This window comes from Eurosta solidaginis, chromosome X (assembly GCF_040869045.1).
Source record: "Eurosta solidaginis isolate ZX-2024a chromosome X, ASM4086904v1, whole genome shotgun sequence".
Taxonomy (NCBI): Eukaryota; Metazoa; Arthropoda; class Insecta; order Diptera; family Tephritidae; genus Eurosta; species Eurosta solidaginis.
The window spans coordinates 61,941,024-62,011,890 of NC_090324.1; the positions used below are offsets into that span (position 1 = coordinate 61,941,024).

General features: G+C 38.9%; 3 pseudogenes; 2 read left to right on the top strand and 1 right to left on the bottom strand.

The window, feature by feature from the left end:
* The first annotated feature begins 17,882 nt into the window (after positions 1–17,882).
* Positions 17,883–32,651, top strand: LOC137234416 (type 1 phosphatidylinositol 4,5-bisphosphate 4-phosphatase-like; annotated as a pseudogene).
* Positions 22,499–23,820, bottom strand: LOC137234452 (BTB/POZ domain-containing protein KCTD3-like; annotated as a pseudogene).
* A 21,964-nt stretch (positions 32,652–54,615) lies between the features above and the next one.
* LOC137234153 (vacuolar protein sorting-associated protein 41 homolog) lies at positions 54,616–57,090 on the top strand (annotated as a pseudogene).
* Positions 57,091–70,867: the final 13,777 nt, after the last annotated feature.

Sequence of the window (70,867 nt, forward strand, 5' to 3'; positions counted from 1 at the left end):
GTGGTAAAAATAATAAAACATTATGACGACGACGACGACAAGAACGACAAGAACGCTGGCAGAGGCAGAGACAACGCCGGAAGAGGAAGAAATTTTCCGATCGACAGCATCGGCCGTAGGCCATGATGCTAATGTCATGAGGAAGACGCGAATATGCGTCGAAACGCGTAGAAGATTGTTTTATTTCAAAAAATCGGCCGAAAACCTCTACAATTTAATAATAAAACTTTACGACCTGGCCCAATATAAATAATCAAAACTATTACAGTTGACAGGCTAAACCCAGCAATTATTGAAACGTTACCTAACAACTCTAACATTTATCACAATAACAATAGAACAAAAAAAAAAAAGTCACATTTAATTTATTTAATGTTAATTCTCTGGAAGGGGGAGTAATGTAGGGTTTCTATTATATTATACATTTTACCTGTTAACTTTATATACTTTGCGAATTCAATAATTTATGTTCAATAATTTTTTTTTTTCATTATTTTGAATTTTTAAATATCAAAAATTTTCATTCTATAAAAAATCATATTACATATAAAAGATACCTTTAGGCGTTTGTCAAATAAAAGTTTTTGCTATAAAAATATAATACTGGTTTCTACCAATTCATTGAATTTGTAAATACGGTTTCTAATACTACACTGAGTATATGGTATACTTGTCGATTTTTTTATCTTTTCTTAATTAATTATTTTCCCTTTTCTATTTCCAGGAAACGAAAACAATTAAGGCGATTACACCAAGTCTTTTACATTGAAATATTTTGATAAGTACACAGTATCTTCACATTCGTAAATTGTGAAGCTAACAGTTTCCTACAACTCACATGAAATAAATCTTGCATTATCGAAAGCACTGTCATGACCGGTCCATGTGTTGTTGATTATGCTTTGGAAAAAGGATTAAAAGTTCCCCTTTTGTAAGGTCGTGAATAGACATTGTCCTATCGTTTTAAGAACAAATTTGATTTGGTTAGAGGCGATGCATTCAATATTGAAGATTGCAAAAAGGGGGTCAGGAATGTGGATGGAGTATGTGACATAAAATATCATCGGAAAGAAAAAACGCGTACGAAGACAATATGCAATCGTGCAAGGTACGTCCATTGGCACAAATTACCTATAAAGCACACAAAATAACTCCGCTGTTAATAATGGAAACTTGCCTTAAAGAAGCTCCGGTTTGATAAATAACGCAATGGACATGTTTTTTGGTTGGTAAAGTGAAAGATGTTTTGTTATTATAAATGTGTAAACAAATTAAGCCAAAATGTGGAACCATTACTGTACATATCGTAGTCCGAATGTTTTGAAATTAATACAAAGGGAATCGGTTTTAATCCACAATCCTTCCTTGATTTTATTCTTTCAATAAACAGTCGCCTTGTCGAGATTTCCGTATTTTGTCAAATTCTAAATACACGTGAATCAATTAACCTTAAATATGTTATTTGTTATCACTAAACTATATGTAGGTACATTTTAGGTGCACGCAATAAACTGTGGGGTACAACAGGCTTATCCGCCGGTACAACAAACCTAATTAAAGCTATGAAGGAAAATTATGTAAGGTTTCTTAATTGGAATAAGGAAAGTGCTTGCAAAACTTCATGTTAAGTTTCCCAATTGATACATTGTAGAAATTTCGTTAAAGCTTTACGATGTGAACACAAATAAAATCGAAATTTCCACAATAGATCTTGTTCTTCGCTGCTGAGTACACATGTTGGTGGATAGCGATAACCAATTGTGTGCAATTGGTTGCCTATCATAGCAATAGGCTTTTTATCTCAATCGGATATACGTGAGCATTCAGATCGCGCCAAGCGATGATGTTTTCATTCAACAAGATTCTCCTCCGGATATATTACACCGAATATGGTACAGTGACCAATTTTGTTTTAGGCAGCATTTTGAGGCTCGAAATAAATAATCGAATAATTATAATCTTGGAACGCTGCAGTTGGGAACTCAATCACTAGATACATACATACATATAGGCGGACATAAGTATTTCACGCTCATTTATAACTTCGATTTCGCGCAATGTCGATCGATCCAACCAATCCAATTTATGTATTTGAACATTTCGATGCTTCTTGGCAAGGATAATCTACAGAGTAGAGCCCAGAAAAGCGTAGAGTGGAATCTTCGAGTAACTTTTCATAGTCTGGTTGACGTTTTTTGCCTTCGAATGTTCCTACTTTAATTTGCCCTTGCTAATACAAAGAAGAGCTGTAAATATAACGAATAGGAGCATCGGGCAGTTGATCCATGCTTGGGGTATTCTTATTATGATGAGGCATATGTTTTTTCTTTAGATGGCGATTTGTTTTCACAGCTTTTTCTCCAGCAGAAGAATTGTAATTGGCGTACTATCGCACAGCATGCACCAATGACGGTAGTCATTTCACCAGTCGGCAATATTGTGGGCTTCACATCCAACGCAAATAAAGTACATCCTTTTGTAGCCATTAGGCTGTGTGTCAAAATGAAATTACTACCCACTTGACTTATATCGCAAATATGGACAAAATTGTATGTTGGCACAAATAGCAGATGATCTGCGGGTATGAAATGCATTTGCGATTGACAGATAAGTGTACAATATTGTGGTGGTGGTGGAGCGCAAGTTCATACTTGACTTAATTTTATAAATTAGTGGCTAAATTAAATGTGAGCTTCAAAATTGCAATTAAGCCCTTTTACTTATATAAAGCTGCTAATGGAGTAAAAACAGGAGCGTTTATAAGTACATACAAAGTAAATATTCTAACCGATTTAGAAAAAGGATAACATTAGTTTAACATTGAAAAAATTCCTAAAGAATAAAGGATGTAAAATAAGTTATTCTGCTCTCCGGTAAAATTCAAATGCCGACAGACAGACGCTTTTGCAGTTGGTCTATAGATGGTTTTACAAAGGCATCGACGATAAGCCTTCATAATTAATCAACTCAGGATTGTGAAATTTGTGTCTCATCAGAACCAGTTACAATCCATAGGTTTCAGTGTAAAACGAAGTTATTGGTTTTGTGGTAGGATTTTTACTGGTTCTAGTTTTGTTTGTATTTTCTCTTCAATTATTTTTGCGCTTTGGGCCAAACCGCAGCTTCATTCTTATATTGCGAATGTTGGCGTTTCCTAAACGCCATTCGATTTTGAACTCTTGCCGTACAAAGGCAATCGGTGATCGTAAGATGGACACATTTTGAAGTTTTTGTTTTGTGATGAAACCGGGCTCCCGCCGTGAGTCCTTGGAATGGTGTAGAGGTAGAATTAATATCACTTTGAAAACGATCAAAACAGAATGAAGCTTTCCTTGGTATACAGTTTAAGCATTATTTTGTGACGCGTTCAAGTTAAAAATAAATGTGTGTTCCAGCCCGGAACAATGATTAGCATCACCGATATCATATTCGTTTATTGCTAGTGCTCATCAAAAAGTTTAAATTGCGATTTTTTCCTACATGTAGGTAAAAAAATGGTTGTCGCAACTATGGATTTACTATGTTTTCTCTTCACACACTCATATGTGCAAATTAACTTTCGCACGAAGCGCGGAAGGTTTTTAAAAAATAAACCGCCTTGATTGGTGTGTCAACAAAATCTTTTCATCTTTATTCATCTTCTCTTATTTATTTATAACTTATATACTTACCACTACATACAATTGTTTTGTGCTTAAGTTCTAAGTAATGTGGAGCTTAAATGTTTACTTAAAACTAATTTCATCATACGATGAAATAGTTTTAGCCTTGAAATAGCTTGCCCTTGAAAAATCAATAAAATAGCCAACTGAATATTTTAGATATTATATACTTTAGCTTTTCCTGTTTAGATTAAAAATGCAGAGCTTAGGATATTTGAGATATTATTTACTTTAGCTTTTCCTGTTTAGATTAAAAATGTGTGGTTACTAATTGCCAGTGTAGCAAAGACATATTTTACTGATGTGCCTAAGTGGTTCAATGAATCTTTATTTGTTTACTTGGCGGGTAAGTGCTATGTGTGAATGGTGGCGTTAACTCCCCCGGTTCTAAATCGAAGCGTCCCGTCTTCGAATATATAGTTGTAAGGTGATTTATTTGATTTGACAATTTTATCAACATTTTCTTCTGTTCTTTAGAATTTTCCAACTTAATTTTAAAGTTAATACATATGATCAATTTATAAATGAAATATATGATTACACTAATCAACAAAAGAGTAGCAAATAACTCCAAACGCGATTCCTCTTCATTTCTTGCTTAAGTGGTGTTAGTACATTAAAATTGTTCAATCTAAGATATATACTTTTTGTTTCAACATACTGTTTCACAAAATATTGTTTGAATTGTCGATCCTTTAGGTATTTTAAAATTTTTCCTGAGGGATTTTCATATCTTACATTATCTATCGTTACCAAATCTTGAAAAGTTATCAAATAAACGCCCTGTAGCGTATGATTATTAACTTTATGTTCTCCTGAAATAATTATAGCTCCATCTTTTACTATTTTTATGGGTTCATTCGCTTCATTTAGTTTTGTACAGTTTGCTTGTTTATTATTCAACAAATTTGATAAACATGTGACATTTTTCCCTATCATACAAAAAATATTATTTAATTCTCTTTTACAAAATTTAACGGAATAAAATTCATTGTGACCTTTTATTAATTCATTTTCAATTAGCGATTTTCCATCATTTTGTGCTATAGCTATTGTTTTATATAATTTGCACATCTTATTTACTTTTGGATATTTAATATAAACAACTATTAAATTATTACTTTGTGTTTCAGAATCATCTATGACATCTGTTATCGTTACATTAATCTGCTCTTTACTTATTATTTTTTGAATTTCCAACATATCTAAAATTAAAGGGTTAAAAATTCCTTCATTTGACAATGTAATAGTCTGTATTGTGTTTTCAAGTCCAGTGATTATAAGTCTGTTTCTTTGTATTAAAAAGGTCACTTCATTAGAGCTACCTTGTAGTTGTTTTACTATTTGTGTTAGTTACGTTATTGTTTTAAATATTTGAGAATTGGTTGTAAATTGTCTATTATTATTATCTATTAAATCATTTACTTTATTTGTTATTTGCATAAAATCGTCATGGTCAGGTGTACTTCCACACTGTTCCCAATCCATTAATCCCCCTTTTTTGTCTATCAATACTAATCTTCAACTGGTTTAATAATGTTTTAATCATTTGTATTTCAAACTCCATTCCCAAATCATCAATTAATTTTAAATAGATTCATATTTTTCCACAACGTCATAAAAAAATGATAAATTTGTTAAGTGACATATTGTTCCATAACTTCCAAAAATTGCTGCATCTTCCTCCTCTACCAATATATAATTTTCTCTGGTGTAATCAATTATGTCCGATGTGACATTAGTGAGGTTCAAAAATATCAATGAGATTTGTATGAGTTTCTTCATCATCCCTATAAAATAACAGATTTAAACTTTAATATTATCCTTATGAGTTATTCTGTTTCTATTCTGTATTTTAACTTTATTCCCCAAATCTTCTACTACTACCTGCTTTTTATACATCGGTTTTAATTTATTTCCTTCTCCATATATTTTTTAATATATAACCTATCCCCTGTGATAACTTTTCTGAAGCCTTTTTTATTATGATGCTTTAGCATATTTTCCTGCGCCGATTTTAGTCTATCCCTTATATTAGCGTGAGTTTCTTTATTGAATAAAATATTACAAGGCTGTTTACCTGTTACTGAATGTATTGTTTTATTATACTGCTGTGCCGCCATCATAATTGATTCGAAATCACTTATTAGACTGTGCTCCTGTTTCAAACAACGGGAAATTTCTATGAGTGTTGAATGAACTCTCTCTATTTGGCCATTGTTAGTGCTGTGGCGTGGCGTACAGTAATAAATTTGTATATTTAACCTTTCCATTAGAGATTTGAATTGTATCGTACTCAAGCCTAGTTCATTATCTAAAACTATACTTCTAACATCTGGGAATGTCTGTAGAAGTTCTAAAACCTTATCTTCTAATTTTACCTTATCTTCAATATATTTCACCACTAGATACTTAGAATAAGAATCCACACATGTCAGAAATTTTAATTTCTGCGTAAAAAGAATATCAATATGGAGTTGTTCCCCTCCTTTTTCTGGGTGCTTCCCTTATCGGAATACTTTTTGGGTGTCTTTCATATTTATTATTATTACATATATTACAATTTTTTACATATTTCTTAAATTGCTTTATCATTAAAGGCCAACAGTATTGCTGTCTAATTTGAGCTACATTTTCTCTATAATTCCTATGTGCTCTATTATGCGTTTGTTCAGTAATTATTCCTTGATCCTCTCTATTGGTTATATCATTCGGAAATGACTTCGAATATAGAAATTTCATAGTAGGGTATGCCTCCCTTAAAACATGTTTCATCTCATAAAGCACCTCAGGTGTGCAAAATATTCCTGTTACTATTTTTGGATTTAAATATTCAGTCAAAATTGGAGTTATATTCCCCGGCAAGTCGTATTTGACCAAAAAACGCTTGTTATCAAATGAGAAGATGGTTCCCAACGTTGTAATCCTTGCCCCTTTATCAATTAAAATTTGCTGTTTAAAAAGGTTAAATGGTTATTTTGTTGCATGAATTTGATATTCATCACTACTTTCTGCGGAATGTTGGGTACCCGTTAATGAATCACCCGAATTACTTGATTCTTCTGAAGTAGATAAATTATTTAAAATCCGTCTTGATAATGCGTTTGCAACGACATTTTTAGCCCCTAGTTTATAAACAATCTTTGGCGAATATTCCCCAATAAACGCTCTCCATCTTTTGATTTTAATGTTTGGATTTTTTTTTCGGAAATTGCAAACGACAATGGCTGATGATTGGTATGAATTTCCAAATCATTCACTCCATAAAGATAATTACGTAAAGCTTTTAACGCCCACACTATAGCAAGCAATTTCTTCTCATTAGTAGCATAATTCAATTCTGTAGATTTCAATGTCTTCGAAATAAACACAATGGGGTTCCCTCCTGTGACAATACGGCCCCTAAAGCTACATCCGAAGCATCAGTGGTGAACAAAAATTTTTTATTATAATCAGGCTATGTCAATTCTATATGTTAAGATAATAATTTCTTTAATTTTTCGCAAGCAGCGATACCCTCTTTATCAAGGTTAATAATTTTCTTTTTTGACACATACTGCGAAATTCTTCCATTTTCGCCCTGTAAATGTTTGGTTAATGGTCCTCTAAACTAACCTAATGGTGTTGGGTAGCACTTAACTTTCGCACGAAGCGCGGAAGGTTTTTAAAAAGTAAACCGCCTTGCTTGGTGTGTCAACAAAATCTGTTCATCTTTATTCATCTTCTCTTATTTATAATTTATTTACTTACCACTACATACAATTGTTTTGTGCTTAAGTTCTAAGTAATGTGGAGCTTAAATATTTACTTAAAACTAATTTCATCATACGATGAAATAGGTTTAGCCTTGAAATGCCTTGCCCTTGAAAAATCAATAACAATAGCCAACTGAATATTTGAGTTATTATTTACTTTAGCTTTTCCTGTTTAGATTAAAAATGCAGAGCTTAGGATATTTGAGATATTATTTACTATAGCTCTTCCTGTTTAGATTAAAAACGTGTGGTTAATAATTGCCAGTGTAGCAAAAACATATTAGACTCATGTGCCTAAGTGGTTCAATGAAGCTTGGCGAGTAAGTGCTATGGGTGAATGGTGGCGTTAACTTGCATACTATGTGGTACTAGACCTTTCTTAACTTATAAACATTAACATTAGCTCTTAGAATTCATATAAGCAGGGGCGGATCCAGCACGATTTGGGAGGGGGAGCGATTTAAGTCAACTTTTTAAGTAAGATAAAGTGACCTTAAAATTTTTCATACAAACACACATACATATCTACACTCATCTACAAAAGTCATCATCACTCAGATTTCTTCAGTTTTTACTAAGTTTTGCTTCGACCTTCATTATTTTCGATATTTTTATAAAAATATGTATTATTATATAACACCAACAATCCAAACATACACTTAAGACTTTTTAGAAAATTCGGGAAAATTCCCCGAATTTTCTTGCAAATTGTTAGCGTTCAGAAAGAGTTTTTAGAATTTATCTCTCAGAAAAATTCTAAAAATTCTTACCGAAAAGCTGAAAATTTGCATGAATATTCGCGGATTTTTCCTGAATTTTCTAAAATGATTAAGTTTCAATTTGGATTTTGGTGTTATATAACAATATATATTTTATAGAAATAGCGACAATAATTAAGGTCGAGCCAAATTTAGTGACTGTATATATTTTAATAATAAGCCATTATAAATTATTGTTTCTTATGTAAACTAACACCAATATTCTGGCTTGCATTGACTGATAATTGTAATAAAAATGTCAACTCTTTCTATAATTTTTAATGTTTCAATTATTCAATTAAAATTTTATTAGTCCTTTTAAATTTATTTACAGCATATTACTTACTTACTTACTTACTTACTTAATTGGCGCTTAACCGTCTAAACGGTTATGGCCGTCCAACAAGGCGCGCCAGTCGCTCCTTCGCTCCGCCAACCGGCGCCAATTGGTCACACCAAGGGAGTTTAAATCGTTTTCCACCTGGTCCTTCCAACGGAGTGGGGGCCGCCCTCTACCTCTGCTTCCATAGGCGGGTTCCGATAGAAACACTTTCTTGGCCGGAGCATCATCTTTCATTCGCATAACATGGCCTAGCCAGCGCAGCCGCTGCGTTTTAATTCGCTGGACTATGTTGATGTCTGCGTATAGCTCGTACAGCTCATCATTAAATCTTCTTCGGTACTCGCCATCGCCAACGCGTAGAGGTCCATAAATCTTTCGAAGAACTTTTCTCTCGAACACTCCCAAAGCCGCTTCATCTGCTGTTGTCATGGTCCATGCTTCTGCCCCATATAGCAGGACGGGTACGATAAGTGTCTTGTAGAGTATGATTTTCGTTCGCCGAGAGAGGACTTTACTTTTCAATTGCCTACCTAGTCCAAAGTAGCATTTATTGGCAAGATTGATTCTTCGCTGGATTTCAGTGCTGATGTTGTTGCTAATGTTGATGCTGGTTCCCAAATAAACGAAGTCTTTTACTATTTCGAAATTATGGCTGCCAACAGTAGCGTGGTTGCCAAGGCGCATATGCGCTGACTCTTTGCTCGATGACAGCAGGTACTTCGTTTTGTCCTCATTCACCATCAAACCCATCTTTACCGCTTCTTTTTCCAGCTTGGAGTAAGCAGAACTAACAGCGCGGGTGTTTAGGCCGATGATATCAATGTCATCAGCATATGCCAGTAATTGCACGCTTTTATAGTATATTGTTCCAGTGCGGTTAAGTTCTGCAGCTAGTATAATTTTCTCCAGCATCAAATTAAAGAAATCGCACGATAGGGGGTCACCCTGTCTGAAACCTCGTTTAGTTTCGAACGGCTCGGAGAGGTCCTTCCCAATTCTGACTGAGCTGATGGTGTTGCTCAACGTCATTTTGCACAGCCGTATAAGTTTTGCGGGGAAACCAAATTCAGACATAGCGGCATATAGGCAGCTCCTTTTCGTGCTGTCGAAGGCGTCTTTAAAGTCGACGAAGAGGTGATGTGTGTCGATTCTCTTTTCACGGGTTTTTTCCAAGATTTGGCGCATTGTGAAAATCTGGTCGATGGTAGATTTACCAGGTCTGAAGCCGCACTGATAAGGTCCAATCAGCCGGTTCACGGTGGGCTTCAATCTTTCGAACAATACACTTGAAAGGACCTTATATGCGATATTAAGAAGGCTGATTCCACGATAGTTGGTGCATTTTGCAGTATCCCCCTTCTTGTGGACTGGGCAAAGAACACTTAGATTCCAACCGTCGGGCATGCTTTCGTCCGCCCATATTTTGCTAAGAAGCTGCTGCATGCGCCTTACCAACTCCTCGCCGCCGAACTTGAATAGCTCCGCAGGCAATCCATCAGCGCCCACAGCATATAGCTGTTAGAAATTTCAATTAAAAGGTGCATTGCTAAGAGCTTGACTTTAACGGATCAGTTCAATGTATAATTTTGGTGCGGTGTTGCTACACAAAGTTTGTGGCACGCTTCTGTGTGGAAGAGTAGCATACAAGTAAAATCCCTATTGACCGCTTTTTGAAAATTGTCAACGACAACACTGTTCACAGCAGATTCGAAGAACGGTACTTTTGCCATAGCGGCTACGGTTACCACTTCGATCCATTTATACAAAACTGGGGCTTCTTGTTTAGCTTTCGTCTGATGGCAACTTTTGCTCCAGTCTCGTTCTTTGTACGGAAGCGAGAGCAAAAGTGGTAAGAAAATAGATTTGTTTGCGCCACCAAAATATCTACTTAAACCAAGATCGATTAACAAATTATAGATTTTTCTCCAAGATATCACATTGCAATGCATATTCAGGCGGCTTTTTGGCCGAAGTGTCAGCCGACATCAAAACTATACAATAAAAGATTTTTTTTCATAGTAGGGCAATATGATCACTTAACACACGTTCTCAAATTTTTTAGCACAAAGAAATAATTATCACAGCATTTTAAGATGGAGACAGACATTGCTAAATTGACAAATAAACGATTGAATAAGCAAGCCTGAAACGTGATAAAAATTAATAAAAACAAATATATACTTGGCGCGATTTATATCAGAAAATATTTAGGCTGACTTCTCTTTCAGTTTGCATCTTGCCCCTTTTAAGTTATTCCTTCAAATATACGGGACGGGGTTTTAATTTTTTATGCCGACTCCGAACGGCAACTGGAAGGCAGATGTATTTTCACTGAGAAGGTTTTTAATGGCAGAAACATTTCGGAGTGTATGCCAAACCACTGTCGAGGACAACTGGAAGGCAGATGCATTTTCACTGAGAAGGTTTTTAATGGCAGAAACATTTCGGAGTGTATGCCAAACCACTGTCGAGGGCGACCCCTCTTAGAAATTCCTTTTTGTAATTGAATGAACTTTTTTCTTAAACTTTGATGTTGCTTTTGCGTGGGTCTTGAACCCAGCACCCTCGGTGTGGCAGGCGGAGTACGCTACCACTACACCACGACGCCGCCAGAGTCTAGAACCAGCAAAAGCAATAAGTTAAGCTTAAATTCCGGTTAAATAATTATAAGATGAAAATAACAAGTGTTCACTTTGTTTTGGGAAAATCCTCATTTTTTATGGATCTTTGATGAGAAAGTTTATGTTTCATGAAAAATTTACGCTTATTGTGAACCCTTAACAACCTGTTGGAAAGGATATCTTATTATTCCGTTCGTTTTCGGGTCGTGTTTTGAAACATTATAAATGTGTCAATTGGGCTAATTCACGACTATTTTTATTAGTTATCTTAGATGAAAAATACTAAAAGTTCATCCACATTCAAGCAACTCTCCACATTGTTCATAAAGGGAAGATAGGTTCCATCAACTACTAAGAGCTGCCCAAAGAACTATAGGTTGACTTAATTTTACATATTTTTTTATCTTTATGTAGAATTACGTTTAGTACTAGAAGAGCCGGCAGACGTTGTCCTGCCCTAACTTTGGCCTATCTGCATACATTTTAATAAGCCTTTTCCGTCTGCCCTCCCCCTCTTCACTTTTTCCTAATCCTTTTATTCACTCCTCCCTCCGTTTTTTTCGCTTCATCTATCTCCATCTTCGTCTCATTCTATGTCTTTCTCAATCTCCTTCTCCCTTTTCTTTTCTCTCAATTCCTTCTCATTCTTCTGCATCCCTTATTGCCTGTCCCAGAGGGTGGTATGTATTTTAATCCAGCCCCAGTCCCACTCCGAGCCTCAGTCCCAGTCCTAGTCCTAATCCCAGTCCCAGTCCGTCTCTGGATAATATATTACTCTGTACCAAAGCACTCATCAACAGCTTTCATTTGATATCCATATTGTATAAACACTGTCCAGGCATTCACTGGCCCACGTCTTGGCCTATATCTCGAGACCCTGTACCTGTAGTAACCACCGCGTGAGGTTTACGCAACTTGTGTGAAAGTTTGAACAAAATCGACCAACGCATCTCTTCAAACACCGGCGACCAACTAACACACATTTTAGCCTTTCTTTTTATATATATAGATTTTTATTTTTCACACTTCACTATAATATTAAAACTAAATGCAGATTTTCGTTGCTTTTGAAATTCGGTTTAAAAATTGCACATGGAACAACTAAGGACTCTCCTGTATTAAAAAAATTTCATAGTACTACTAAATCGCGGGCCCCGCTCAGACACCCCTGGAGATATTCACAAAAATCGTACTTGTTAACAGATTGGGCTCATGTTTGGAACTAATAATACATACAAGAATAGAAAGCGACCTATGAAAAAATCGCAGCTAGGTGGCGCATGGATGGAGATATTAACAAAAATCGTATTTGTGGTCCGATTTGGCTCATATTTGGAACATATAATATATATAAGACTAGAAAGCGACCTATGAAAAAAATCACCGCTAGGTGGCGCATTGATCGAGATATTCACAAAAATCATATTTGTAGACCGATTTGGCTCATATTTGGAACACATAATACATACAAGAATAGAAGGCGACCTATGAAAAAAATCGCCGCTAGGTGGCGAAAATATCGAGATATTCAAAAAAATCGTATTTGTGGTCCGATTTGGTCCATATTTGGAACAAATATTACATACAGTCCGGTAGAAGTGTCATCAAAATATTTTGGAAGAAAAGAGGAAAAAGTCCTTGTAATAATGGGTCACTAAATGAACTAAATAGAATGAGAAATAATAGGCAATTAAATAAAGACTAAAAACTTGAAAATAAAATAATAAATTAACATTTTTTTTAAGTTAAACGGTTTTATTGAAAACAATACTTGCATGAAATTATAATACTACTAAAATCTAGAAAATAATTAGGTAGGTCCTAGGTACTAGTAATCACACTCCCCGTCATTCTAGGGCGTTGATCAGACAATTAAATAAAAGCGTTGGATGCATAAAATTTCTATTGATAGTCATATATAAGACTAACTGAACCTTAATCAGGTTATGATACGCCTCACATTTTTAGAAATTTCACGCGACCAATTATTTTATTTAATTGTCTGATCAACGCCCTAGATTGATGAGGAGTGTGATTACTAGTACCTAGGACCTACCTAACTATTTTCTAGCTTTTAATAGTATTATTATTTCATGTAAGTATTGTTTTCAATAAAACCGTTTAACTTAAAATATTTTTATTAATTATTTTATTTCTGCTGATTTTACCCACAGCGAAAAAAATGGAAATTGGAAATGAATATATATCTAAACTATCCATTTCATAAAATATTTCAACCGAAGTAGGACGATCTTATAGATTATACATACATAAAAGCTAAAAATTTAAAAATTTTATATGTAATTAAAGCAAACTTTTATAATTTTCATAAGTTCCAGATCAGAGCGGGGGAGAGGGCGATCGCCCTTCAACCCCTTGGATCCGCCACTGCATATAAGTGTATCCTATACGTTTGTATGTATATACCCTTATGTTCATTAAGTTTGCATACAATTTGTCTTGCTGCTGTATGTAAGTGAAGATCATGACCGTGTGTATGTGAGTGTTGACCGTGTCCATGATTATGATGTTGTCCATATCGAGAATTAAGCAGTTGGAAGTATTTTCCCTGGGGTTGCCCTTATTGCTTTTAAATGTATGAAAACATTTATTTGAAGCAATTTTTAATTTATAATTTATTTAACAATTTGGGAAAAATTTAAACAACGTGACATCAGGACGGACGAGGCCGATTTAATAAATTCAGGAGGCAATAATATTTTATGTAGTATACCAAAAGGCGATAGCTCTCGAACTAATATTAACTACTTTTATTATGACTCTGAATCAAGCTACTGTTTTCTATAGAAATTGACTCAGAATAAGTAACTATTCGTTTTTTGTATATAAAGAATTGAGACTCGGAATATAGATATTGTAGAATTCATTCATTCACTCAGTCCCTCATTCATTCATTCTGGACAATTGAGGTGACTAGAAGGTAGATCAGAGGCACCACAATTGTGTTTTCGATAGTTTAAATAGCCAAAAGAAAAGAAAGAAAGGCGAGATATTTCTCGTCATAATAATGATTTATATGAAGTGAAAAGAAATTGCATAGAACAAAAATTAATTACCTTTTATAATGAAATATGTGGCGGGGCTCCTCGGACGGTATTAGTTGTGATTCTCTCGACAATCGCTGAAAAAGTAGACAGTTGCTTTGTCGAGGACAACCGTTGAACTGCGGGAAAAGTCTCCGGTTTTAAGGGGAAGCTTCCCAACATAGTTGTACCGGCATGTATATATATGTGTACAGACAACATAACCCTACCTATGTACACATATACATATGTACGGACAACATAACCCTACCTATGTACACATATACATGCATGTGGGCGAACTAGTTGTCGATAATATGCTGCTATTAGGGTGGCGCAAGTTAATAAGAATTTAGGCTTCGGGCCCAAACATGCCGGCCCTTGCGATACGCAACAGCTCAAACTCCGACCGAGCGTCCCCGACCATAAGTTGTCTTAAAACTAGATTGTAAAGCTAAGCGGTGCGCGCCGGATGGCGCGGCAGCATCCTCCTTGCTTTCGCCGTTACCTAGAGGTAGGATGATAAGAAAAAATAAACGGAACCTGCTCTTGCTATTCAATTAAAAACTTCATTTATTTCGAGACTTAAATTAATTAATTAACCCTTAAGGTTAATAGATCGGGTGTGTCCCCGAAAGCACCCAACCAAAGATGGTGCTTTGGGCCAGCAGCGAGCTAAACTGTATTGGTAACGTGCCCGGCGTTATAATGTCGGCATAAAAGTCGCCGCCGAGAACGAGGCGGATGGGCGTTGAAGCGTAAAATTGTGGATCCGCCAGCCGGATATGCTCGTAAGGAGCCGCGACGCAGAGGTCGAGTGGCCAGTCTACCTTTCCGGTTGTCCTCATGTTACGTATGACGCGTAGTTGGCACGGCCGTGGAGCCAGTCTACGCTCTTGGTTGCGGGCGTTGTAAGTGGAGTTACCTGTGCGTTGTCGCTGGCGTGGCCGAATGGCCAGTCGACGTTCGTGGCTGATTGGATGATTCCGCGTGCGTCGTTGATGGAGCGAGCGAGAAGGCCGTGTTTCCACGCCACTTTGGCTCCTTCTTTCGTGGGCTAACAGGGGTCGGAACGGCCGTGGGTCCGATTCCCCGATTTCTCGTTGCAGCGACCGTGTGCTAATTTCTTCTTGGCGATTTTCTAGGGCGTCGCGATAGAAGGCAGACTCGGAAGCATGAATAGAGAGTGCTTCATCGGTATCGTCCCCTGCTCAGTAGGGCCTACTCTCCTGGGAGGGATGTATCTTTTCGCGCTCTTCCTCTTCCTCCTCCTCCACTTGCTGTGCCCAAATCTTATAGGGCTCTGCTTGCCGTGGAAGGTCTTCTATCGGTGAAGGTATGTTGGTGTGGTGTTGATGGTCCATTGGTAAATGCAGTGTGGAGTGGTGTTGTCGGCCATATCGTCGGCACCTGCCGTCGCTGGTACAATTTTTCGCCCGATGCACCATCGATAGACAATTCTGGCAGTAGTCAAGGCGAATGATCTCGCGCAATCTTTACAGATGGGTCTTCGCCCTATAGCCAGAGCACGATAGAATCGAATGTCGCGCATGACAAAGAGGGCATGGTTTGGCGTAGCGAGCCGTCTGGTGCTCAGTTCTCTTGCGCAACGAAGCATAGCGAGTCATTCAATTCAGAGAAGTGGGGAGAAAAAATAAAGGAACCTCGTTGAGTGATTATGACTGTGTCATGCGTTCGGTGATGAGTAAAAAAATGTTTGGACAACACAATTTTATGCGACATAAGACACAATAAAGGGATGTTCATCTGGGAATAAAGAAAAAATCTTTATTAAATTTACCTTTTTTTGTATGGCTCCTCATTTATTTGTTTAAATTTTTTCTAAATATGCTTGAAGTCCTGTTTATTTGGCTGCTTTTCCCAAAGGATACGGGGCCGACGGGTATTTGGCTCCGAAACCGATGCACCTTTTGATGCAGCACTAATTATTGTACATAAAAAATATATTGGCATATATATCGCTCATTCGCTGCAACGTCGTCATAACTCAAAAAACATGACTTTTGAGTTAATAACATATAATAACATATACATCGGTATATAACATATAACGCACCCAATATCATGATCAGTTAAAAATTTAGCACGCGGTATAAAAATTAAAATATGCCTTTATATGCGCAACATATGGCAGTTAAAATCTTTGAATGGCTCTCCTGGAAAATTGTGGTTTTTGAGTTATGACGACGTTGCAGCAAATGAGCGATATGTACATACGTTGGTATAAGCATACCAACAGTCAGTGCACGGACTTTACCGCATTGGTAGATTTACTAACTTTTTGACCCATTTTCACTTTCTACTACTTCTATCTCCAAATCCTAAAAATCTAACAATATTTCAATCTATTCACATTGAAGCTAAATACTGTGATCATTTGGTAAACGTATTTAATTGCCGAGCACATCCAAATACATTAATACGTGATATTAACCAAGCGAATCAATTATGAAAATTTTGTGTACAAATTGAAACAAGGGATAAAGGTGGTTTTGAATGAAGGGTAGCAAATGAGTACGTAACTATTTTCCTTCGCTATTTTCATAAGTTTTTTGTGACTAGTTGTGAACGAAAATAAAATGGTTTTAAGTAAATGATAACATGCCGAAATCGGTTATTTTTTGGCAGTAAATTTGGTACGTTGGAAAATTTTTGTTGAACTTAGGCATTTCGGTAAATTTTCGTCAGTATTTCAAGCTCACAATACAGGAAAAGCAAGTATCATATAGGCATAAGCTAAGTCTATACAAATTTCAATTTGTTTTGTGTACATGTATAAACTGTAGCTATTGTTTTCTAGAAAAAAAAAAAAAAAAATCTCCCAACTCCTAGCACTATTTTCATTTTTTGATACCAACATTTTTATTTTAAAAAGTCCGCGCACTGGCATAAGTATACCAACAGTACAGACCAAAACAAAAAAAAAAAATACTCGCGAACATTTATACATACCTATGTATAGAATGTAAATTCCACAGAATTGATTCATTGCGCCGTTGCTTCATTCTTTTCATTTTTACGCTTGGTTGGAGTACGATATTGGTGATCATTGAGGAGAAGATATGGTAAGTAAAATTTAATACTTTGTAATTTAATATGTTCCTTTTATTAATTAATTAATTTTCTTTTACAGGTTACTGGCGTGGAGATCCCGGAGATGGAGCATCGGTTTCGTATCGGATTTTTGTTTTCTGTATGTACCGACATCGCAAAGGGGTGCTCCAACTGCGGCGTCGGCCGCGCCGTTAATGCTCACACCTTCGCGATGTCCATTGACGTCGATATTAATGAAATTTTCGTTGCAGGTTTATGGTGGGATATCCTTTGATTGAGAACACATTTGCGGCCATAAAATTACCACCAATTATTGCTCTAGAGTAGCAAAAGAGGCTGACCCAGAAATCCCTACTGTATGATGGATCTTTTCCCAGTGACAGTAAAACTGCATTTGAAGAGCTATGCAACACATGCATATAAGCTCTCCGAAAATTTGCAGAAAAATTGTTGCAAGGGTTATCAGCCGCGAGAACAAAGAATTACATATAATATAACACAAATAACCAGAATTGTTTAAGGTGCATCAGTAAAGTTAACTATCACAACAGAAGAAGATATTCTAGCGTAGAGCAGAGCAGCCGAAATTCATTGTTGTTAGCAAAAATTTATTTACTTTAAATAATGGCTGATCCCGAAAGGCAGAGTCTCATTAGAAACGAAGAAACCAATAATGCGTATACAACTACGCAAGCAAGCACTGGACAAGATAATTTACAAGGTGGCGGAGGAGGTGCCGGCGGAGCAGTTATGGTTGGAGCTGACGCTAATTCTACAGCAGGCGGTATATCGCATGCAAATGTGCCTTTTGTGGGCCCTGATGAGCTTACACCTCCATACCAGGCGAATACTGGTACCGGTGTACCAATGGTTACATGTCGTGTATACCAAAATATGGTTGATATCACAACCAAACGGGATCAACATATGGTGAAATGCAGTCATTGCAATGAAGCAACGCCAATACGTAATGTTCCACCGGGCAAGAAATATGTACGTTGTCCATTTAATTGTTTGTTAATTTGTAAGAGCTCCTCGCAAAGTCTTGCTTGTCCTCGCCCGAACTGCAAACGCTTTATTAATTTAGCCCCAGCCTAGTTACCCCGCCCGTACCGGCTATGCCCGGAATGTGTCGGGTTACTTGTGGCCACTGTTCGGATACTTTCTTGTTTAATACCTTTCACAATGCTTTGGCGCATTGTCCTCACTGCAGGAAAGTGTCATCTGTTGGCTCGCGTTTCGCTTGTGGACGTGGTATTTTATTTGCTATACTTGGACTGCTGTTTCTTATTGCGGGTATTGGTATAACAGTCGGTGTACAAATGCGTGGTGGCAACGGCGCGCCCCCACGTATTTGTTAAAGATTAGTTAGGCGGAAAAAATGGGAAGAAAAATAAAAACACACAAAAGGTTTCGTATTAATAAAAGGAATTCACAGTATTTTTTTTATTCAATGTGTATAAATACAACAAGTGTTAAGGAAAATGTTAACAAATGTTGTGAAAAGTTTAAAAATATTAAATACATTTTTGGAAATTGTTAAATATGTTTTTGGAAATTGGCAACTTATGTGAGCGTGTGATTACGTGTTCCTTTGCTGGCTGCTGGATTAAAAGAGGACGAGACTCTTTGCCACATGAGCCGATGAACCCACGATACAGCTCCTTCGTTGGGTTTCCCGGCAACAAAGTTGCTGTACCGCGGGCTCACAGCGGTAAAAATCTAGGATACATACGCACCACCACTCACACACGCCTGTGTGTATAGTGATCACAAGAATATGTGGGTGGTAGTAACGAAGGAAAATAACCAAAGATAGTTATGTTACGAGGGTGGGGAGATATATTTAGGCCTGTGGCCTAAACATACCGGCCCCCTTGCCATAAGCAACAAAGAAAAAAAATTAAAAGAAAAAAAGGAATGACACGTGATCGCACGTCCAGTAAGGCGTTATGTCGATGTGCAGATTCAGACTGCAAGCACTGCACGTCGCACGATGGACTTCGTCTCTCGTTGTCCTGTGAAGAAAAAGAAAAGAAGTTATTAAATCTACGTACGTGGTTTTAAATTCCGTGCTGTAATTACTTATTTTTGTGAAACAACTCCTATTTTTGGCAGGCTCCTGAGACTACCAGCCCGAACAGGGTCGGTTGGGTCAGGAGACCGCCAACTGTTGTTGCTGGCGTTCCGCTCACCATCATTTCGGCGTATATATCTGCGCCGAGTGTTAGCCGAATTGGCGATGAGCGGTAGAACTGTGGATCGGCCAGCCGCATGAATTGGAATGGAACGGCAATCTTTGGATCTACATTTGATGGCGGACTCAACCGGTAGTGGCTTGGAACAATGCTGGCTTGAGTGGTCAACTGTGGATGACCCGAATTTCCCGCGAAGGATTATTGTGCATTGCCCTGATCCTTATCGCTCTAACTGTAGGTCGCGCACCAGCTCTGCATCGACAGTTGTGCTTGTGGCGCAGGGATCGACTATAACTCGAACCAAATGCAAGTGGCCCCGCGATTCGATCCGTACGACGGCAGTCGGTGCGATGGGCACAAATGGTCGCATGATGGGTGATGGGGTCGTTTTCTGGGATAGGCGTCCCGTTCGGAAGCCGGCTGGTACGGCGTGTAATAGCGCTCGTCTACTGTCGACTTTGCTCGCGTTACTTTGATATGGCGCGGTTTTGTTTCGATTTTGCTTCGACACGCGTTTAGTTGCTCTGGGCCGACCATGGGCAGCGCTTCCCTTCGATGATGTGGTATGGAGTTCGGTGTCCTGCTGCCGCCAATTGTCCTGTTCTTATCGTTCTTTCTTGGGCTTTTCCGCCTTCCGTTCATGCTGTAGCAGTGGCCGAAAACTACGCTTCCCAAGATTGCTGGTTGAGGGGTTTTGTTCGGCTCTAGCCATTTCTTCTTCCAACTCTGCCTCCTCGACTTGTTGGGCCCAAGACTTAGTTGTTCCCGATAAGTGGATCGACAACTCGTCGTCCGATTGGTTGTCGTCACCGACGACAATGGTTTCTGCGCGTGCAGGACGTTGGTCCTCGAGGTGAAGCGTAGTATGGTGCTTCTCGTTACACCTTTTGCATCGATATTTACTTTTCCAGTTGTCAACGCGATGAAACGGCGACAAACAATTGGGGCAGTATTTATGTAGTAGGACAGCCCGTAACCTTTCTTCGGGCGACTTGCTTCTGTACTCAGCGCAGAGCCTCATACTATGGTTTCTACCGCAGAGCTGGCAGGCGACGTCGAAGCGCTTGGCGCTCCCCTCTGACTTGGCCAACAGAGTTTCGAAACGGGTCATGATCTGCAAAGAATATCGGTAACATTGATCACGACCACATAAATTGGGTGGGTTTTGTTTGGGTGGCGCAAGGTGACGGAAAAGAAAAAGGGGGAAAGTCTTACGTGATTTCAATAACCGTACATGTAAATGATGCCTTAGGGCGGCGTCAGTTAGGAGTTTACCCCTAACTTCAGCCCTGAATTTAACGTCAAACCCAATCTGTGAACCTTGAAGAAACAAAATAAAATACGACTTTTGTCAAAGTTATTCAAGGCTCGAAGTTGCCTAACTTCTCGTTATGTTTTGAATTTAATGCATTCATTCTGATAACTCTAATGAACTTCGTACGCTTTAACTTTGTCGTCAAAGTTGGAGTCGTACGCAATGCTACATTCTACCTGACGCCGACTTTTAGGACTAGTTTATTTAGAATTTAATTTTTTTTAATTTTGGTCGGCAGATATCGCCGAAAGTAGTCCTAAAAATTAATTTTTGATTTGTGGTGAGCTTTGTTTTCACAACAAGTGGCCTGCCACCACACGGAACGGTTCGAAACCTGGCTGAGAAGGTATTACAGAGTTGCACTTCCACCATTCAACATTATTTTTGACGTGTACTGTCGATAATGTTGAGATTCGTGGAATTAAATATTTTAAATCTCGACCGAATGAATGATTGGTCGAGATATGCAATACGCGACATGTGTGGCGTGTTGTGCTCGATGTGCCGTGCGGCATGTAATGCGTGACGTGTAGTGCGTGACGTATAGTGCGGCATGTAGTGCGTGACGTGTAGTGCGCGAGATGCTTGCGCATGAGGCCTAACGTTTGTCTTGCAATAATCATTGACAGTCAGTCAAGTTGAGTGTAGAGGTTTTGACGAGCAGATGTCGCTTTTCCATTTCCTGAATGAGAAAAAATGTCATTCATTTAAAGCACGCGGTGAGTATAGCTCCTGTTCATGTAGTAAAATATGTTAATTTTAACCTTATTTCTTTCCTTTCATTAATCACTTTTTCTTTTTTATCCAGGAAATAAACAAAAACGTTTTACATTTGTGGCACAGCATAGTTACACCCGTTTTGTATACCTAAAGCTGCAAATACATGAATGCAGTTATAGCGTTGTGCCATTTCTTCGAAGCCCATGGCCCCAGTGCAATATTCTGTACTCAAACACTCCGCGATACAAAATTGTGGAACCGCAACTGGCTCACGGTTTCTTACGGAACATGTTACCACCAAAAAGGAGTGATAGACCGCCGCAGCAATGCCTGACCTACAACCTTATTTTGCCTATGCTACAGAAATACGAGGAAACTATGAATGATCCAGAACATGAAGTATTCTATTCCTTGCGACATGTCAAAGAAGTTCCACGTAACAAGTTCAATACTGCAGTTTATTGTGCGTTAACTGGTATTAAGATAATCGTACGTGGCAGCTCGGATAGTACGCTAAATTTTATGCTTTGTTTGAAGAAACTTCTACCAGAGCCAATTCACAATCGTTTGCGCATTGATGCACAACATCAACACTCTATAAACTCGAATTACAGAATAATATCGGTGTCAAATAAAATGGCAGTACCAATAGCTAGCACTTCAGTTTATCGAGTAGATTTCCTCGGTGCTTCTTCAGATGGTAATAAAGTACGTGTGAAATGGCCTGGAGAATTGCCAATGAAATGTCCAGATTTGATGGTGAAACTTCTGAAAGCAGTAGATGAGCCACGATTCACACCGCTGGTATTGAATAAACACACGACAGTGCTGATCGAGGAATGGAAAATCAAGATTATATGATCGAATAGCCAAAAACGAGATGAAACACTGTTGATTTTCAAAAATCTACAGACCTTGTCTGTTAAAAGTATGGCCAATGCAAGTGAGTTGAACACTGATTCGAAAAATGTGTGAAAAGCGAAGCTAACTGGTAATTTTATTTCTTTTCAGGTATACTCCTCGTGCGATGTAATGCAAAGGCGTTGATCAATCGTGTTTTTTGCTACGAATTTTTTCTTCCGGAGTATGAAAATCCAGCTGATGTTTGGCATCAGTAAAAATTCCAGGTACCAAATCATATTCGAATATGTTGTGAAATCCATAAAACGGAGTGAATCCACTGCCATCAATAAAAAAAAAAACAAATACTCCACTCGTACATTCAAATTAAATGTTCCAACATCTGTTTTGTTGCCTCCTTCGTGTATACTCCATAAACGTATTTGACTACCATTTTACTAGGCGTCGGATCAGCTGTTGATGTGCTGACTTTCGAGTTAATTGCCATACGTTCGAATGTTGCATCGATATGTGGGGACGTAAAAACTAACTGCCAACCACTAGAATCTTTCACCCGATGGCAAGTTACAAAATGAGCATAAGCAACAGCAATCCAATTTTGATACGCTTTAATTATTTGTACACGCAATGGATCTACCCAATTTGATGTAAGTGTAGGGCTAAATACCAAACCCAAATCGTTACGTATTAGTTTGTTTAAATCGGCTGAGGAATTACGTGAATGACGCCGTACGCGAGTGTGTTGATGATCGGCCGGCAGCAGCCCAGTTTCGTATATATCCACCCCCATTGGGGCGTCCACCGGGTAAGTCCCATGAAGAGTGGCGAGAGTGCGAAGGTGAGTGCCGATTAGATGTTGTCGCCATTTCGGGAACACGTACCATTGAACCTGGCCTAGTTGAACTCGAAATTATACCGGACGATGTAGAAGGTAAACAAGGCTCTAAGGGTACTTGCGCAGAGGTAATCGTACTTATACCATTGGCATTGGATGCTCTATTAGATGACAAGTCAGAATTTAATAGTGGGCGGTCATCCGGCGCTGCAGAGCTAACTGTAGTAGCAGATGTTATTGTAGTATGGAGTGTATCATTTGGTGGCATTATCGCTGCTGGTAAGTATCCATAAAAGAGAACATCGCCACATGATGAGTGGTTAACATCTTCACACAAAGCTAAACGCTTAACTAAGGGTGTAATTCTATAGTATTCAGATTCGTAGCGTAATGAACGCATAGCTTTTGAACTCGATATCCTTGGTACGTAAATAGTTGAGAATGATCAAAAATAACGCAAGACCACGATCGATGAATATATCGCCCGTTTCATCGCGTAAACTTGAAATGCATCCACTCAAAAGTGCAGTAAATAATATCGGGTATCCACGTCAGCGTTCGACGTGATGTGGAAAACCTCTGTCCCCCAACATTTAAATTTACTAGATCCACATTATGAGCGAAGTAAGCCATTATATTATTGATGATTTTTTTCACACGAGCACTGTTTTCCTCTTTCTTTTATGCTTTAGCTTGAAGCAGTCGCCTAAGGGCTTTCGACTTGCTCGCCCTACTTTGCCAATAAATGGATTGCAATAATTTGCCTTGAATACTTTTCAGCTCCTCCTTACACTGCTTCCAATTTTCGACAAGTATTATACCTTTATTTTTCAAGTTAAATTCTTTGATCGTTTCACAATTGGAAAGCTATTGAAAGGTGAGATTTTGCGGGAAAAATTAATTTTGATTACTTACGTGTAGCATTTGAAATAACTAAAGCCTTACGATAAATAGCATTAATTAACGCTGTACATATACGTAAGCCAACAACAAACATTCGATGAAAGTATTGTCCCAAAATGACGGTTTGCGCAGCTGCCGTAATAAATAATAGTTCTGAATAAAATATACCCTTCCATTAGGGTTGTGGCTCCGTCTCTTCGTCGGCATAATCTTCAACAAGAGTGACAATTAAGCTCAATATTTGCAGTTGTACAATGGTTAGAACATCGGCTATTAATTTCATAAGTGCACCAAGTAGAAATACACCGCCAGTTGATTTAAGAATGGCTGGCATTATCGATGTTATTTTCCTTTTATGGCTGGAGCCAGCTGCATGTGGATTTTCGAATTCAACCTTGCCACTAGTATATTGGGATTTTGGTTGTTGTGGAGTTATGCTGTGACTTTTAACATTCTTTCGTACACTTTTATTCCAATAATGTGCAAATATAGGCATAACTTCTTTAATGCTGTTGCTATATTAACATTGTTGCCTTGCCTCCTCGCTTCGGACTTGTTGAATCAATATTTGATATAGTGGGTAATTCTTGCTGTTGGGATGATGTGCTGCCGGAGTTAGTCCTCAACCGCCTATGAGTTCTGGTAATGCCGATCAGAATGCCCATTTAACATTGGAACGGGTTCGAATTATTCGACACAACTTGCCAATACAGAATATATTATAGGATTTAGGACTGATAGAGGTAATTGCGGCCGCCGCGTACACTTGGATGTGGAGTTAGTACTGCATGCCTGTGGAATTGCTCCTTGTTAACCACTTTCTATGATATGTTTGTCCCGGGTTTGAGTGTTTGTAAGATTTTTCGAAGGTTTTATTTTCGGGATTTAGTATCCGTTGGGTGCGACGCGGTTCATCGGACGGTAATTTAAAGAGAAAAAAATTCGTGAAAAATTCAGAGAGCGAAAAAAAAAGTTATTGTTAATTTTTGGGGCTTAACAGCTGCACGTGATCATGAAATTGATTGCCATGCTACAGCAGGAGTGGGATATGAACCCGCACTCCTACAATGGTTGAAGTGTTACAAGCGCACTCAGCCACGTCATGCCGTAGTTGTTGAGAAGTTTTCCCAATTGCCTTCTTTACATATTTTATTCTATAACATTCTACATACATCGTATGTAATTATGTGTTAAAGTTATGCTTGTTGGTGAGGCAGTTTTCAAAGAAACTTGGTAACGTTGCTGTTTGTGTTCCATGTATGGAACTACAACGAATTCCCCAATGTTGTCTATTTGTATGAGTTAAGCGGGGATTGCCTGTATCGCTTTAAATGTAGGAAAACATTTATTTGAAGCAATTTTATAATTTGTTAAATAATTTGGGAAAATTTTTAAACAACGTTACATCCGGACGGGCAAGGCTCAGTATACATATGTAGTTTATTTTATTTAACTGTTGTTAAGAAATGTAAATAATACATTGGTATACTCATTTAAGTGATCAAAGTTGAGAAAAATTTATACATTTAAGCCCAAGTGGTTGCGGGTGCAATGTGCCAGAAATAGCCAACACAAAAACTCGTTTAAGGAACTTGGCAATAGGCAAGTTGAATTTTTATGATAATGAGAAAAAAAAATTATTCAATTGTATTCTGCGGCAGATAGTGAGTCTGCGTTAGGGTATGTTGGCCTTGTTCAGGGGAATGAGAGCAGGGTTATCGGGGTGTTGGCCTCGTTCGGGATGAACGAGAGCTGGGTTATTTGGAATAAAGGGATATGGACTATTAAAGTTCATTTTCCTTGTCGTTGGGCGGCAGTAGTACCAATTTCGCGATTGGTATCGTAATTTGTCCCTTCATTGTATGAACGTCAACAACACGTACACGGTTATCGGAACCTAGGTGTGTGTTGACGACTCTCCCCATTTTCCACTCGTTCGGTTGTAGGTTATCCTCCTTGATGACGACTAGGTCCCCGGGTTTTAAGTTGGATTGTGGATGTTTCCATTTGTACCGTTTCTGGATCTCGGTGAGATATTCCGATTTCCATCTTTTGCAAAAGGTTTGATGAAGAGCTTTCATCTTTTGCTATCGGTTTACAGTGGAGGCAGGGTTTTCACTACAGTCGAGTTCATGTGGAGCTAAAAGATGCCCACCTACGACAAAATGGCCTGGAGTAAGCGGCTCCAGGTCGGAAGGGTCGCTGGATGAGGGACTTAGAGGTCTCGAGTTGAGGCAGGCCTCAATTCGACATAAGAGGGTTGTAAACTCTTCGAAAGTATATTTATGATCGGACGCGATCTTTCTAAAATGGGTCTTAAAACTTTTTACCCCCGCTTCCCACAAACCCCCCATGTGAGGAGCGCTTGGCGGTATAAAATGCCATTCTATTATGTGATGGCTATACTTAGTCAATGTTCCGTCCCTTGCTTCACGCAGAAATGCTTTAAAATCGGATCGTAAAGCTCCGACAAAGTTAGTACCATTGTCGGAGTAAACGTTTTTCGGACAGCCTCGTCTGGATACAAATCTGGCGAAGGCAGCTAGGAAGGACCCGGTACTAAGGTCGTTTGTCGCTTCGGGATGGATGACTTTCGTCGAAAAGCAGACAAACAGGCAAACATATCCTTTTGAAATTCGACATCCCCTCCCTCGGTAGGATTTTATACCGAATGGTCCCGCGAAATCTACCCCAGTGTTGGTGAAGGCCCTAGAAAAGGTGGTACGCTCCTTCGGAAGGATCCCCATAAGTTGCGTTTGTGTCCGCTTCCTGTAAATAGTACAGACCTTACAGTTGTGGATAACAGACCGTATCATTATTTTAACACGTGGAATATAGGATATAACCCGCAAGGCCCTTGGTAAATCGGAAAACCTAACTAGAATATCAAAGTTATTATTGACCGAAGTTGTATGAACTTTCACCCTCTTTTCCTCCATATTCGTATTGTAATCTTCTTCTTGTGTTGGCCAATTTTCGTTGTCTTCTTGTAACCAACAAGGTCCCTGCCACCACAAAGAATTGTTGATCAGGTCCGAAGCGTAGAGGCATCTGCTCGCCAAATCTGCAGGATTTGACGCGGAGTCTACGTGCCGCCATACTTTGTCTCCTACTGTATCGATGATTTTAGTTATTCGATGTGCCACAAACGTTGACCACGAACATGGTGGCTTTCGGATCCATGCCAGTACTATCGTCGAATCTGTCCAAAGGGTTACTTAAATATTGGAAAGTTGCATATTTTCTATCGCCGACTCTATCATTTCTGCAAGTAGGAGTGCGCCGCAGAGTTCCAATCGTGGCAATGATATAGTTTTGACCGGGGCTACTATCGTCTTGGCCATCAGCAAGTTTGTGAAGACTTGATCCTTCTATTGTACCCTCAGGAAAACAGTGGCGGCATATGCTTTTTCCGAAGCATCGCTGAATCCGTGTATTTCGACGCTGTCCTTTGGGGTAAAATGAACCCATCGTGGTATGCGGATATCGTTGATTTTTCCGTATTTTTGCATAAATGCGGTCCAACTATCTAGAGTAGTTGGTGATACCTCTTCGTCCCAACCCGTGCCTTCCAACCAAATATTTTGCATTATAATTTTGGCTACAATTACGACTGGTGCCAGCCAGCCAAGAGGGTCGAAAAGTTTTGCTATCGCAGACAGTATTGACCTTTTTGTTACAGTAGGGTTATTATCAAATGGTTTCGCTGCAAAGTAGAAGTAGTCGAAATGAGCGTTCCATCTGATACCGAGTGCTTTTACCATGCTGGTGTCTTCAAACTCAAGAAAATCCTCGCTTAATAGGTGTTGCTTCGGTATACCCTGTAGAATTTTCTTGCAGTTGGACGTCCATTTTCGCAATGGGAAACCTGCCGATTGCAATGCCGATGATATTTCGTCCCTTGTCTTGATTGCAATTTCGATGCTGTGTCCACCGGCGAGTACGTCATCAACGTACATGCAATTTCGCAGGATATCTGCTGCCATTGGATGCGAGGTCTCCACGTCAACAGCTAGTTGGTGCAGCGTCCGAATCGCAAGATACGGAGCACAATTAACCCCAAAGGTTACCGTTTTCAATTCGTAAATGTTAATTGGGTTTTAGGGGCATTTTCGAAATATGATTCGCTGGTATTTTGTTTGGTCTCCATTGACCCATATTTGGCGGTACATTTTTTCGATGTCGCTGTTAAATACGTATTTGAACAGCCGCCAACGTAGTATAAGAATTGTCAGGTCGGATTGAAGAATCGGACCTGGATATAAGGCATCATTTAGACTTTTGCCATTAGTGGTAGGACAAGATGCATTAAATACGACTCTGACTTTTGTCGTTGTACTTCCCTCCTTTATAACAGCATGGTGAGGTAGGAAGTAACAGTCATTTGAGTCTGGCGAAATATTGCCTATTTGTTCCATGTGCCCTAAAGTTTCATATTCGGATACAACTCTATTGTATTCCGTTTGAAGGACTGGGTTTTTCGCAAGTCGTGTCTCGTTGCGATAGAATTGAGAGCACGCACTTCTTAATGAGTTAAACTCTTTCCTAAAGGGTAAGGAGACTACGTATTTTCCATCGTTGTTCCGAACTGTTGTGGATTTGTATAGCTCCTCGCAGTAATTGTCATCGTTATTGATGCTCCTCTTCTTTGGAATTTCCTCTATCTCTCAGAAAGCCGCCAGTTGTTTGTCTAAAGTGACCTCGTTAAAATATGAAACTAGGGTCTCATTTGTATCAACCGCATCTGTCCGGCCTGTCAAAATTCAGCCGAACACCGCTTCCTGTGCTATTAATGTGTTTAGCACTTCTTTCTTAATGCCGCCTAACATAATTTGGGGGTATATGTCTCCGCCCAGAATTAGATCGACTGGCTCATTGACAAAGAATCGTTTGTCATCCAGTACTAAGTCAGGGAATGCTTGCCTAGTCATTGCGCTTATTCGGCAAGTTGGAAGATTTCCTGTCAATTGTGGTAAAACCAGCATGATCGTATTGATCTCGATTAATGGGTCGGTTGGTGACCGCAGTTGTATGTTGCACGCTTCTCTTACTTGTGCAGACATTATATTATTGATGCCCGAAACTTGGGCATGCAGGTGTTTGGATGGCAGCTTAATTCTGCGCTTTAGTTTCTCGGTAATGAATGAACATTCAGATCCCGAGTCTATTAGGGCTCTCGCCGAATAGTCAACACCATTAAAATGAATATTAACCTGAGCTGTCCCTAGTAATACCCCTTTATTCGTATTAGCAAAACATGAGTTCACATTATTAATCGGAGCATTTTCCCTTTCAGCATTGCGTCGTATTAGAGCTTCCCATGAGGTAGATGCTCCGATAGTGTCTGAAGTATTGGTTGGTTTTGGCTGATTCGAAATATGAAGCAGCGTATGATGTCTTAAATGACATGTGGCACAGTTCATTTGACTGGTGCACTTTGTTACCGAATGGCCAGCAGAAAGGCAATTTATACACCCACGGCTGCTCTTAATTTGTTCAAACCGTTTATTGGGTGTTAAACGTAAGAACTTTTCGCACTTTGAAATTCGATGAGCAGGACTTTTGCAAATCTTACACGTAGGTTTGGCTACACTTGCACTTGCCTGATAGGACCCTAATTTTTTAGCAGATGTATCTGTTTTCGAACGAGATACTTGTGGCTTTGAGGTTTGGAAACTGTATCCCCTCTCAGATCAGTCACGGTTTCTAGGGTTTGGAAACGATTGGATAAGAATCAATCCATATCAGCCCATTTTGAAATTTCCGTTTTTTTTTCAATTGTTTGTTCCCAGAGCGCCAGTGTGGTTTCTGGCAGTTTTGTGGAACATAGATATGTTATAATTGCATCCCAGTTTGATATGTCTATGTGATGACATTGGAGCGCCGAGTTGCAATTATTTATTTCACGTTGCAGTTTCTTTATAGACCTACCGCATTCACTCTCAACTGCTTTCAAACTAAAAAGAATTTTCAATTGGGCGTTTACTAAGATACGTTTATTTTCGTATCTGTCACAAAGATTTTTCCACGCTGTTTCGAAACCGTCTTTCGTTAAAGGACATCGCCCAACTATCTCTTTGGCCTCACCTTAAGTCTTTTGGTTTAAATAATATAATTTTTCTACTGCTTCAAGGTTTTTGTTACGTATATATATAGCAGTGGACATGTCTCTAAATGAAGGTCAAGAAAGTTAATCTCCTTTGAAAACGTCCGTATCACACGTTGGCAGGCGCACGCGATATTCCCTGTCTCCTGAGCTTTCTTCTTTCTTTTCAGCTTTCTCAAGTTTTTCCAAAAGTTCAGCCATCGCTGCCTGGCACTTGAGAAAGCTGAAATATGTAATTTTGTGCTTCTCTTTGATGGCCGAAAGCTCTTTTGCCTCCAGTTCTGAGGAGCTCAAGATTTCTTCATATGTCTGCTTTGCCTTCTCCCATAGCGATTTCAACTCCTCCTTTTGGACTAAGAGGGTGTGTTTTGTATGGTCTGAAGGGGACATATCATTATAGTCATTTTCAAACTCAGTCACTGCATCTGCTTGGCGTATATAGGTATCCATTATATTAAATGAAAATTTATTGAAATATTAATTGATTAATTGCCTTTGCAGAGAGTATTGAGGGAAAATGAACTGAAACGAAGGACTGTGTTCGAGAGAGATTTCCCGAGGAAGTGGCCTCGAAGCTTGCGAGAAAGCTAGGAATTAATTTAAAGAATATGCAATTTTGTGGTGGCAACGGCGCGCACCCACGTAATTATTCAAATAATGCTCTAATGCAAATGTGATAATGACTTGTGTAAGCGAATAAGTACTGGCTAGTGAAAAAGTGGTGTTAGTGAAAATATATATATATATATAAACGCTCGTTATGGACTTTTAGAGAGCCTAACCAAGGACTGTATTAAGACTTTAAAGTGATTAGTGTCTTTATATCACCAAAAATAGATCAGTCCAAACTGATTTGTGTATTGCCGCAAGTTAAAAATAAAAATAATTCAATTTTAAAAAATTGAACAAGAAATAAGCCTTTTGGCCACCCAAACAACAACAAGCGTACGTGTTTTGTAGTCAACGTACTTTGTACCACAACAACAACAAAAAACGCAATAGCAGTGTATCTAGTGGAATTGAGCAAAAAAGTGATTTTGAACTTGGTAACGATATGTTTTTTTGTGTGGAATAAAAATTTGCTATAAAATAAAAATAAAGCATACCACGTTATTTAACGCTAATTTCAGTAAATTTAGATTGAGAACAAAAAAAAATTGTTTGTGATGTTACAGTGAACTTTAAGTCGAAATAAAATTTGTGGTTATGTTAACCGGTACAGTGCAGTGTTGTACTACTTTGATCTGTGTTCGGACAATCTTACCGCTGGTGGGGGATTGTTCCAGATAGTCACAAGGTGGAAGTGTACAAACTTTAACTAACTGCCTGTCTTTTGTGGAGATAAGTGTGTGCACGAGAAAGGGCACGAATTAAAAAACCAAAAAAGTGTTCACTGCTAATATGCACTCAAATAAATTCAAATTCACTTACGCGTCACTAAAATAATCAAAGTTATATTTTACACTTCAAAGTTATATTTTAACACTTCGAATTTTAAAAAAATTCCTTATGCACGGAATATGTTAAACCACGTACCTTGGAATATAGAATTTCGTTGAAGTGAAATCTGGATGCTGCTTTGATGATTGTGTGTTTGTTGTTGTTTGGAGGTTGGATGTTGTATCACCGAAATTGTGGTTATCACTTTTTTGTGTGTGCCAATTGCTGATGATTATTATCATGATCGTAAATGTGTGTTTGGTGGATCTGCTTCCCTAGGGAGTGGAGTGGACTGTAGTTATAGGTAATTGGCTCTTCTTACCGGCGTGGTTAGGACCATGTACAAATGCGTGGTGGCAACGGCGCGCACCCACGTATTTGTTAAAGATTAGATAGGCGAAAAAAAGGGGAAGAAAAATAGAAACACACAAAAGGTTTCGTATTAATAAAAGGAATTCACAGTGTTTTTTTTTATTCAATGTGTATAAATACAACAAGTGTTAAGGAAAATGTTAACAAATGTTGTGAAAAGTTTAAAAATATTAAATATATTTTTGGAAATTGTTAAATATGTTTTTGGAAATTGGCAACTTACGTGAGCGTGTGATTACGTGTTCCTTTGCTGGCTGCTGGATTAAAAGAGGACGAGACTCTTTGCCACATGAGCCGATGAACCCACGATACAGCTCCTTCGTTGGGTTTCCCGGCAACAAAGTTGCTGTACCGCGGGCTCACAGCGGTAAAAACTAGGATACATACGTACCACCACTCACACACGCCTGTGTGTATAGTGTATAGTAGTAACGAAGGAAAATAACCAAAAATAGTTATGTTACGAGGGTGGGGATATATATTTAGGCCTGTGGCCTAAAGAGTCGGCACATACCAATATGCAAAGACTCACGCTGGGATTTTCATTGCATATGTTGGCATATTTTTGATTGCAGCATTTTTATTTGCATGTCCAATTTATTATTTCCGTTTAAAAGTGAGCGCCATAGATGGTCCAATGTAAGGACGTATTTAATAGTTTTTGTATTATTCCTTTTGATGCTAACAAAAAATATAACCACACATACACATGCATATTAGCGAATAGATGAAACAATGAGTAATGACTGGATGTAGACAGGAACGCTGCAGCGGAGACTGAGAAGGAAGCAATTCGAAAAAAAACAGAAATCAACATATTGCAGGTTGTATTTTTCTTATAACAAAATTAAGCATTTACGCGAATAGTTTCCTTTTTTAGCCACAACGATTACAAAAATGAATGAAGAGATTGCAAGTGCGGTGCTCAATAAGGTTGAAATCATAACATCCTAACTTGCGAACACTCAATTAGAAACGTTACCTCTGATTGACACCACCAGTTTACCATTAAATGTGAATCCGTTCTATGAAGATGAAACGATCACTAAAGCACTGAATGTCGAAGATGGACCATTACTCACCAATTCTAGATCAATTTAAAAAGATATCGGTGAGTTTTTCAGTGATATCCCTAATTAGCATTTCCTTCTTTTTGTCGAAGGGTTGTGTAACTCATTAAACGAAATATTTAAAGAGTACTGCACGAATTTTTTTTACATATTGTAACGACAATGCACACTATATTTTAAAAATTACATTTGTCATTGCACAAACTAAATTGGTTGCTAATTTTATATATTTGTCACGAAACATTTTAAGAGAAAAATAGAAAACAAGTAGCGAAAATGCAACTTTAACGCAAAATAAATAAACCATTATATACAAAACCTTTAGTGAATTTCATCGGCTGCGTTATCCTATGCATCAGGGAGTAAAGATGTTTGGCTGCTGTTGCCCTATCCATAAACTGCGTAGCATAAGTTTTTTATCAGTAAACCGCAATTAAACAATAACTTTACGGCCTATGCTGATTGCTTATCAGTCATTAATAAAATACAAAACAAGAGGTCCAAGTTGTTATATACTTGTTAATGGCAACCCTTTAGCTATAGTTTCTCAAGATGTAATATTATACTGAAATTAACAATAAAGCAGTTTGATACACTAATGGTGAAAACAAGAAATGAAACAAAAAGTACGATAAAATCCGTATTTGAACGGGCACAAACAGTAATAGACTCCGTAAAAAATTACTTGAACAAAAAGATTTGACTTTACCTAAAGCAGTGGAAATGGCAAGGGCAGCCGAAATAGTAGAAAAACATGCAAATGATATGCAAAAACAAAATAAGAGCACTTCAGTAGATGCTGTTAACGCAAAGTCTAAGAAGCGCGCAAATTACGGCAGAGGGCATTCCAATGCCCTTGGAACAAGCAGCGAAAAAAGAACAGAAAAGCTGGCAAGCAAAGAGAGCAGTGAGCGAATATTTACATGCAAATTTTGTAAAGGTATACACGAAATTAGAAAATGTTCAGCATTTGGGCAAAAATGCAACAACTGCGGACGTTACAATCACTTTAGCATTGCTTGTTATGCTTCAAACGTTCACGAGTTAAGAGAGCCCACTGCAAGCAGACGGAGACGACGAAATCGTTTTACATGACATTGCTGGGTCATTTGTTCATCGAATGAGATGGTATGAGAAGATTCGCGTTAATGATTGTGTACTCAATTTTAAGCTAGACACTGGCGCCGATGTTAATGTTTTGCCTTATAGATATCTAAAACACATTAAAAATGCACAGCTCAAAGAAGGTGGCATACCACCAAAAAGTTATAGTGGTGCGGACTTAAAATATAGAGGCGTTGTAGACTGTGTTATTATGTGCAGAAACGAAGTGACGTTGTTGACATTTGCTGTCATCGATATTAATTTTGAGCCTCTTTTAGGACTGGAAGCATCTGAACGTTTACACTTGGTAAAAAGAGTTAACTCAATTGAACAAACAATAAAAGAACAATTTATTGCAAAAAACCGAGACGTTTTTGAGGATTTGGGATGTTCTGTACAAAACTTGGAAATCAAAGTGAAAGCAGGTTCTGTTCCAATTGTCAAGCCAGCAAGACGAATCCCATTATCATTGAAGTCAAGTGTGCTAAAAGAACTTAGTGAAATGGTTCAGCGTGAAATAATTGAACCAGCGGATGGTCCAGTCGAACGAGCATCGAATTTGGTAATTGTTGAAAAAAAATCAGGCAAGCTTCGCCTATGTATTGACCCACAAAATCTAAATGCCGATATTTTACAGGAAAACCATACAATTCCAACATTTGAGTCAATATCTGCACAGATTGCTAACATAAAATATTTCACCGTGCTAGCTTTAAAGCAAGGGTTTTGTCAAATTGGGTTAAGCGCCAAGTCTAGCGAGTTGTGCACATTTAATACCCCATTCGGATGCTTTAGGTATAAGCCCATGCCATTTGGGATTAAAATTGGGTGCGAAGTGTTTCAAAAATATAATGAAAGAAATTTCGAAGGTATTAAAAACGTAGTAGTGTTCATTGATGACGTTCTAATAGCAACAGATACGATCGAAGAACATGACCAGGTTTTACAAAAAGTTGGTGAACGCGCCAGAAAAATGAATGTTAAATTTAATTTAGATAAAATATTTGGGTAAGATAGTAAGCCAAGATGGTATCAAATGCGACCCAGATCGCCTTAAAGCTATAATGAAAATCGAACAACCTAAAGACAAAAAAGATTTCCTAAAATTGCTGGGGATGGTCAATTATATGAGGGAATACATTCCAAACCTATCGGAAATTTCGCAGCCACTAAGGGAACTGTTTAAAACATCAGTTGTTTTCAAATGACAAACGGCCCACGAAAATTGCTTGAAACTGGTAAAGAATATGATTGCAAATGCTCCCACGCTAAAAACGTTTGACGAAACTAAAAATATCACAATTGAAACAGATGCACGAAATTCTGTCTTTGGTGATGCATTATGCAAAATCCCGCTGGACTTGCGTGAGAGCATTCTCGCTCAGTTACATTCTTCGCACATAGGAATAGAAAAAACAAAAAAAGAGCCCGTAATCTGGTATACTGGCCAAAAATCGAAAAGAATATTGAAAAATTGATAACGAATTGTAATGTATGCCAAAAGTATCGTACTTCAAATGTTAAAGAGCTCATGATTGCACATGATGTCCCAGCTTTCCATTTAATAAGCTTGGAGTTGATATTTGTGAATATGGATCAAAAATATATCTGATTGTCTCTGATTATTACTCTCGTTACTTCGACATCTTACCAATGTCATCCAAAACTGCTGCCGAGTGCATAAGAAAACTTAAAATTTGTTTTTCGAATCATGGTATACCCATAGAAATAGTTTCTGACAACATGCCATTCAGTTCTTTTGAATTTAAAAAATGTTGTGAAAAAATTGGCACGAATTTGACAACAACGAGCCAGGGGTATCCTCAGGCCAATAGGTTTGCAGAAAGGTATGTGGCGATTGCCAAAAATTTAATAAGAAATCACAAGAGAGCAATGGCGAATTTTGGTTAGCATTACTCGAATATCGTAACACTCCATTAAAAGATATAAATGCATCGCCAACAGAGCTTCTAATGAGCAGAAAACGCGCTCTATCGTATTAGGAAAAACAGATGTGTTTCGACCACAATTGGTGCCCAATATACGACCAAATATAAAAGCCAAAAATAAGATATCAAAACGGTACTACGATCGCAATGTAAGGCCGAAGCAGTCATACCTTGAAGGGGAAGAAGTGTGGTATCAGCATCAGAAAAAAGGTTGAATAAGAGCAATAGTTATCAGTATCTGCAATGAGCCACGATAGTATTGGATTCGCATAGAGGATGGTACTGTTCTCCGAAGAAACTCGAAATGGTTGCCCAAACGAGTTTGCGTCTAATATTAATTCCTATATTTTACTTACTTACTTAATTGGCGCTTAACCGTTTAAACGGTTATGGCCGTCCAACAAGGCGCGCCAGTCGCTCCTTCGCTGCGCCAACCGGCGCCAATTGGTCACACCAAGGGAGTTTAAATCGTTTTCCACCTGGTCCTTCCAACGGAGTGGGGGCCGCCCTCTACATCTGCTTCCATAGGCGGGTTCCGATAGAAACACTTTCTTGGCCGGAGCATCATCTTTCATTCGCAATTCCTATATTTTACTAAATATTATAATGATTACCAAGTTTTCTTATTTCTTATTACTAAATTTTTTTGAAATACATTATCTTAAAAGGGGGTTATATACTTGTTATATGGCAACCCTTTAGCTATAAGTTCTCAAGTTGTAATATTATAATGAAATTAACAATAAATCAGTTTGATACACGCGATCAAGCGAATAACACACAAGTCAAATATATACGGAGTTACTTGTATTTACATGAGCAGTGTTCACGCAGGAATTTTGTAATTCGTTGCACCAATTAGTAGCTTGGTTGAGCAACGTGAAGGGAAAATGTGCCCAAATATGTTAGTAATTGAACCTGAAAAACTGGAAACATCTTTGCTACAAAGCATGCCCAAGTTGTTGTACGATTTTTAAATTTGTTACCAGCACGTCTTGCCTCGCATGATTCCACCAGGGGATCTTTTCTGTATGCGGCCTGGATGTACTCAACTCCTTCGCCCTATTAACGCCACAAATTCAAGGGTCTTATCGAATGGATTTATGGCGGTTTAGTGACTTCAGTAGAAGGTGAGAAACAAGCAAGCAGGTTTCAGGGTTCACGTTGTGCAAACCTCATTTCCAATGATGAGCAATTACTTGCTACTCTTAAATATTATCAGTGGGCCGTTTGGCAATGACATATACTGCCAAAGTATGGTGGATTTGGATGTTGATATAATGTATGCGTACACGTGCAAAAGGCGGCCAACGTGGTGTGATGGTAGCGTGCTCCGCCTACCACACCTTTTGCCCTGGGTTCACACCCCGGGCAAAGCAAGATCAAAATTTAAGAAATAAGGTTTTTCAAATAGAAGAGAAATTTTCTAAGCGGGGTCGCCCCTCGTCAGTGTTTGGCAAGCGCTCCGGGTGTATTTCTGCCATGAAAAGCTCTCAGTGAAAACTAATCTGTCTTGCAGATGCCGTTCGGTGTCGACATAAAACATGAATCGATTCGTATGGATCAGCCGCAGTGCATAGGCCTGTTTTTGTTAACAAATATTGCTCTATTTGTTTATAATTAATAGAAAAATTTTTTCTTGAATTCGAAAGCCTGTGCAAATATCGAAATTGCCATCTGTAGAGCCCATTGTGTTCACAAACCCCCCGAATTCGAAATTCCAAAAGCTGCATTGCCGCGTTGCTCAAATGTTTCATCTACATATGTACATATTTGTACGCGCCAAACGGCGAGAGAACTACTGCCTCACTAATTTTCAGTTCAAATAAAATATAGTTTCCCATTGTTGCCACTTACGTATATTGGTCTGTACCAAAATCCTTAAAAAATTGTTTTAAAATAATTGTTAGCACACAAAAAAACTTTAAAGAGAAGTAATAACTTAACCGGCTTTTTTTGACAAATTTTACTTACATGAAAATGCATAGGTCTTTATTTAACAGATTCTTTGTTTTTTATTTTAGTTGCTTTCATAAAAACATGAAATCACAAATAATGAGTCAACTTTTGTTCAAACTACTAAATTTATTTATTTATAACAATTAAATGCAAATTTGGCACAAAATGTTTTTTTCATTTCCAGATCTTATGCTCATTTTAGATATAGCACGTCTTATACTGAAAAAAAATAAATAAATTTGCTACAAAGATATTACATTAAAATTTGTATATTGTCTTTTATGCTAATTTATTTTGATATTTCTTATTTTATTTTATTATATTATTTTTTATTTCAACTTAGTTTATTATTATTTAAATGCAATTTGATTGAATCGGAAATTTTCACGTTTTATATTAAACGAAAAAACGACTCAAAAACGTTTTCTATTTTAGGTCGAAATATTGCATAGGCCGTATATTACTCTACTATCTATATATTAATACGCTAACAAAATTTCCGTACAATCAATTGCAAGGCTGTTTCGCATAGTTAGCGTACGTAAAATCATATAAAAGTTATATGAATCGATTCGTATACATCAGCCACAGTGCATAGGCCTATTAAAAGTTTTTTGTAAATTCGAAATCTGTGCAAATATCGAAATTTCCATCTGTAGGACCCATTATGTTCACAAACCCCGCTGAATTCGAAATTCCAAAAGATGCATTGTCGCGTTGCTCAATTGTTTCTTCTACATATGTACATATTCGTAGGCGCCAAACGGTGAGAGAACTACTGCCTCACTAATTTTCAGTTCAAATCAAATATAGTTTCCCATTGTTGCCACTTACCTATATTGGTCTGTACCAAAATCCTTAACAAATTGTTCTAAAATAATTGTTAGCGCACAAAAAAACTTTAAAGAGAAGTAGTAACTTAATCGGCCCATTTTTTTGGACAAATTTTACTTACACGTAAATACAATATCACCCTACGTTTCGTCAAGCTCCTTGGCATCTTCAGCGGTATAATCTTTATTTTAAACAAAAATAACAAAAAAACAAACAAAAACAAACAGAAAATCAATTTTTGAAAACACATAAATCACTATAAAAACATTGGTGACAAACTTACATAAAAAGTATTAAATTAACGTGTAAACATCATACATCATAAAACAACAAACACTTAAAACTAAAATAATCCATTAGTACTATGGTCATTGGGTACTTTTGTCATACTAAAATTTCATAAACAAGCCAAATAGCTAGCAGCAATAAACTTGGTGTCTTCTTTTCGGTTCATCGTTCTCTCCCTTCTTTGTAATATGTGTAAGTTTCCAACTTGTATCTCGTCTTTTCTCTCTTCTCCACGTCTATTATTGTTGCATTTTTTAGATCAGGTGTATGTCCGTGTGTTAGTGCGTGTTTACTAAAATTTACTAAATTTATTTATTTATAACAATTAAGTGCAAATTTTACCCAAAATGTTTTTTGCATTTCCAGATTTTATGCTCATTTTAGATATAGCACGTCTTATACTGAACAAAAAATAAATAAATTTTCTACTAAGATTTTACATTAAAATTTGTATACTGTCTTTTAAGCTAATTTATTTTGATATTTCTTATTTAATTTTATTATATTATCTTTTATTTCAACTTAGTTTATTATTATTTAAATGCAACTTAATTGAATCAGAAGATTTCATGTTGTATATTAAACGAAAAAAACGACCCAAAAACCTTTTTGATTTTAGGTCGAAATATTGCATAGTCCGTATATTACTCTACTATCTATATAGACTACGCTAACACAATTTCCATAAAATCAATTGACAGGCTGTTTCGCATTGTTAGCGTACGTAAAATCATATAAAGGTTATATGAATCGATTCGTATGGATCAGCCGCAGTGCATAGGCCTGTGTTTGTTAACAAATATTACTCTATTTGTTTATAATTAATAGAAAAAGTTTTTTTTTGAATTCGAAAGTCTGTGCAAATATCGAAATTGCCATCTTTAGGACCCATTATGTTCACAAACCCCCCCCCCCCCCCCCGAAATTCGTAATTCCAAAAGCTGCATTGTCGCGTTGCTCAAATGTTTCATCTACATATGTACATATTTGTACGCGCCAAACGGAGAGAGAACTACTGCCTCACTAATTTTCAGTTCAAATAAAATATAGTTTCCCATTGTTGCCACTTACCTATTTTGGTCTGTACCAAAATCTTTATAAAATTGTTTTAAAATAGTTGTTAACGCACAAAAAAACTTAAGAGAGAAGTAATAACTTAACCGGCTTTTTTTGACAAATTTTACTTACACGAAAATGCATAGGTCTTTATTTAACAGATTCTTTCTTTTTTATTTTAATTGCTTTCAAAAAAACATGAAATCACAAAAATGAGTAAACTTTTGTTCAAACGCACTAAATTTTTTTTTATTTATGACAATTAATTGCAAATTTCGGTGAGAGAACTACTGCCTCACTAATTTTAGGTTCAAATAAAATATAGTTTCCCATTGTTGCCACTTACCTATATTTGTCTCTACCAAAATCCTTAAAAAATTGTTCTAAAATAATTGTTAGCGCACAAAAAAACTTTAAAGAGAAGTAATAACTTATCCGGCTTTTTTTCAACAAATTTTACTTACACGAAAATGCATAGGTCTTTATTTAACAGATTCTTTGTTTTTTATTTTAGGTGCTTTCAAAAAAACATGAAATCACAAACAATGAGTCAACTTTTGTTCAAACTCACTAAAGTTAATTATTTATAACAATTAATTGCAAATTTCACCTACAATGTTTTTTGCATTTCCAGATTTTATGCTCATTTTAGATATAGCACGTCTTATACTGAACAAAAAATAAATAAATTTGCAACAAAGATATTACATTAAAATTTGTATATTATCTTTTATGCTAATTTATTTTGATATTTCTTATTTTATTTTGTTATATTATCTTTTATTTCAACTTAGTTTATTATTATTTAAATGCACCTTAATTGAATCGGAAGATTTCATGTTGTATATTAAACGAAAAAAACGACCCAAAAACCTCTTTGATTTTAGGTCGAAATATTGCATAGGCCGTATATTACTCTACTATCTATATAGAATACGCTAACAAAATTTCCATACAATCAATTGACAGGCTGTTTCGCATAGTTAGCGTACGTAAAATAATATAAAGGTTATATGAATCGATTCGTATGGATCAGCCGCAGTGCATAGGCCTGTGTTTGTTAACAAATATTAAGCTATTTGTTTATAATTAATAGAAACATTTTTTTTTGAATTCGAAAGTCTGTGCAAATATCGAAATTGCCATCTGTAGGACCCATTATGTTCACAAACCCCGCTGAATTCGAAATTCCAAAAGCTGCATTGTCGCGTTGCTCAAATGTTTCATCTACATATGTACATAATCGTAGGCGCCAAACGGTGAGAGAACTACTGCCTCACTAATTTTCAGTTCAAATCAAATATAGTTTCCCATTGTTGCCACTTATCTATATTGGTCTGTACCAAAATCCTTAAAAAATTGTTTTAAAATAATCGTTAGCGCACAAAAAAACTTAAGAGAGAAGTAATAACTTAACCGGCTCTTTTTTTGACAAATTTTACTTACACGAAAATGCATAGGTCTTTATTTAACAGGTTCTTTGTTTTTTATTTTAATTGCTTTCAAAAAACATGACATCACAAACAATGAGTCAACTTTTGTTCAAACGCACTAAATTTTTTTTTTTTATAAGAATTAATTGCAAATTTCGGTGAGAGAACTACTGCCTCACTAATTTTAGGTTCAAATAAAATATAGTTTCCCATTGTTGCCACTTACCTATATTTGTCTGTACCAAAATCTTTAAAAAATTGTTCTAAAATAATTGTTATCGCACAAAAAAACTTTAAAGAGAAGTAATAACTTATCCGGCTTTTTTTGGGCAAATTTTACTTACACGAAAATGCATAGGTCTTTATTTAACGGATTCTTTGTTTTTTATTTTAGGTGCTTTCAAAAAAACATGAAATCACAAGCAATGAGTCAACTTTTGTTCAAATTCACTAAATTTATTTATTTATAACAATTAATTGCAAATTGGAACCTACAATGTTTTTTGCATTTCCAGATTTTATGCTCATTTTAGATATAGCACGTCTAATACTGAACAAAAAATAAATAAATTTGCAACAAAGATATTACATTAAAATTTGTATATTGTCTTTTATGCTAATTTATTTTGATATTTCTTATTTTATTTTATTATATTATCTTTTATTTCAAATTAGTTTATTATTATTTAAATGCAACTTAATTGAATCGGAAAATTTCACGTTTTATATTAAACGAAAAAAAAACGACTCAAAAACGTTTTCGATTTTAGGTCGAAATATTGCATAGGCCGTATATTAGTCTACTATATATATACTAATACGATATGACCCATTATGTTCACAAACCCCGCTGAATTCGAAATTCCAAAAGATGCACTGTCGCGTTGCTCAAATGTTTCATCTACATATGTACATATTCGTACGCGCAGAACGGTGAGAAAACTACTGCCTCACTAATTTTCAGTTCAAATAAAATTAAGTTTCCCATTGTTGCAACTTACCTATATTGGTCTGAACCAAAATCCTAAAAAAATTGTTTTAAAATAATTGTTAGCGCACAAAAAAACTTAAGAAAGAAGTAATAACTTAACCGGTTTTTTTTTGACGTAAATGCATAGGTCTTTATTTAACAGATTCTTTGTTTTTTATTTTAAGGCTTTCAAAAAAACATGAAATCACAAACAATGAGTCAAATTTTGTTCAAACGCACTAAATTTATTTATTTATAACAATTAATTGCAAATTTCGGTGAGAGAACTACTGCCTCAAAAATTTAAAGTTCAAATAAAATATGGTTTCCCATTGTTGCCACTTACCTATATTTGTCTCTACCAAAATCATTAAAAAAATTGTTCTAAAATAATTCTTAGCGCACAAAAAAACTTTAAATAGAAGTAATAACTTAACCGGCTTTTTTTGACAAATTTTACTTACACGAAAATGCATAAGTACTTATTTAACAGATTCTTTGTTTTTTTTTTATTTTAGGTGCTCTCAAAAAATCACAAACAATGAGTCAACTTTTGTTCAAACTCACTAAATTTATTTATTTATAATAATTAATTGTAAATTTGATCTACAATGTTTTTGCATTTCCAGATTTTATGCTCATTTTAGATATAGCACGTCTTATACAATTTGCTACAAAGATATTACATTAAAATTTGTATATTATCTTTTATGCTAATTTATTTTGATATTTCTTATTTTATTTTATTATATTAGCTTTTATTTCAACTTAGTTTATTATTATTTTAATGAAACTTGATTGAATCGGAAAATTTCACGTTGCATATTAAACGAAAAAATGTTTTCGATTTTAGGTCGAAATATTGCATAGGCCGTATATTACTCTACTATCTATATACAAACTTTACTTACTACGTGTAATATGTCTTTATTTAACAGATTCTTTGTTTTTTATTTTAGTTGCTTTCAAAAAAACATGAAATCACAAATTATGAGTCAACTTTTGTTCAAACTCACTAAATTTATTTATTTATAACAATTAGTTGAAAATTTGGCCTAAAATGCTTTTTGCATTTCCAGGGTTTATGCTAATTTTAGATATAGCAAGTCTTATACTGAACAAAAAATAAATATATTTGCTACAAAGATATTGCATTAAAATTTGTATATTGTCTTTTATGCTAATTTATTTTGATATTTCTTATTTTATTTTATTATATTATCTTTTATTTAAACTTAGTTTATTATTATTTAAATGCAATTTGGTTGAATCGGAAAGTTTCACGTTGTATATTATAAAAAAAAAAACGACCCAAAAACGTTTTCGATTTTAGGTCGTAATATTGCATAAGCAGTATAATACCCACTATCTATATATTAATACGCAAACAAAATTTCCATACAATCAATTGACAGGTTGTTTCGTATAGTTAGCGCACGTAAAATCACATAAAAGTTATATGAATTGATTCGTATGGATCAGCACTCTATTTGTATATAATTAATAGAAAAAGTCTTTTGTAAATTCGAAAATCTGTGCAAATATCGAAATTGCCATCTGTAGGACCCATTATGTTTACAAACCCCACTGAATTCGAAATTCCAAAAGCTGCATTGTCGCGTTACTCAAATGTTTAATCTACATATGTACATATTCTTACGCGCCAAACGGTGAGAAAATTACTGCCTCACTCATTTTCAGTTCAAACAAAATATTGTTTCCCATTGTTGCCACTTACCTATATTGGTTTGTATCAAAATCTTTTAAAAATTGTTCTAAAATAATTGTTAGCGTACAAAAAAATTTTAAAGAGAAGTAATAACTTAGCCGTCCTATTTTTTGGACAAATTTTACTTACACGTAAATGCACAGGTCTTTATTTAACATAGCTCACAGAGTATATTAACTTTGATTAGATAAGGGTTGGATATACAGGTATAAAGGAATCGAGATAAATATAGACTTCGATATATCAAAATCATCAGGATCGAAAAAAAATTGGATTGAGCCATGTCCGTCCGTCCGTCCGACCGTTAACACGATAACTTGAGTAAATTTTGAGGTATCTTGATAAAATTTGGTATGTAGATTCCTGAGCATTCATCTCAGACCGCTATTTAAAATTAACAATGTCGGACCATAACCACGCCCAGTTTTTCGATATCGAAAATTTCGAAAAACAGAAAAAGTGCGAAAATTCATTACTAAAGACGGATAAAGCGATTAAACTTGGTAGGTGAGTTGATCTTATGACGCAGAATAGAAAATTAGTAAAATTTTGAACAATGGGCGTGGCACCGCCCACTTTTAAAAGAAGGTAATTTTAAATTTTTCCAAACTGTAATTTGGCAGTCGTTGAAGATATCATGATGAAATTTGGCAGAAACTTTACTCCTATTACTATATGTATGCTTAATAAAAATTAGCAAAATCGGATAACGACCACGCCCACTTAAAAAAAAATTGTTAAAGTCAAATTTCAACAAAAAATTTAATATCTTTACAGTATATAAGTAAATAATTTTAACCTTCAATTCCAGTTAATTTATTTTGATATTTTTATTTTATTTGATTATATTATCTTTTTTTTCAACTTAGTTTATTATTATTTAAATGCAACTTGATTGAATCGGAAAATTTCACGTTGTATATTAAACGAAAAAGACGACCCAAAAACTTTTTCGATTTTAGGTCGAAATATTGCATAGGCCGTATATTACTATACTATCTATACATTAATACATATGTACATATTCGTACGCGCCAAACGGTGAGAGAACTACTGCCTCACTCATTTTCAGTTCAAATAAAATATTGTTTCCCATTGTTGCCACTTACCTATATTGGTCTGTACCAAAATCCTTAAAAAATTGTTCTAAAATAATTGCTAGCGCACAAAAAAACTTTAAAGAGAAGTAATAACTTAACCGCCTTTTTTTTTGGGCAAATTTTACTTACACGTAAATGCATATGTCTTTATTTAACAGATTCTTTGTTTTTTATTTTAGTTGCTTTCAAAAAAACATGAAATCACAAATTAGGAGTCAACTTTTGTTCAAACACACCAAATTTATTTATTTATAACAATTAATGGCAAGTTTGACCTAAAATGTTTTTTGCATTTCCAGATTTTATGCTCATTTTAGATATAGCACGTCTTATGCTGAACAAAAAATAAATAAATTTGCTACAAATATAATATATTAAAATTTGTATATTGTTTTTTATGCTAATTTATTTTGATATTTCCTATTTTATTTTATTATAAAAAAAAATAAATGTAAGGCGCGATAACCTCCGAAGAGATCTAAGGCCGAGCTTCTCTTCCAATTTGCGTCGTGCTCCTCTTGATTTTCCCTACAAATTGGCCGGACGGGACCTACATGTATTATGCCGACACCGAACGGCATCTGCAAGGCAGATGAGTTTTCACTGAGAGCTTTTCATGGCAGAAATACACCCGGAGCGCTTGCCAAACACTCTTAGAAAATTTTTCTTCTAATTGAAAAACCTTATTTCTAAAATTTTGATGTTGCTTTGCCCGGGGTGCGAACCCAGGGCATACGGTGTGATAGGCGGAGCACGCTACCATCACACCACGGTGGCCGCCTTTTTTTCTTTTTCTTTTATTTCAACTTAGTTTATTATTATTTAAATGCAACTTGATTGAATCGGAATATTTCACGTTGTATATTAAAATAAAAAACGACCCAAAAACGTTTTCGAGTTTAGGTCGAAATATTGCATAGGCAGTATATTACTCTATTACCTATATATTAATACGGTAACAAAATTTCCATACAATCAATTGACAGGCTGTTTAGCATAGTATGCGTACATAAAATCATATACAAGTTATATGAATCGATTCGTATGGATCAGCCGCAGTGCATAGGCTTATTTTTGTTAACAAACTATACTCTATTTGTTTATAATTAATAGAAAAAGTTGTTCGTAAATTCGAAAATCTGTGCAAATATCGAAATTGCCATCTGTAGGGCCCATTATGTTCACAAACTCCCCTGAATTCCAAATTCCAAAAGCTGCATTGTCGCGTTGCTCAAATGTTTCAACTACATATGTATATATTCGTACGCGCCAAACGGTGAGAGAACTACTGCCTCGCTCATTTTCAGTTCAATTAAAATATTGTCTCCCATTGTTGCAATTTACTTATATTAGTCTGTAACAAAATCTTTAAAAAATTGTTCTAAAATAATTGTTAGCGCACAAAAGAAATTTAAAGGGAAGTAATAATTTAACCGCCTTTTTTTTTTGGACAAATTTTGCTTACGCGTACATGCATATGTCTTTATTTAACAGATTCTTTGTTTTTTATTTTAGGTGCTTTCACAAAAACATGAAATCACAAATAATGAGTCAACTTTTGTTCAAACTCACTAAATTTATTTATTTTTAACAATTAATTGCAAATTTGACACATAATGTTTTTTGCATTTCCAGATAATATGCTCATTTTAGATATAGCACGTCTTAAAATGTACAAAAAATAAAAAATTTGCTACTAAGATATTACATTAAAATTTGTATATTGTCTTTTATGCTAATTTGTTTTGATATTTCTTATTTTATTTTATTATATTATCTTTTATTTCAACTTAGTTTATTATAATTTAAATGCAATTTGATTGAATCGGAAAATTTCACGTTGTATATTAAACGAAAAAACGACCCAAAAACGTTTTCGCTCTTAGGTCGAAATATTGCATAGGCCGTATATTACTCTTCTATCTATATATTAATACGATAGGACCCATTATTTTCACAAACCCCGCTGAATTCGAAATTCCAAAAGCTGGATTATCGCGTTGCTCAAATGTTTCATCTAAATATGTACATATTCGTACGCGCCAAACGGTGAGAGAAGTACTGCCTCACTCATTTTCAGTTCAAATAAAATATTGTTTCCCATTGTTGCCACTTAGCTATATTGGTCTGTACCAAAATCCTTTACAAATTGTTTAAAATAATTGTTAGCGCACAAAAAATTTTAAAGGGAAGTAACAACTTAACCGGCCCATTTTTTGGACAAATTTTACTTACACGTAAATACATAGGTCTTTATTTAATAGATTCTTTATTTTTTATTTTATTGCTTTCAAAAAACATGAAATCACAAATAATGAGTAAACTTTTGTTCAAACTCACTAAAATTATTTATTTATAACAATTAATTGCAAAGTTGACCCAAAATGTTTTTTGCATTTCCAGATTTTATGCTCATTTTAGATATAGCACGTCTTATACTGAACAAAAAATAAATAAATTTGATACAAAGATATAACATTAAAATTTATATATTTTATTTATGCTAATTTATTTTGATATTTCTTATTTTATTTTAATATAAATATTATCTTTTATTTCAACTTAATTTATTATTATTTAAATGCAACTTGATTGCATCGGAAAATTTCACGTTGTATATTAAACGAAAAAAACGACCCAAAAACCTTTTTCGATTTTAGGTCGAATTGTTGCATAGGCAGTATATTACGCACTATCTATATATTAATACGCTAAAAAAAATCCCATACAATCAATTGACAGGCTGTTTGGCATAGTTGGCGTACGTAAAAACATATAAAAGTTTTATGAATCGATTCGTATCGATCAGCCGCAGTGCAAGTCTGTGCAAATATCGAAATTTCCATCTGTAGGACCCATTATGTTCACTGTTTAGGCCCAATGCCTAACGTTCACTTGATTGACGGCGCCCCTCCCTAATATTTTTATAATATTTCCAGCCACCCACACTCACGCCGTATTTGTGTGCATGCATGCATATGCATGCGTTTCATCCACATGCATGTGTGTGTGCGTGCAGGTTGTCAGCACCCATGCATGTATACGTAAGGGTGGTTGTGTGTGTGGCTGTTCCCCTCCTTAATACCGGAGGACTTTTTCGAGGCTTAGCGGTTGTTATCAACGGCACAACCGGCCTCTTTCTCGATCAACCGCCTAACGATACGCATCGTCCAAGGATCATCACCGCCATCATTTGTACGTCAAGGTAAAATCATTATCATCTTTTTACATTCCCTTTCAATTTAATTAAATACAATATTGTAACGAGGAAATCCTCTTTGTGTTTTCTTTCATTGTATTTCTGAGTGAACCTTTCCGAGATCGACCCTTGCGCGCCTATCCACTGCCGGTTTACGACGCACTCAGGCCGAACATTGGCGGCAGACCGAGGGTCTGCGTAAGGACAACTCTCGCGCCAGCCTACGGTCGATCGTTGTGCGGGGGGAACATGCATCAAGGAGTGCACGAATGAGGTGCAACCGTACCCCGGCTTCCACCTTCACGACTGCAGTTGGCGCCAGGGTAGCCATTGGGCGAAGGTTTGGGCCGGCTGTAGTGTGGGCCGGAGTGATTCCGTTCCTAAAGGAACTGTGTTGTGGTAGCTGGCGCGGCCGAGGGGCCAGTCTACCGTCTCGGTTGTGTTCGTGCGAGTTTCGAATAGCGCGTAGCTGGCGCGGCCGAGGAGCCAGTCTACGCTCGCGCGTTTTCCGTGGTGCTCGCAGGTGTCGTTGCGTGGGTGGGCGGAAAGGCCGTGATTCCGCTCCACTTTCCTCTCGTCTTTCGTGCGCTAATAGGGGTCGGAACGGCCGTGGGTCCGATCCCCTAGTGTTTGCTCAACCTGTATGGGAGCCCGCTCTACTCCTGGATGGTATCTGTGGACCCTCAGTAAAGGCCGACTTGGACGCATGGAGAGACAGCGCCTCATCCATAGTCCCGTCGTCCACCTGTTGCGTCATGGGCATCCTTTCATAGCCCTCCTCCTCCTCTTCTAAGACCAGCTGGTTCCAGCTCTTGTACTGCTCTGGCTCCGTTGAAATATCTTCCATTGAAAGGTGCAGTGTGGTATAGTGGTTGCTCCCACATCTTCGGCGGCCTGGCGCTCGGTCCTCTTTCATAGCGAAGCGTAACGAGTCTTTCTATTTAGAGAAGATGGAATAAAAATAAAGGGACCTTGTTGATTTATTATGACTATGTTACGCTTTCGGTGGCGAGTAAGCCCCATTTCTATTATCGGCGCTTTTGAAATTTCGCGCGTGAGTAGGGTGAAAACCTCTCTAGATGCCTACGAAAATATATTCATATCTCGCAAACGTTATGTGCGTGGCCTCTTTCCGCGCACTTTATGTGCCTGCATCTTTAGTGCCTTATTCTGTTTATTTTGGTAGCGTTTTAGTTAACCACGGGCACACTAGTGCTGCAGAAAATGAGCATTTACGATTTTCGGTTCGCACATTCTGGTGCGGAACCGGGTAGAAAGTGTATAGCGTGGGTTCTTTTGAGTCGCTGTTATTTGTGTTGTTGGTGCTTTTTTTGTATTACCTTTCGGTTATTTATTCAACCTTTCCCCAAATACGCTTGTAGTCCTGTTAAATTGATGGCCTTTATCAAATGGCACGGTTCCCGAAGGGTATTTGGCTCCGGTACCGATTTTTCGGAAACGGGTTCTTCGGTACCCGTTTGCATCATTTTATGCATCCCTAATATAATGTACATTTAAAACTCGGCATATATATACATACGTTGGTATAAGTATATGGACAGTCAGTGCACGGACCTTACGGCATTGGTAGATTTGCTAACTTTTCTGACCCCTTTTCATTTTCTACTACTTCTATCGTCAAATTCCAAAAAAATGGTCCTGCCGGGAAAATTGGCGTTTCCCTCTCCGGTGGAGCTGTGTTCTCATCCGAGGAGAGCTCAATGATTGTCGGCAACTGTTGTTTTTCCGGTGGAGCTGTGTCCTCATCTGAAAAGAGCTCGATGGCTGCCTGTGACTGCCCTGCCTTCACGTCTGTCCTACCAAGTGTGGCTGTTAGCGGTGATGTTCCGGTCCTATTGTGGGCCTTGGCTGCGGCTTCCTCCCATTTCGACGTGCGCGTGGTGCGTACCACGAGTTCGATTGCCCGTCTGGCTGCTTATGTTGCGCGTCGTTGGTATTGGCGTAAGCTGCGGCTGGTTTGGTGTTCGAGGTGTTGGTGTCGGTGCCTGTAGTTTGTGAGGGTGTTATTATGCGTGCGGCGTCAGCGTACTTGTGTGCGAGTTTAGGTGCGCGCATGTTGCTGACGTTGCCGCCAGTAGCTCCTTAGAGCAATACGACCTTCGGACGCTTTGCTTCCTTCTCCTCGTAGCGGTGGCGCATACGCTTGACGCTGTTGGTCAGTTGGCGTTATATTTTTCCATGGTAGTGTTGATTATAGAAAAAAAAATTCGTAGCAAAAGAAAACGTTGTTGTCACCTCGGTGGTTTGCCATAGAATGACCGGTGCTTGCTTATCCTCCCATTCTTGATATTGAATTTTTTTGGATTTATTGTAATTTCACGCGATCGTCTCTGCTGCATGATATGCCTTAAGTTCTGCGATATTGACCGTTTTCTCCTTTCCTCCGTTGGGTTTTCGTATTTTGAGTATCACTGGGGATACATATCCTAGGATTTGGTAGGTTCCGTCATATTGGGGGCCAACTTTGCGGCGAAATTTTCCCCGGCCTTGGAGAGATGGTGTTCCTTTTCGAGCACTAGTTCGCCAACTACGGGGGTTCATTTTCTCCTCCATAGATAGTAGTGCAGAGCTTGGTCTGCCGCCGCTCGTTCCATATTATGCCTCACTATTCGGAATGCCTCTTGCATTCTGTCGGATTTTTCTTCTGTCGTGATTGTGGCTGTGCCCGTCCCCAGGTTGACCTCGTCAAACTATGCCCCTGGTAGTCGCGGTTCCCGTCCTTGTACGAGGAAGGCTGAACTGTATCCTGTGGACGCGGTCACACTGGTGTTGATGGCCAGCTCTATCTCTGGGAGAAGGTCGTCCCATCTGTTGTGCTGTGATCTGGTGAGTTGTGCTATGATTCTCTTGACAGTTCTGTTCGCCCATTCCGTTGGGTTTTCTTGCGGGGTGTAGGGCGCCGTGAATTGTTGTCGTATCCCCATTTCCTTGAGTTATGCTGCCACATTGTGCTGGTGAACTGAACGCCGTTGTCCGATATCAGTATCTTGGGAGTACCAAACCTTGCGAGGGTGCCTTCTCTGAATGCGTGGCGAAGGCCCTCTGCTGTAGCACGCCTCATGGGGTTCAGTTCCACCAATTTGCTGAAACGGTCGAAAAATACTAATAGCATCGTGTTCCCGTGTGTGGATCGTGGGAGTGGTCCGACGAAATCGACGCATACCGTGGCGAATGGTTCTTGGGCCACCTGTGTCAGCATCTTTCCAGCCGGCTTTTGCTGTGCTTCCTTGTATTTCTGGCAAGAATCGCACTGTCGTACGTATCGACTGATGTCCCGAAACATGCCGGACCAGTAGTACCGGTTGGAAATCCGCGCTACCGTCCGACGGATGCCCATGTGTTCAGCGCTTGGGATGTCGCGGTTTTCTTCTAATACTCGTTGTCGTAGTAGTGTGGGTACACAAAATTTCCAAGGGACCGCTTCTTCATCGTGTGACAAACAGGGAATATGGCGGTATAGTTGTCCATCTTGTATTATGTAGTCAGAATATTTCTCGGGGTTAGTGCTCACTTCGTTCACGCGGTTGTGCCACCACTTGCATGGTCGCTCTGTTATCGTTGCCAGTCGTAGGGCCTCCAGTGGCTGTCGTGATAGTGCGTCCGCTACCAGGTTCAGCTTCCCTTTCCTGTACTCGACGTCGAAAGTGTGTTGCTGAAGTTCCAAGGCCCATCGTGCTATCCGGCCGGAGGGGCTTTCGATGGGACTCAACCGATAGTGGCCGTTGACCACGGCGGCTTGGGTAGTGACACGAGTCGTTGACCCGAACTTGCCGCGCAGAATAAGGGTACATTGCCCTGGTCCCTGGCGCTCTAACTGCAAATCGCGTACCAGCTCTGCATCGACGATGGTGCTGGCGGCGCAGGGATCAATGATCGCACGTACCAAGTGTAGGTGCCCACGCGATTCGACGCGTACGATGGCCGTCGGCGCAATGGGCACGAAAGACCGCATGATGGGCGCTGGATTGGCTGGGAGCAGCCGGCCGGTTCGGAAGCCTTCCGGTGTACCACGCGATAGTGCTTGCATATTTTGGGCGTCAGAATGGTATGGCGTCGATTTATCTCGCCGCTGCTGTCTGCCGCGTTTGGATGACTTGGTCGGGCCTCCTTGGAGTCCAATGTCGCGGTGCCGCCAGTTTCGTTCGTTTCGACGTTTGTTTGCTTTCGCCGCGCTTCTTTCATGCTGTAACAGCGGCCGGAAACTGCGCGTCTCATGGTTGACCGTTGACGGTCTTGTTGTCTCCGTTTTACTTATTTTTTCCTCCCCCTTTGCTCTCTCCTCCTCCATTTCTTCCTCCTCCACCTGCTGAGCCCAGGATTTAGCCGTTCCCGATAGGTTGATTGACAACGCGTCGTCGGACGTGTTGTCGTCGCCATTTGTGGCTGTCTCGTCGCATACCGGCCGACGCTCATCTAAATGAAGCGTGGTGTGGTGCTTCTCTTGGCACGTCTTGCAGCGATACTTGCTGCTACACTTGTTTACCCGGTGGAAGGGTGACAGACAGTTCGGACAGTACTTATATAAAAGCACTGCCCGCAACCTCTCTTCTGGAGATTTTTTTCGATATTCGGGACAGATTCGTAGACTATGGTCCCTGCCGCAGAGCTGGCAAGCGACGTCGAAACGCGTTGTGCCTCCCTCTGACTTGGCCAGTAAATTTTGGTAGCGGGTCATGATCTGAAAGAATATTGATATCATTGATCATACCCAAATTGAGGTTGGCGGAATGTTGTTTGGGTGGCTTGAGCCAAAAAATATTATCTCTCATATATTTTCGCAAGAAAAAAAAACATTTTATTGAAATAAAAATTAAGGGCCATAAGTAAATACGAAGAAAAAACGGATTTAGCACGCATCCATACGATGCGGCTGGTGCTTTAGCGCCTCTAGTACATCCCTGCAAAAACGCTCTCGTCACTCCACGTCATTCGACTGGTCATTTTACGGTCATAGGTTATATTCCTAGTCACATTTGCATGGGCGTGATTAGGTTTTGTGACCAAATTTTTGTGGGGATTTTACAATTTATTTTATGTCGGTAGATGTCTCCGAAGTAGTCCTAAAGATTTATTTTTGATTTGTGGTGAACTTTGTTTTCACAAAAAGTGGCCTGCCACCACACGGAACGGTTCCAAACCTGGTTGAAAAGGTATTACAGAGTTGGACTTCCACCATTCAATATTATCTTTGACGTGTACTGTCGATAATGTTGAGATTCGTGGAATTAAGTATTTTAAATCTCGACCAAATGAATGATTGGTCGAGATATGTAATACGCGACATGTGTGGAGTGTTGTGCTCGATATGTCGTGCGGCATGTAATGCGTGACGTGTAGTGCGCGAGATGCTTGCGCATGAGGCCTAACGTTTGTATTACAATAATCATTGACAGTCAAGCATTAAATGTAGAGATTTTGACATCTGCTACGCTTTTCCATTTCCTGAATGAAAAAAAAAATGTCATTCATTTAAAACACGCGGTGAGTATGTAAGCTAGTAGATTAGTAGTTGTAATAGATAATACTAATTCATTCCTTTTTTTCTTTTCAGGATCCAGTGCTGTTGCAGGTGTCATGGTACAACATGCAATGAAACAAGCGGCTGAGCAATTATTTCGTTAACCACGCGTTGAGGCACAAAAAAACGTTTAAGGTGACGTGTCGTTTTCTCTAAACGCTGTCAAAATGAAGTCCAAGGGAGATTTGACGCGTATCTTTGCCCCGGATAACATTGTGGCTAAATCGCGTTTTTTGGTACTTCTTGCGTTAATTGAAAAAGTTCATTTGCACATTTCAGGTATGGCTGCCGAGCAAGAGCCAATTAATAACAGCGATACAGAAACCGAAAGTACTGAAAATGAAATCGAGCCCAAGTTTAAATATCATCGTATTGCCAATGATTTGCGTAAAATGCTTAATACAGATGTGGTTACATGTAGTGCGGCGCACCCAAAGTTTTTGATGTTTGGCACATTTCTGGGTCGTATTTATTTATTTGACCATCAAGGTAGTACAGTGACTTCACATCTCTCGGGGGATAAACCAAACGAATTTTCACACACTGTCGCTGTCAATAATATAGATGTTGACGCAAAGGCCGAGTACATAGCTACTTGTTCTGATGATGGCAAGGTAAATATAACTGGCATATTCAGCGATAAAAATAATCAAAATTTAAGTTTTGGTAGATCAATAAAAGCCGTCGCTTTGGATCCGGATCCTAAAATAACGGCTGGAAAACGATTTGTTGTAGGTGACGATAAACTAACGCTTTATGAGAAAAATTTCCTTAAAAAACTTAAATCAACTGTTTTATATAGCGCGGAAGGATACGTTCTATCAGTATGTTGGAATGGATCCTTTATAGCATGGGCCAGTTATCTAGGCGTACGTGTTTATGATTTAAATGAAAAATGTTCACTTGGCCTCATGAAATGGGAAGAACCAACTAACGCACGCTTGGAGAATTTTCGTTGTAATTTTCGCTGGTCAAATGCAACTACGTTGCTTATAGGTTGGGTCGATACAATACGCATCTGTGTTATACGTAGACGAAATTCAGTTGAAGTTGCTTCCAGAGAATTGCCCGGTTATATAGTAGACCCAATATCAACTTTTCAAACAAACTCTATATTTCTGGATTGGCGCCACTTACATCTAACCAATTGGTGGTATTGGGTTGCCCGAAAGAAAAGGATGCAGAGCGTAAGTCATTGAGACCAGTGCTTTGCGTTAGGGAACATAAACTGAATTCTTGTGAGGAGATTTGTACTGACAATCTTTCATTGCGTGGTTATCAGGAATATACGGTTAATGATTATAGTTTGGGTTGTATCATTGATGAAAATCGGTACTTCATTGTTGCACCAAAGGATATAGTTGTTGCTAGCCTATATGAAACAGAGGACAGAGTTAAATGGTTGATCGACCATCGTAAATTTGAAGAGGCAATGGAAGTTATATCAACACATGGCGGTAGCACATCATTGCTGTCTGTGGCCAAATTGTACATAAATCATCTACTCGCACAGAAGCAGTACGACGAAGCTGCGGAATTATGTCTGCGCGTATTGGGCAATAAAAATCACTTTGGGAGGAGGAAGTTTTCAAATTTGTTAGGTGCCAACAATTACGTTCATTTAGCGCTTATCCACCTACCGCCGATGATTGTAAGCTTGATCCACATGTGTACGAGATGGTACTATATGAGTATTTAAAATACGATGCCAAAGGATTTTTGAATCTTATCAAGGAATGGCCATCACATTTATACAATTGCACTGCGGTCATTAATGAAATTCAATGCAATTTTCGTAAGCAAAATGCAAATGAATTACTGGAAGCTTTGGCACTACTTTATTTACATCAGCGCGACTATGAAAGTGCATTAAGAATGTACTTAAAGTTACAAAATGCCGACGTATTTGAAATGATACGACGTTATGATCTTTATGATGCAATACATAAAATGATTATACCTCTCATACAGTTAGATCGGGAGCGTTCCTTTAAGATTTTATTTGAAAAAAATAAAATTTCACCAGAAATTGTTGTACAACAATTGGAACAAAATCAAGAGTATTTATATTGGTATTTGGATGAATTGGATAAATTTGATAAAAGTGGCAAATACCATTGGAAATTAGTGAATTTATATGCAAAATACGAACGTGAAAAACTATTACCATTTTTAAAAGAATCAAATCACTATCCAATGCAAGAAGCATTAGACGTATGTAAGCGGGAATTATTCTATCCTGAAATGGTGTATTTGTTGGGTCAAATGGGTAATACGATAGAAGCATTAAATATTATTATAGAGAAGATAAAAAATATTGAAATGGCTATTGAGTTTTGTAAAGAGCATAACGACTCGGACTTATGGAATATATTGATTGATGAGTCTGTTAAAGATCCGGGAATTGTATTGAAACTGCTGGATGGCATAGTTGACTATGTGGATCCAGTCGCAGTTGTTGAAAAAATCAAGCTTGGTCAAAGTATACCAGGCTTACGAAATGCTGTAGTAAAGCTTTTGTGGGATTATCGTTTGCAGGTGAAAATTCGTAAAAGCATGCAAAAAGTACAATTTGAATTCTATTATAAGCAACATGAAAAAGTAGTAAATACACAAAATCGTGGCCGTTATGCTTCGGCCTCCGAGTATTGTTTGAAATGTCATCGATCGATTATTAGTACGAACGAAAATATGGCACCGCTTAAAGATATTATTATTTTCCTATGCGGACATGCATATCATCATAATTGTGCACCTGGCGCCTTGGATACTGATCACTGCGAATTTTGCAATCCCAGCGATTTTGATAAAAATCAAGGTGACGACTTTTTACTACTGCTGAATTAGATAAAAAAAAAAAGACCATCGGTGAAATTGTATCGCCGAAACAGGTGTATGAGACTTCTCCAACCAAAATAAAGAACTTCGGCATTTGGTTGCGTTATGATTCGCGTTCTGGTGCGCACATCATGTACCGCGAGTATCGTGATTTGAAAGTTGGTGGTGCAGTTAAACAATGTTATCGTGATATGGGTGCTCGTCATCGTGCGCGAGCTCATTCAATTCAAATAATCAAGGTTGAGTCAATCCCAGCCAGGTCTGTCCTACATTTGCCGGTGGATATCACACAAAGGAAGCGTAGGTGTGTATAAAATTACATCTTGGAGGTACTGAAGGCTTATTAATATAATTATATTCTTTTTTTCTGAGGGAAGATTGTGTAATCAACATGGCTAACTCATACAACTCTTTCGCTATTGCCCGGCGATGGCAACGTACCAACGTCAGAAGCTGCAGCGCTGCATTATGATATATAAGGAGCGGTCGAAGAGGGACGCTATTAAATGGATATCGATCAGGTGAGTAGTAGTAAATTAAGATTCGAAATCTCTCGCGGTAATGAGCCATAATGTTGCTCAGATACGCCATCATCTCGTTGCAAGGATCCTGAGCCAGATTAATTTGTTGATTTTTTGCCTTTTACATGCTCTCTACGCATAACTTTTTCCCAAAAATTAGAAAAGAACCATGAATTTAAATAAAATGGCCCAAGTCGGGCATGCTTCAAATTGACCTCAAGTTGTTAAGTTACCCGAGATGGGTGCAGCTTTTCTTCTTTTCAAAAATTCTTTATCCCGATTTGCTGAAAGAATAAACGAAGTCCGCGATGCCAAATTCTTTAGTAGGCTCCAGGGGTTTAGCTACTCTCTTGAAATAAATTCTCAAAGCATACTTAAGTTGAAGATAGATGTACGTATGAGTAGGGTTTGAAAATGCATTTTATTTAAAAAAAAAAAAAAAAAAACTATAAAATAGCGTCTGAAATGTTGATTTTGATGCTTAATACTTCAACACCCAAGTCTCCCGGTTCTAGTATGTTCCAAATAGTTCGCCAAATTTCTTTGGTTGGAATGCAATGCGCAAAGGATAGTGTGCAGAAATCTGAGTTAATACCCTTTTGTGTTAGTCACTTTATTTTAGTTTAATGTTCCGCTTTTAATTGTCTTATGTGGAAAATATTAGGATATTCAAACTGGAATATTTGTTTATTTAGTATAATAAATCTCAATTTGAAAACTCCTATCAAAAAATTGTCCCACCCAAGCAAAGCGATTCCGGTCGAAAGCAAGGTGACGTGTTCTCAATTTCGATCGATCGATTCTTTAGCGTTTTTTTGTTTTTTTTATGCAAAATTGCAATTGTCTTGTTGCCTCTGCATTTCCGAAAACCATTGGTGCTGGCATTTTGTTCAAATTTTTGCACAATTTTAATTTAACTAAAACCAAAATAAATAAAAACAGCTGTTTCGCTTTATTATCGACTCGATATGAAAAACGATACGAAATCAGCTTCGAATCGATTTGTTTAAATCGGAACCGAGAACACCAAAAAGAAATCGACTCGGAATCAACCCCGCCTGACCTTTCAAAGCGAGTCGGAATCCAGAACAGGCCGGATTGCTATTCAGAACACCACCTTGTGTTTTTTACAGCCAACCCAATATAAACGCACGCAAGTAATTTTCTGTCAAAATATGTCTCATGTACATACAAGTTACATGACAGCAACCCAAGTTGAATTTGCTGCGTGAAAAACTAACTCGATTTCCAATTTTTGTTCTGCGTAACATTTAGATTCGACGTTTGCACACATGCTTTACATTGTCGCAACGCATGCTTATTTGGGTTAGGGCAAAGAACGCCGTGCGGTTTTATTGGGCCGGCTCGTTAAACATTTATTTGCACTTTTACACCTTTACGACGTGTATCTTAATTTTATATTCGAAAATACTTTTAAGTTTGAATGTGTGGTTGCTAATTCAATTGTATTCTGGGGCAGATAGTGAGTCTGCGTTAGGGTATGTTGGCCTTGTTCAGGGGAATGAGAGCAGGGTTATCTGGAATAAAGGGATATGGACTATTAAAGTTCATTTTCCTTGTCGTTGGGCGGAAGTAGTACCAATTTCGCGATTGGTTTCGTAATTTGTCCCTTCATTGTATGAACGTCAACAACACGTACACGGTTATCGGAACCTGGGTGTGTGTTGACGACTCTCCCCATTTTCCACTCGTTCGGTTGTAGGTTATCCTCCTTGATGACGACTAGGTCCCCGGGTTTTAAGTTGGATTGTGGATGTTTCCATTTATACCGTTTCTGGATCTCGGTGAGATATTCCGATTTCCATCTTTTGCAAAAGGTTTGATAAAGGGCTTTCATCTTTTGCCATCGGTTTACAATGGAGGCAGGGTTTTCACTACAGTCGAGTTCAGGTGGAGCTAGAAGATGTCCACCTACGAGAAAATGGCCTGGAGTAAGCGGCTCCAGGTCGGAAGGGTCGTTGGATGAGGGACTTAGAGGTCTCGAGTTGAGGCAGGCCTCAATTCGACATAAGAGGGTTGTAAGCTCTTCGAAAGTATATTTATGATCGAACGCGATCTTTCTAAAGTGGGTCTTAAAACTTTTTACCCCCGCTTCCCCCAAACCTCCCATGTGAGGGGCGCTTGGCGGTATAAAATGCCATTCTAAAATGTGATGGCTATATTTATTCACTGTTCCGTCCCTTGCTTCACGCAGAAATGCTTTAACCTCGGATCGTAAAGATCGAGAAGCTCCGACAAAGTTAGTACCATTGTCGGAGTAAACGTTTTTTGGACAGCCTCGTCTGGATACAAATCTGGCGAAGGCAGCTAGGAAGGACCCAGTACTAAGGTCGTTTGTCGCTTCGAGATGGATGGCTTTCGTCGAAAAGCAGACAAACAGGCAAACATATCCTTTTGAAATTCGACATCCCCTCCCTCGGTAGGATTTTATATCGAATGGTCCCGCGAAATCTACCCCAGTGTTTGTGAAGGCCCTAGTAAAGGTGGTGCGCTCTTTCGGAAGGATCCCCATAAGTTGCGTTTGTGTCCGCTTCCTGTAAATAGTGCAGACTTTACAGTTGTGGGTAACCGACCTTATCATGACTTTAACGCGTGGGATCCAGTACTGAGTGCGGATATGACGTAGCATCAGCTGGTTCCCTCCATGCGGGGTGGTCTCATCAGAGGATTGAACTATAAGTCTGGATAACCTGCAAGTGTAAGGAAGGATAATGGGATGACTTTCATTATGGGACATGTCTTTCGATGCCCCAGTTCGAATGATGCCTTCTTCATCTATATATGGGTTCAGGGGTAAAATCTCACTCTTGCCATTTATTAGCTTTCCTGACTTCAAATTTGTGTACTCTTCCTGATAATGTTGCCATTGGCATACTATTATCAATCTTCGTGTTGTTTTTTCTATTTCGTCAGGAGCGATCGAATGAGAATCCCTTTTGAAGGAGGCTTTAAAAACCTATCTAGAATATCAAAGTTATTTTTCACCAAAGTTGTATGAACTTTCATCCTCTTTTCCTCCATATTCGTATTGTAATCTTCTTCTTGTGTTGGCCAATTTTCGTTGTCTTCTTGTAACCAAGAAGGTCCCTGCCACCACAAAGAATTGTTGATTAGGTCCGAAGCGTAGAGGCCTCTGCTCGCCAAATCTGCAGGATTTGACGCGGAGCCTACGTGCCGCCATACTTTGTCTCCTACTTTATCGATGATTTTCGTTATTCGATGTGCCACAAACGTTGACCACGAACATGGTGGTTTTCGGATCCATGCCAGTACTATAGTCGAATCTGTCCAAAGGGTTACTTTAATGTTTGAAAGTTGCATATTTTCTATGGCCGACTCTATAATTTCTGGAAGTAGGACTGCGCCGCAGAGTTCCAGTCGTGGCAATGATATGGTTTTGACCGGGGCTACTCTCGTTTTGGCCATCAACAGGTTGGTGAAGACTTGATCCTTTGTTTGTACCCTCAGGAAAACAGTGGCGGCATATGCTTTTTCCGAGGCATCGCTGAATCCATGTATTTCGACATTGTCCTTCAATGTGTAGTGAACCCATCGCGGTATGCGTATATCGTTGATCTTTTCGTAGTCCGTCATGAATGATTGCCACCGATGTAGAGTAGTTTCAGACACATCTTCATCCCAGCCTGTCCCTTCCAACCAAATATTTTGCATTATTATTTTGGCTACAATTACGACTGGTGCCAGCCAGCCAAGAGGGTCGAAAAGTTTTGCGATCGCAGAAGGTATTGACCTTTTTGTTACGGCGTGGTTATTGTCAAAGGGTTTCGCTGTGAAGTAAAAGTAGTCGAAATGGGCGTTCCACCTGATACCGAGTGCTTTTACCATGCTGGTGTCCTCAAACTCAAGAAAATCCTCGCTTAATAGGTGTTGCTTCGGTATACCCTGTAGGATTTTCTTGCAGTTGGACGTCCATTTTCGCAATGGGAAACCTGCCGATTGCAATGCCAATGATATTTCGTCCCTTGCCTTGATTGCAATTTCGATGCTGTGTCCACCGGCGAGTACGTCATCAACGTACATGCAATTTCGCAGTATATCTGCTGCCATTGGATGCGATGCCTCCACGTCATCAGCTAGTTGGTGCAGCGTTCGAATCGCAAGATACGGAGCACAATTAACCCCAAAGGTTACCGTTTTCAATTCATAAATGTTAATTGGGTTTTTGGGGCATTTGCGAAATATGATTCGCTGATATTTTGTTTGGTCTTCATTGACCCATATTTGGCGATACATTTTCTCTATGTCGCTGTTAAATACGTATTTGAACAGCCGCCAACGTAGTATAAGAACTGTCAGGTCGGATTGAAGAATCGGACCAGGATATAAGGCATCATTTAGACTTTTGCCATTAGTGGTAGGACAAGATGCATTAAATACGACTCTGACTTTTGTCGTTGTACTTCCCTCCTTTATAACAGCATGGTGAGGTAGGAAGTAACAGTCATTTGAGTCTGGCGAAATATTGCCTATTTGTTTCATGTGCCCTAAAGTTTCATATTCGGATACAACTCTATTGTATTCCGTTTGAAGGACTGGGTTTTTCGCAAGTCGTGTCTCGTTGCGATAGAATTGAGAGCACGCACTTCTTAATGAGGGGCCTAAGTTAAACTCTTTCCTAAAGGGTAAGGAGACTACGTATTTGCCATCGTTGTTCCGAACTGTTGTGGATTTGTATAACTCCTCGCAGTAAGTGTCATCGTTATTGATGCTCCTTTTCTTTGGAATTTCCTCTATCTCCCAAAAAGCCGCCAATTGTTTATCTAAAGTGACCTCATTGAAATATGAAACTAGGGTCTTATTTGTATCAACCGCATCTGTCCGGCCTGTCAAAATCCAGCCGAACACCGTTTCCTGTGCTATTAATGTGTTTAGCACGTCCTTCCTGATACCGCCTAGCATAATTTGGGGGTATATGTCTCCGCCCAGAATTAAGTCGACTGGCTCATTGACAAATAATCTTTTGTCAGCCAGTACTAAGTCAGGGAATGCTTGCCTAGTCATTGCGTTTATTTGGCAAGTTGGAAGATTCCCTGTTAATTGTGGTAAAACCAGCATGATCGTATTGATCTCGATTAATGGGTCTGTTGGTGACCGCCATTGTATGTTGCACGCTTCTTTTACTTGTGCAGACATTGTATTACTGATGCCCGAAACTTGGGCATGCAGGCGTTTGGATGGCAGATTAATTCTGCGCTTTAGTTTCTCGGTAATGAATGAACATTCAGATCCCGAGTCTATCAGGGCTCTCGCCGAATAGTCAACACCATTAAAATGAATATTGACCTGAGCTGTCCCTAGTAATACCCCTTTATTTGTGTTTGCGAAACATGAGTTCACATTATTAATCGGAGCATTTTCCCTTTCAGCATTGCGTCGTATTTGAGCTTCCCGTGAGGTAGATGCAGATGCTCCGATAGTGTCTGAAGTATTGGTTGGTTTTGGCTGATTCGAAATATGAAGCAGCGTATGATGTCTTAAATGACATGTGGAGAAGTTCATTTGACTGGTGCACTTTGTCACCGAATGGCCAGCAAAAAGGCAGTTTATGCACCCACGGCTGCTCTTAATTTGTTCAAACCGTTTATTGGGTGTTAAACGTAAGAACTTTTCACACTTTGAAATTCGATGTGCAGGACTTTTGCACATCTTACACGTAGGTTTGGCTACTGTTGCACTTGCCTGGTAGGACCCTAATCGTTTCGACGATGTATCTGCCGAGGAACGAGAAGCATGTGGCTTAGAGGGTTTTGAAACCGTATCCCCTCTTATATCTACGACTGTTTCCAACGTTTGGAATCTGCTGGATAAGAATTTATCCATATCTGCCCATTTTGAAATTTCTGTTTTATTTTCTATGGTTTGTTCCCATAGAGCCAGTGTGGTTTCTGGCAGTTTTGTGGAGCACAAATACGTTAGAATTGCATCCCAGTTTGATATGTCAATCTTGTGACATTGAAGCGCTGAGATACAATTGTTTATTTCACGTTGCAGTTTTTTAATGGAGCTACCGCATTCGCTCTCAACTGCTTTTAAACTAAAAAGAATTTTTAATTGTGCATTGACCAAGATACGTTTGTTTTCGTATCGGTCACATAAATTTTTCCACGCTGTATCGAAACCGTCTGTTGTTAAGGAACACCGTTCCACTATCTCTTTGGCCTCCCCTTGAGTTTTTTGCCTTAAATAGTATAGTTTTTGCACTGCATGGAGTTTACTATTATTAATATATATGGCAGTGAACATGTCCCTAAAAGACGGCCATGAAATATAGTCACCTTTGAAAATATCCGTATCACATGCTGGCAGGCGCACATGATATTCGATATTATCTGAGACCTCTACTTTCTTATCTTTCTTTTCAAAATTTTCCAAAAGCTCAGCTATTGCCGCCTGACACTTTAGGAAGCTGAAATAGCACATTTTATACTTCTTCTTGATAGCCGGTAAGTCCTTTGAATCAAGCTCTGATGAACCTAAGAGCTTTTCGTATGTCACCTTCGTAGCTTCCCACAGAGTTTTTAACTCATCCCTTTGGTATATTAGGGAGTGTTTACTGTGTTGTGAAGGTGACATGTCGTTGAAGTAATTTTCATACTCCGTCACTGCATCTGCTTGGCGTGTATAGGTATCCATTATATGAAAATTTATTGAAATATTAATCGATTAATTGCCTTTGCAGAGAGTATTGGGTGAAAATGAACTGAAACGAAGGACTGTGTTTGAGAGAGATCTCTCGAGGAAGTGGCCTCGAAGCTTGCGAGAAAGCTAGGAATTAATTTAAAGAATGTGCAATTTTCGTGGTGGCAACGGCGCGCACCCACGTAATTATTCAAAGAATGCTCTAATGCAGATGTGCCAATGACTTGTGTAAGCCAATAAGTAATGGCTAGTGAAGAAAGTGGTGTTAGTGAAAAAATAAAGAAATGTATGAACGTTCGTTATGGACTTTTTGGTAATTTAACCAAGGGCTGTGATCTTTTGTATCACAAAAAATTAGATCAGTCAAAAACTGATTTGTGTATTGCCGCAAGTGAAAAATAAAAATAATTCAATTTTTAAAAAATTGAACAGGAAATAAGCCTTTTGGCCACCCAAACAATAACAACAATATATGTGTATGTAACTAAGTGCACTTTGTACTATAGCACCAAACTAAATTGCGGACGTATTGCCCGTGTAAATAAGTGCAAGTGATTTTTATGTGGAAGAAAATTTTATTTAATTAAATGTGCGCCTAAAATGAATTTACAGGTTTCTGAATAAGCAACCTTAACAAATCGAATTTTTGTGCAGTGGATTAACTTAATTTTTTTCAGATAAATCCTGCAAAGGTGAAAATCGAAAAGTGACGAAAATCGGTGTTTGAGGTTATGTTAACCTTTTAGAGCAGTGTTGTGCTACCTTGAGCTGTGTCCGGAAAATCTTACCGCTGGTGGGGGATAGTTCCGGATAGTCACAAGGCGTGTTGCACAAACTTTAAATAACTGCGTTAAGCGCGTTTTCCTATTTTTGCACAAAATGAGACTTCTCACTTCACGAAAAAAAAAAACAAAATCACTTGCATTATTACATATAAAAAAGTCACTTTGTAATTTGTAATTTTATTTTGTGAAATTTTATTAAAAGTGAAAAGGAAAACCCTACCTAGCACGGAATACTTTCAACCACGTACCTTTATTAATTCGTTGATCCGGAGTACTCGAATGTGAATTAAGTTTTGTTGTTGGATGTTTCCAAAATGTACCACCAAAATGTACCACCAAAATTTATCAGTTGTTGTATATTGGATAAAAATCGCTGGTATCACCAAGAAAGTTGTATTATTTTCTGTTGAAATTTTTGGTTTTTCCTGTGTATTATCACTTCCTTGCTTTAATGCCTAGAGAGTTGAGTGGACTGTAATTGTGTGACTGGTTCTCTTATCCGGCTCGAAGGACCATGAACAAATGCGTGGTGGCAACGGCGCGCACCCACGTATTTGTTAAATAATAGTTAAGGCGAAAAAAGGGGGAAGAAAATAAAAAACACCAAAAGGATTTCGTATTAATAAAAAGAATTCACAAAGTGCTTTTATTTATATAAATACAACAAGTGTTAAGAAAAGGTTTAACAAATGTTGTGGAAAATGATATATATGTGATTATAATTTTGAAAAGTTGAACTTACGTGAACGGGCGATTACGTGTTCCTTTGCTGGCTGCTGGATTAAAAGAGGACGAGACTCTTTTCCACATGAGCCGATGAACCCACGATACAGCCCCTTCGTTGGGTTTCCCGGCAACAAAGTTGCCGTACCGCGGGCTCACAGCGGTAAACATCTAAGATACATACGTACCACCACTCACACATGCCTGTGTGTATAGTGATCACAAGAATATGAGGGTGGTAGTAACGAAGAAAAATAAACAAAGAAAGTTATATTACGAGGGGGGAGGGGAGATATATTTAGGCCTGTGGCCTAAACACTCTGTTATCGTTGCCAGTCGTAGGGCCTCCAGTGGCTGTCGTAATAGTGCGTCCGCTACCAGGTTCAGCCCCAGGTTCAGGTTCAGGTTCCCTTTCCTGTTCTCGACGGCGAAAATGTGTTGCTGAAGTTCCAAGGCCCATCGTGCTATCCGGCCGGAGGGTCTTTCGATGGAGTTTAGCCACTTTAGAGACATATGGTCTATCTGCGTCTTGGACCTCGATCGTTACTATTTGGTGGCCTTCTGTTGTCGGTTGTGGCTTCGTTTTGGTGTCTTGTGTTAGAGAGTGAGTGTTGTCTTCGGTGCTTGGTTGTGGAACTGTGTGAGGGTTGCATGTGGTGGTAGCGGTTTGTTTTATCTCCTTGGGTTTTCGACCGTCCCGCAGGAACCGGGTCAGTATTTCTGTGCGCATCTTGTTCGCCTTTTCCTCCGTGAGCCGCTGTCTAGACAGTCCGGGTATTCCTTCTCCGCTCCCCGGGTATCACAATACCCTCTCCATATTTTCTGCTACGTAGACGCCACAGTCGTTGTTGTTGTATTGTTATGGCACCTCGAGTACTTGATCGTGGGCCTTAAAACCGTCATACCCGTACCGCTGTATGTATTCCCACTGGTGGAAATCGGCCAAGCCTGTGCTGCGTGCGGAGCTTTGGCCCTGTGAATTGAGCCTGCTACCCATACATATCGCTCCTGGCAGCATTCCGTGTCAGTGACGTGGTGGGTGACTGCTGAATTTGCCAGACCGAGTAGGTACCAGTGTTTAGCTGCGTTGTGGGGTGCTAGCATAGCGCTATTGCCAAACAGGTCGACGTTCCAGACCCGGCGGTGTATGCGTCAGCAATCTACCTCTGTGTTCCTCTCCTGAGTCAGCTGCCAGATCACGAACGGTCTGAGAATCGTATGTTGTTGTCCGTGTTGCACTTTCAGTCCCTTTGCTTTGCCCAAGCGTCAATGACTGTGTCAGTCAACCATTTAGATCCGTTGAGGGTGTCGAGGTCAGTCTCGTAGAGGGATATGCCGCCTGGTCCTGCCGGAAATATTGTTTTAGGCGTTTCCCTCTCCGGTGGATCTGTGTCCTCATTCGAGGAGAGCTCAATGATTGTCGGCAACTGTTGTTTTTCCGGTGGAGCTGTGTCCTCATCCGAGGAGAGCTCGATGGCTGCCTGTGACTGCCCTGCCTTCACGTCTATCCTACCAAGTGTGGCTGTTAGCGGTGATGTTCCGGTCCTATTGTGGGCCTTGGCCGCGGCTTCCTCCCATTTCGACGTGCGCGTGGTGCGTACCACTAGTTCGATTACCCGTCTGGCTGCTTATGTTGCGCGTCTGACGTTGGTACTGGCGTAAGCTGCGGCTGCGATTGGTTTGGTGTTCGAGGTGTTGGTGTCGGTGCCTGTAGTGTGTTGATGTAATTATGCCTACGACGTCAGCGAACGTGTGTGCGCGTGTAGTTGCGCGCATGTTGCTGACGTTACCTCCAGTAGCTCCTTCGAGCAATACGACCTTTTTTTGGATTTATTGTAATTTCAGGCGATGGTCTCTGCGGCATGATATGCATTAAGTTCTGCGATATTGACCGTTTTATTCTTTCCTCCGTTGGGTTTTCGTATTTTGAGTATCACTTGGGGTCCGTCATATTGGGGGCCAAATTTGCCGCGAAATTTTCCCCGGCCTTGGAGAGATGGTGTTCCTTTTCGAGCACTACTTCGCTAACTACGGGGGTCCATTTTCTCCGCCATAGATTGTTGTGCCGTGCTTGGTCTTCCGCCGCTCGTTCCATATTCTTCCTGACTATTCGGAATGCCTCTTGCATTCTGTCGTATTTTTCTTCTGCCGTGATTGTGGCTGTGCCCGTCCCCAAGTTGACCTCGTCACACAATGCTCCTGGTAGTCGCAGTTCCCGTCCTTGTACGAGGAAGGCTGGAATGTATCCTGTGGACGCGGTCACACTGGTGTTGATGGCCAGCTCGATCTCTGGGAGAAGGTCGTCCCATCTGTTGTGCTGTGATCTGGTGAGTTGTGCTATGATTCTCTTGACAGTTCTGTTCGCCCATTCCGTTGGGGTTTCTAGCGGGGTGTAGGGCGCCGTGAATTGCTGTCGTATCCCCATTTCCTTGAGGTAACGCTGCCACACTGTGCTGGTGAACTGAACGCCGTTGTCCGATATCAGTATCTTGGGAGTATCAAACCTCGCGAGGGTGCCTATTTTGAATGCGCTGCGAAGGCCCTCTGCTGTAGCACGCCTCATGGGGTTCAGTTCCACCAATTTGCTGAAGCGGTCGAAAAATACTAATAGCATCGTGTTCCCGTGTGTGGATCGTGTGAGTGGTCCGACGAAATCGACGCATACAGTGGCGAATGGTTCTTGGGCCACCTGTGTCAGCATCTTTCCAGCCGGCTTTTGCTGTGCTTCTTTGTATTTCTGGCAAGAATCGCACTGTCGTACGTATCGACTGATGTTCCGCAACATGCCGGACCAGTAGTATCGGTTGGAAATCCGCGCTACCGTCCGACGGATGCGCATGTGTTCAGCGCTTGGGATGTCGCGGTTTTCTTCTAATACTCGTTGTCGTAGTGGGTTGGGTACACAAAATTTCCAAGGGACCGCTTCTTCATCGTGTGACAAACAGGGAATATGGCAGTATAGTTGTCCATCTTGTGTTATGTAGTCAGAATATTTCTCGGGGTTAGTGCTCACTTCGTTCACGCGGTTGTGCCTTGCATGGTCGCTCTGTTGTCGTTGCAAGTCGTAGGGTCTCCAGTGGCTGTCGTAATAGTGCGTCCGCTACCAGGTTCAGCTTCTCTTTCCTGTACTCGACGTCGAAAGTGTGTTGCCGAAGTTCCAAGGCCCATCGCGCTATCCGGCCGGAGGGGCTTTCGATGGAGTTTAGCCACTTTAGAGATATATGGTCCGTGATTATCTTGAATCGGTACCTTTCCAAGTATGGTCTAATCTTGCGTATTCCCCAGACTATCGCGAGACATTCCTTCTCGGTGGGCAAGTAGTTGGTTTCCGCCTTGTTGTATTTCCTGCTGGCGTATGCGATCACGCGTTCTCCGCCTTCTAATTCCTGTGTCATTACGGAGCCCAGCCCGGAATTGCTTGCGTCCGTTTGTAAGGCGAAGGTCTTGGTGAAGTCCGGACAGGCAAGTATCGATGCTTCCGTGAACTTTTGCTTTAAGAACTCGAAGGCTTCCTGTTGTTCGGCCCCCCACTTCCAGTCTTTGCCTTTTTTCAGCAGGGTTGTGAGTGGCTGGCTGATCGTGGCGAAGTCGGGTACGAATCGTCGGTACCAAGATGCTATACCGAGATACTGACGCATCTTATTCGCGTTCGTTGGTGGTTTCAGGTCTTTGATGGCTGCAAATTTCTCGGCGTCGGTGTGAATTCCCCTGTCGCTTACTACGTGTCCTAGGTATCGGATTTCCTTCTAGAAAAATTCGCATTTCTCCGGATTTATTCTGAGGTTGGCGCGCTGCAGTCGTAGCATTATTTCTTTTAAGTTGTTAATGTGCTCTTCCAAGGTCTTCCGGTCCGTGATTACCTTGAATCGGTACCTTTCCAAATATGGCCTCATCTTGCGTATTCCCCAGACTATCTCGAGGAATTCCTTCTGGGTGGGCGAGTAGTTGGTTTCCGCCTTGTTGAATTTCCTGCTGGCGTAGGCGATCACGCGTTCTCCGCCTTCTAAGTCCTGTGTTAATACGGCGCCCTGCCTGAAAGTGTTTTCGTCCGTTAGAAAAATTGTCATTTCTCCGGATTTATTCTGAGGTTGGCGCGCTGCAGTCGTAGCATTATTTCTTTTAAGTTGCGACTGTGCTCTTCCAAGGTGGATCCTATGACGATTATATCATCGAGGTATGCGAAAGTTTAGGGTTCCATCTCCGGCCCAATAACCTGATCTAGCACTCTTTGAAATGTTGCGGGTGCGGAGTGTAGGCCGAACGTCAACGCGCCACTGGTATAACCCGCGTCCCGGTACCGCGAAAGCTGTGTATGGATGGCTCTGGGGCTCCAGTGGTATTTGCCAGTAGCCGTTTTGCAAGTCCAAGCTGATGATGTATTTCGCTAGTCGCAGATTTTCCAGTATACTTTGTATTCTGGGTAAGGGGTATGCGTCGGGTACGGATCGGGCGTTGAGCTGCCGATAATCCACGCATAACCTCCACTTCCCGTTCTTCTTCTTGGCTAGTACGATTGGTGCACTGTGTGGGCTACAGGATGGCTTGATGCATCCTTTCTGAAGTAATTCGTCAACTTCGTTGTTGATGATGGTCTGCATAGTTGGGTTGCGTGGGAAGTAACGTAGCTTCATAGGGCGGTCGTCCGTCAAGATAATAATGTGCTCGGCTATTGTCGTCACCCCACTCATGCTCTCGAATTTTCGGAGTTCCTTTGCCAGAAAACCGCGCATTCGTTCCTCCTCGTTCTCATCGTAGGCACCGTTGATCCTGTTGTTCTTATCATCTATTTTATTGTTGTCCTCGCCTGGTGGCGTTACCTACTCCGTGTTCTGTGTCGGCTCGGCTGGTGGCAATGTGTGCTCTGTAGCTTTCCTTGAGAGCACGAGATGACCTGATCTGCAGGATATGGTTGCTCCCATGCTCCCTAGCGTATCTAGGACCAGTATAATGTATTCGATGGCTCCTGGCATGACTTGTAAAACTGTGTGGTATGACGCTTCTCCGAGACGTACCTCAGTCCTTATGGCGTCGAAGATTGTGGTGTTAGTCCCGTTTTCCATCGTTATTTTGATGGCCACTCT